This window comes from Miscanthus floridulus, chromosome 10, assembly GCF_019320115.1.
Source record: "Miscanthus floridulus cultivar M001 chromosome 10, ASM1932011v1, whole genome shotgun sequence".
Classification (NCBI taxonomy): domain Eukaryota; kingdom Viridiplantae; phylum Streptophyta; class Magnoliopsida; order Poales; family Poaceae; genus Miscanthus; species Miscanthus floridulus.
In genome coordinates this window covers 82,553,175-82,616,275 of record NC_089589.1, presented here as the reverse complement: position 1 = coordinate 82,616,275, position 63,101 = coordinate 82,553,175, and the positions used below count along the sequence as shown (strand labels likewise).

General features: G+C 46.8%; 2 protein-coding genes across 2 annotated transcripts; one reads left to right on the top strand and one right to left on the bottom strand.

The window, feature by feature from the left end:
- Positions 1-11,339: 11,339 nt before the first annotated feature.
- Positions 11,340-35,395, top strand: LOC136488959 (uncharacterized). The gene is made up of 4 exons (XM_066485725.1): positions 11,340-12,747; positions 25,596-25,600; positions 26,134-26,577; positions 35,282-35,395. Exons 1-4 carry the CDS (start codon positions 11,340-11,342, stop codon positions 35,393-35,395), a joined length of 1,971 nt encoding a protein of 656 aa, XP_066341822.1.
- Positions 35,396-40,322: 4,927 nt separating this feature from the next.
- Positions 40,323-40,736, bottom strand: LOC136488958 (uncharacterized). The gene has a single exon (XM_066485724.1). The coding sequence runs from the start codon at positions 40,734-40,736 to the stop codon at positions 40,323-40,325; it is 414 nt and encodes a 137-aa protein (XP_066341821.1).
- Positions 40,737-63,101: the final 22,365 nt, after the last annotated feature.

Below are 63,101 nucleotides of genomic sequence, written 5' to 3'. Positions count from 1 at the left end.
GTTTTGGAGTCCCTTCGCCTCGCCCCACGCCACCGGTCGCGACAGTCGTGTCACGGCTCTGGAGGCGGTGGCTTCGGCTCTCGTTCTTGGGCGCGACCGGTTTGAGAGGTATGGTGGACGACCTTCGGCTCGAGGTGAAGTGCATCTCCACCAACTGCCCTGGGACTCGGCAATTGCCAGCCTCGTCTTCTCGGGAGCTCGAGTTTCAGTCCTCCCCTTCGTCGGCGTCGGCGTAGCCAGCTGCTGGATCTAACGCCGACGGCCCCACCGGGCACTGCACTGCGTCGAATACACGGGGTATTGGCTCTGGGGTCGTCACGACCTGGAACCATATCTCGGCCAACGGTACGACTTCTGCGCCCCACTTCCCAATTTCATCTAGTGTTTGTGTTTTGGTGGCCGATCGCCCGTCGCCAGTCATCATTCCTCCTCGTCCTCCGATTTGGCCAATTTCATCCAATTTCTACCCGCCATACCCTCCTCCACCAACAGGCCCTCATAATTTTCCCCCTCCGCTCACAGCTTCATCCGCTGTTTCCCCCAATTTTTCCCTCCCAGCATTTTCTATTCCCGCTTCCGCTCCGCCTAATTTCCATCAGCCGTACACTTCTCCATCAATTTACCCTCAATTTTCTCAATCCAACACAAGTCCTCACAATTTATCATCACCTCATTCAGCTTCACACAATTTTCCTCCTCCACCTTGTTGTCACAGATCATCGCCCCTCCTTTCTTTGCTCCACCTGTTTTTTATCCTCCGTACACTCTTCCGCCTAATTTTCTGCCCCACAAACCTCCTGACTACCACCACAACCCCACAACCTTTGGTCGTCTCCCTGTTGCCCTTTCCAAAATTCGATGGTGATAATCCTCGTCTGTGGCGTCGTCGCTGTGAGAAGTACTTCGCCATGTATGTCGAGGAATCCTTGTGGATTAGTGTGTCCGAGCATTATCTGGAGGGTCCTGCTGCTCGTTGGTTTCAGTCCATCGAATCCCAACTTCGCAACTCGTCTTGGTCCGCCTTTTGTCAGCTATTGCACGATCGCTTTGATCGTGACCAACATGAACTCTTGATCCGTCAGCTATTCTCCATCCGACAGCAGACTACTGTCTCTGACTATGTCAAAACACTTCACTGAGTTGGTCGATCAATTGTCTGCATATCCAATTCCACCAACCCAGTGTATTACACTATGCATTTTATTGATGGGCTCTTTCTTGACATTAAAGCTATCGTGTTGGTTCAACATCCCAAAAACCTCGATACTGCTTGTGTTCTGGCATTGCTGCAGGAAGAAGCTGGGGCTTCTGGTACCATCAAGCATGGCCGTGCTGGTGATTAGAATTCTGCTTCCAAGTTCCCGCTTGCCACACAAGACGACCTTGCCAAGCCAGCTATCAAACCAGGGTCTTGCCTCGGCTAATCGTTCTACCACTGCTGATCCCCAAGCTCCAGGCAGTCACGGCTTATCGTCGTGCTCTCGGCCTTTGTTACAAGTGTGGTGCCAAGTGGGAGTAAGGAACACACATGCCCTCCTGAGGTGCTAGTTGGCAGTAGTAGAGCCTTGTGGGATGGGGATTCATTTGATGCTTCTGAAGATTGTCCATCCACACATTGCTGAAGAACTTGTGCCAGAACAATTGTGTTGTGTAGCCATCTCCAAGGGCCGTCGCTATGGGTTCCAGTGCTTCTCGCACTATCAGGTTTCTGGGACAGTGGCTAGCATCCCTGCCTTGATTCTTGTCGATTCAGGTAGTTCAACTTCCTTTGTCAATGAGTCGTTGGCCTCTCAGCTGTCCACAACTCAGCTCATTCAGCAGCCAACAAAGGTGCAAGTTGCTTGGTGGTGGTTTCCTTGAGAGTTCAGGCGTTCTCAGTCAGGTGCCATGGACCATTGATTAGTGCACCTTTTCATCTGATTTCTGGATTCTTCCACTGTCAGCATTTGACGCTATTCTAGGCATGGATTGGTTATCTGCATTCAGTCCCATGCAAGTCCACTGGCTCCAAAAATGGTTGCTCATTCCAATATCATGGCAACTCCATGTTGCTGCAAGGCATCGATGAGGCGCCTCCATCCCCATTACTGTTGCAACTCTACAACCTATCCCCTTCATCCAGTGCGAAGTCTCTTCTCAGCAGTCATTTGCCACCAGAAATCCAAGCCTTGATTGATGCATTCCCTGATTTGTTTACCCCACCAGTGGAGCTGCCACCTTCCAGGGCCTGCAATCATTCTATTCCTCTGCTGCCCGGTGCAAAAGTCCCATATTCCTTCGGCCATACAGTTATCCACCGGGACTGAAGGACAAGATCAAGCGCCAAGTCAATGACATGCTGTCCCAAGGAATTATTTAGCCAAGCACTAGTGCATTTTCTTCACCAGTGCTCCTCGTCAAGAAAAAGATGGTTCCTATCGGTTTATGCGTTGATTTCCGCCATCTCAATGCTCTTACAGCTAAGTCCAAATTCCCTGTTCCAGTCTTTGATGAGCTGATGGATGAGCTCGCCCCAAGCCAGTTGGTTTACTAATTTGGACCTCCGTGCTGGGTTTCATCAAATCATGCTCAAAGCCGGTGAAGAGCACAAGACTGCCTTCCAAACCCATCTGGGTCAGTATGAGTTCAGGGTAATGGCCTTTGGCTTGACTGGTGCTCCAGGTACATTTTAGGGTGCCATGAAATGCCACCCTGGCTCCCGGCTCCGTCGTTTTATGATTGTCTTTTTCAACGATATATTGATTTACAGTTCCACTTTTGAGGAGCATGTGCAACATGTGGCAGCGGTATTCCAGTGGCTTGTAGCTGACCAATGGAAGCTTAAACTCTCCAAGTGTAAGTTTGCTCAACGTTCAGTATCATATTTGGGCCACGTCATTAGCAGTGCTGGTTTGGCAACCAACCCGGCCAAAGTACAGGCGATTCAGGGCTGGCCAACACCAACTACAGTTCGTGCTCTTCGTGGATTCCTCGGTCTTGCCGGGTACTATAGGAAATTGTTCGTCATTCGGTGTCATTGCCAAGCCCCTTAATGACTTGTTGAAGAAAGATACTCTGTTTGTCTAGACTTCTCTGCATGATTCAGCATTCAGTTCACTCAAGGCAGCACTGTCTTCAGCTCCGGTCTTGGCTCTCCCAGATTTCTCCATTCCATTTGAGGTTGAGACTGATGCCTCTAGCTATGGAATTGGTGCTGTCTTGCAAACAACACAGTCACCCTTTAGCCTATATCAGTAAAGCTTTAGGGTCTCGCAATCAGGGTCTCTCCGTCTATGAGAAGGAGTACTTGGCCATTCTTATGGCGGTGGACACTTGGCACCATTATTTGTTGCAATCAGAGTTTGTGATCCACACTGACACAAAAAGTCTTATGCATCTCAATGAGCAGTGGCTCCACACGCCTTGGCCAGCAAAAGGTGTTCACCCGCTTGCTGGGCCTCCGCTATCGCATCGTCTACCGCCACGGTGAAGATAATACCGTCGATGATGCCTTGTCCCACCGGCCTCCTTCTGAACATCTATTGGCAGTGTTGTCTCCTGTACATGACTGGAAATTAGCATTGCAGGACTGGTACCAGCAAGATCTTGAAGCCTCTAGTCTGTTAACTCAACTTTCATTGGACCCTGCAGCTAAGCCTCCATTTAGCTTGCGCCAAGGGCTTATCATGTACAAGGACAGGGTATGGTTGGGTTCTTCCACTGTTCTTTAGTCTCATGTGCTTTTAGCTCTTCATGACAGTGCCGTCGGAGGCCATTCGGGTGCTCCTGCCATACTTTCCAGAATCCTCCAACTCTTCTATTGGCCTGGTATGAGTGCTACCATTCTTAAATACGTGCAGTCTTGCTCTGTTTGTGCTCAGGCAAAACCAGACCGCAGCAGCTATCCCGGTCTCCTACAACCCCTGCCGGTTCCCAAATCTTCTTGGGAAGTAATCTCCATGGATTTCGTCGAAGGGTTGCCTCTCTCGGGCTCTACCAATGTTATCATGGTGGTCGTGGACAAATTCTCTAGGTTTGCACACTTTGTAGCTTTGCGCCATCTGATTTCTGCTGCCTCTGTTGCTCGTGCTTTTCTGGATCAGATTTACAAGATGCATGGTTTGCCGTTGGCTATCATTTCTGACCGGGATCGACTGTTCACTAGCAAGTTCTGGCAGCTGCTTTTCAAATTGGCAGGGACTGACCTCCGCATGAGCTCTGCATACCATCCGCAGATGGACGGGCAGATAGAGCGTGTTAATCAGTGTATGGAGACGTATCTGAGATGCTTCGTTCATGCCTGCCCTCGCCAATGGTCGCAGTGGCTTTCCCTCGCCAAATATTGGTATAATACAGCTCCTCACTCGGCTCTGGGACGCTCACCCTTTGAGGTGCTGTATGGCTGCCCGCCAAGGCATTTGGGGTTGGACCTCTCATCGGCTGCTCCTGTCCCGGATCTCCAGCAGTGGCCTCTCTGATCGGGACTTGATGCAATGCCTTGTCCGCCAACACCTAGAGCATGCTCAACTTCGCATGAAGAAACAAGCAGATAAGCGTTGATCCGAGCGCTCTTTCAATGTGGGTGATTGGGTGTTCTTGAAGCTCCAGCCGTATGTGCAGTCGTCAGTGGCGGCTCGATCGAACAACAAGCTCTCATTCAAGTTCTTTGGGCCCTTTCGAATTCTGAAGCGTGTTGGTGCTGTCGCTTATCTCCTGGACCTTCCAGTAACAGCGACAGTCCACCCCGTCTTTCATGTGTTGTTGCTCAAGAGCTCTCCAGGTTCGTAGACTGTCGGTTCTTCGTTGCCTTCTGATCTTGTGGCCTTTCAGGTTCCTGAACGCTTCTTGCAATGGCGCTGGACACCTGGTGATCACCCTGTTCACCAAGTCCTCGTCAAGTGGTCGCATATGCCGGCTTCGTTGTCCACTTGGGAAGCTGTCGAGGAGCTTCGTTGCCAATTTCTGCGCGCTCTGGCGTGGGGACATGCCGGTTCACAAGAAGGGGGAATGTCAGCCCCGGTTCTGTCTCGGCGTCCTCTGACCACGACGACCCTGCTGGAGGCAGCGTCCGCGGCAATTCCTGTCCTCCACCAAGGCCCAAGAGGCGAGTCCGGCCCAATCCACGGGTGCTCGAGTCCATGTGGCGTCCATAGACGAGTATATGTATGGAGATGGAGAGAGAGAGCGAGATACGAAAGTTGTAGACCCTATTACATTTTTGTTAAACAAGCATTCTTCGTTGCCGTATATTTTTGTTCTTCTTTACCAAGTACTAGCTCTGTAGTTCCTGCTCACAACTCTGTTCTGAAGTTTCAGCTCTGCTATTCACATTCTCAAATTTCCGGGCTCGACCTCGCGCCCGCCAGTGCTGCGCTCGACCTCGTGCCCGCCACCGCCGCCGCGCTCGAAGTCGCGCTCGCCGGTGCCGCGCTCGAGTTCGTGCTCGCCGGTGCCGCTCCCGCCGCTGCAGCGCTCGAGCTCGCGCCTGCCGCCGCCGCGCCCCCGCATCGCTTTTCTTTTCTGGGTTTCGATGGTTTCTGACCGTGACCGAGGTAGGAGGCTCTCGAAGCCTGGTTGGGTAGATGGGTTCCTGCCCAGACCGTATTGCAACTATGATGATGGTTTTTTGCTAGGCTGGCAGCCGGTTTGTTAAACCGTTGTACAGGGTGAGCAGGGGCGGAGCTCAGTGGCGGCGAAACTGGGCTCCTGCCCCTGCTTGCCTACGACAGATTACGAAGGATCAGCTAGCTCCCTAACCTATCAGCAGATGAAGCCTGTCACGCCGGGACCTATTTTGTTATATTGCCTACTCTAGCTAGCTTGTTGTACTCAAATCTCTGGTGCAAAGTCATACTAGTCTGCAACTCTATAAAATACTGGCCGCATAGAGTAGTAAGCTAGCGGATTAGCCCCTCCTTGATATTGGGTCATGCTCCGCCGCTGAGGGTGAGTCCAGTGGATTCATATATGAGTCGATATGTATATTTTTGGCTAAACTCATTTTAAATACACCTTTGGGTCAATTTCAGTCAACTAAAATTTCACCCTCTAGCTATACTGTCACGAGCAGTTGGTGACGCTACATCATCGTTGTAGCTCCATGCTAGTTCCATTGCCAGCATAGAATGTGTAATGGCCTAATATAATCTCAATTGCCCTATCTTTATCTCCACAAATAGAGTATAATTAAATGTTAAGTTCTATTTTTTTCTATGTTATTTTTTTACTAGTAAACATGTCAACGTGTTGCAATGGACAATACATCTTGAAGTCAGACTCTATATCGTGAGTGGACATGCACTATTCTAATTCCTATAAGTAGAGGTTGTGAGTTTGAAGTCACGGACGGTGATTTCTACTCCATCACGTAATATCTACCCTTAATAAAATCGGACATGACTCTTATGTAGTGACTAGTGAGTAAAGGGACAGATAGATCCAGGAGAGAATGAAGGAAGAAAATTTGAAGGAGAGAAATCTTCTTCCTTTAATATTATAATAATATTATGTATAAATTCTAGCTCTTTTAATTGGGTCTCAATAATCGTATCTCCACATTGCTCCTCAATATTATTTTAGGCCATGTTTGTTTCAGCTTACATGAGTCTCGCTTATAAGCTGGGCAAGATTATATAATAAGCTATGCGTTTGGTTGTCCTGATTATTTTGAGTAGAACATTTTGCACTGGGATCCCTGGACTTTTCTCAAATCGCGTAGCACTGTTACTATTATTCATGTGAGTCTATAGCCATGCAACTGGACCCAGATAAAAGTTTCTATTTACGTGTTAGTCCTTCTTCATGATGGACACAGGAGCTCAGAAATCCGTCCGTGCTCCAGGTGAGGAGGAGCTCCGCGCGGCCAGTGGGAGGAGCTCTGCTGGCCGGCGAGAGGAGCTCTAGGTGAAGGTCGGGTGCCTCTGGAGCTTGCAGTGGTGGAGGCCACCGGCAGGAGGCCCGATCTGGCAGGGTCCTACCCGTCGGCAACAGATCTACGTCTGGGGAGGCGGCGGCCAGGCCAGAGAGAGCCAATGCGGGTGGAGGGAGGCGGTGGCGGCGATGGCACTGGGGTGCGGCACCCCGCACAGGAGGGAGAGAAGGGGGCGAGCGCACGGATGAGGTGGGGCCGGGAAAACGCAAGTTTCCAAATCGCGGACTCCCAGTCGCGTTTCGGCCAACACCTGCCGGTGACTCCCAATCGCAAACGCGCGTTTGCGTTGGCCCCGTCGTCGCGACCCATTTGACGGGGGTATCCTGCTTCTCCCGGTCGCAACGCGTGTTTAAGCGGAAACAAACAGGGCCTTACTCTAGGGTGGAGTACTCTTATTCGATATCCCAACTACTAACCCTTAGAGTTAATTTTTTTGCTATGAAAAAGTAGTCTAATTCATTTGTATGAAGGCTATAACCTAACCTGTACCCAGCGACAAACATATTTAATCCCCAAATTGACTTTCATTTTCTCCTCCTCTTCCAATCCTTGTAGGCCTATTGCCGACACACCCTTGCTAGCTCTTTCTCCTTGCTATACTCAGTCTTATCCACGAGAAGCCACACGCACAGCAGAACTCTACTGCTCCTTGCTAACGTAGTAACACGTCTTCCTTCTTTTGGAGAGGATTTGAAGTCTTCATTTTTCAAGTTTAGCGTTGATTTGATTTGGATTTAAAGAGGAACTTGAAGATAGGAAGGTTTGAATTTAATTCGGACTACTCTAGTCAATGCTAGAACACCTATATAGAATAAAAAGCATATCTATATGCTACACTCGGAGTTGAGGTATCTATTTTGGCATCACAGAAGGCGATGCTTGCTTCAGAAACACCATCATCGATGCTTCTACAATCCCCGGTGCTTGGTAAATAAACAATCTTTTTCAATGCCGCACTTGCATGTGCATGTGGAGAAAGAGCATGCATGTGTCAGAGTCCAAGGCTCTTGTTGGCAGATGCGTCATGTTAGGCCTGCTTGATTTGCGATCAAAATTTTCTATTAAAGGTTTGGCAAGTAAAAGTTAGGCTAAAAAATTTATCATAAATTTGACAAGTTAAATATGAGAAATTGATAAGTTTTGGCTAACCAATTAACAACCAAAATTATGACTTGTCTATCTTCGGCTTGGCATACTTTAGAAGCAAACCAATCGGACCCGTTATGACGAGCCCACATTGCTTGGGGCATCGAGGACATTGTGATCTAAAATAGAATTGACGCATCCGTAAAACCTGCTAGTGACAGCTTTTCAAGCATTGCAACACTGTGGTGCTCCAAGCTTTTTCATATTTGGTCCAAATATCAATGGTGTACTAGCAAGCATGTGGATTTTAACTTGCTGGTATGGTTCTAGGCTCGAAACTACTTTTTTTTTTGTGAACGACAATCATATACTCCTATTTCTATCATGTGTACCTGGACAAGTATATTTGTGTTGTCTCATACACAATGCATATAGTGTCAGGTAACTTTGAGCTGACCTATTAAATACTGTACAATAGGTTATCTTTTAAGTTGTTCTGTAGTAACTCACAATTTCTTAACTATAATTATATTCGTGCGATGCCACAGAAACAAAACATAACACCATTATAATTGTGTTGTATATATGCGGTGCTCACATTTTTCTAGATATATTGTAGGATTTAACAATATTGTCCTTCAGTGGTAGGTGATGTGTCTATCGACGATGAGACGTCTGTGGTGACTTCGTCAACATCTTTCGGCTTAGTCTCAGATTTTTGAAGATGCTAATAGAGGTAGGGTATGTGCGTGTGTTCATAGAAATAACTGTATGTATACAATGTGATTCAAAAAACATATCCATCAAGGTTCAAATCTTTGACTTGACATGAGTGTTCATATTTTTTTGGTTTCATTTCTGGATTTAAAAGCATTGCGCTATTCTTTGGTAGGACATTTAATTTTCTTGTCTGTGGGGATATGGCCCCCGGTATCCACAAGACAAGGTGATGAGGACATCAACACCAACGATACATCCACGCCGACACGAGTACCAATTTCTGGTCCTATTACTCGCGCCCGTGCTCGTCACATTAATCATCAAGTAAGTTCACTCTTGAGTTCCTGTCCATCATATTTAGACCATGGAGACGCGTGCACTCTTGTTTTGGTTAGGAACCAGGGAGAGGACCGAAAGGGACAAGGATTCGCGGAGGCTGAATTCGGACTCCAAGACAGCTCCAACTTATGATGGTCACCACGGTCGCATACGGACTCGGATTGGGGCGTTCAAGTACTTCATGGAATCCTTATGAAGTCTATTTTCACATGGATCTGGAATCAAGTCCATATCTATTTTGAGGCGGCCGCAATGACTGAATTACTACTGAGAGCTTGTCTGTCCAAAGGTGCTGCGTCACCTTAGTTTGGTCCAATGGGCCGTGTATCAAGTTGGGTCCATTAGGGACACGTCCTAGGGTTGGAGAACGACCCCAACACCCCCTGGTCGTCCTTCCACCTTCATATACTCTTTAGCCGCCACCAACAATAGTCAGGTTTTGTTTAGATCAAGTTTAGCTCTCGCTACTTGCTTGTAAGCGCGCGTGCTGGATCAGCCGCCCGTCTTCTTGCCTTCGGAACCCCACCTTAATTGAGATTGAGTTTGAAACTTTCATCTACATCTAGTAATTCAGTATTTGCTATACTTGTTCTTGCTAGTTCTTCGATTGCTTGCAGGACGAGTGCCCTAGTGGTCGGGTGACGCACTCCACAAGATCACGACAGCCATTGGAGGTGGTGTATCGGTTGCTAAGGCGCAGCTTGGAAGGCTGTAGTCGGGCCGTGAACGTCGTCTCCACCCATCAATCGAGTTATCCCACACCTCTCATCGAAAGATCGGAAACAAACCCTAGCGGGTTCATATCAGTTGGTAATCAGAGCAAGGTTTATCGGTGAGAGTCTTCCAATCTTTCGTTGTTCTAATTTTTCCTATAGTCCAGAAAAGCCAAAAAATATAGTAGATTAGTTTTACCGCGATCCTATAAACCCTTTGAGCCTTTGCTAGCACTGCTTAGTTAGGGCTTGTTGAGTCGTCGGCTACATCGGTTATGTCGAGTTGCTGGTCTTAGTTTTTGTCCTTTAGAGTTTTGAGTTCTTGTCACGTTCTAGTCATAGCCGTGTGCTAACATATAAACTTTCTGTTGGCTGAATCCGAATACATCCTTGTGTTCAAGACCGAGTAGGAATCTGAGTTGGAGACCGAATCCCACGTGGTGTTGAGTTCGAGTTGGAATCGGTTTGTAGTCTGAATTGACAGCTGACTGCTATTGTGAGTCCGAATCTGAGTACATCTTTGTGCAGCAGTAGTCCTACTTATACTCAAACACTCCACGTCCTGCATATACGTTTTGGCTCAGTTTTTACTCTAGAGAGAGAGAGAGAGTATCTTTTTTTACCGGAATACCCCTGTCCTTCGGAAAAAGTTTGTGTGGTGTGTGACTCCTGTGAAGTCTTTTTGTTTATATAATCAGTTTTGAGGATCCCCAGAAAAAGAAAAAAAAGAAAAAAAAGAAAAAAAACAGGAAAAAGAGAAAAAGGGGGCTGTTCGTTGTGCTTCTCCATTGTTTCCGGTGGTGTGTTGTGACCTCCTTTGTGCCCAGGCTCGCGTCTCTAGCACGGTCTAGGCAAGGACCAACATAGTACCACCGTTGAACGATTATTCAGCTTGCTTTTGTGACTAACGTGGTGCTAGTACTTCCTTGCTTCAGCCCACCTATAGCTCCACACATTTCGACTACAGCTTGACAGGTGTTGTTGTTGCGGCACCGATACACTTCATTCCACGGTTGCAGACTTGTTGGTTGCCATTCCCTCCTGTTGAGCAAGGTAAGAATTGGTAAGAGCTTTTGTAACAGGTGGAGAGTGAGCGCCTTGCAGTAGCTACATCCTAATAGCTGTAGGGCTTTTATTTCTTCACCTGTTTTCTTGTTGCCCTTGTCTTTTAAACCATGTCAGGATCAGAGGATGTTAACAAGAGGCCACAATCTCCTCGCACCAAGGGCATCATTCAACATTTTACAAGGCAAGTGCAACAGCATACAGAAGGACTTGATCAAGATTTACAGGTGACCAATGACAAGATTGGGCAACTGGAGGCCACCCAACTTGCCTCCACCACCAAGCTTACAGGATTGGAGGCATCTGTTGCCCGTATGGACAGAAGCCTTGCTGCTCTTCTGAAGCATTTTGATGACTTCCACACGAAAGACAAAGAGCAGCATAATGAAGACAACAAGGACGAAGAGCGATTCGAAGATAATTATAATGATGATTATACTGCTGATACTGAACATGATGCTCATGACACTCGTGACCGACGTCGCCTACGCCATAATCATAGAGGTATGGGTGGTCACCACCGACGTGAGGTACCCAATAATAATGATGCTTTCAGTAAGATAAAATTTAAGATACCTCCTTTTGATGGTAAATATGATCCTGATGCATACATTACTTGGGAAATTGCTATTGATCAAAAGTTTGCATGTCATGAATTTCCTGAGAATACACGTGTTAGGGCTGCTACTAGTGAGTTTACTGATTTTGCTACTATTTGGTGGATAGAATATGGCAAGAAAAATCCTAATAACATACCACGAACTTGGAATGCTTTGAAACGAATCATGAGGGCTAGATTTGTTCCTTCTTACTATGCACGTGATTTGTTAAATAAATTGCAACAACTGAGACAGGGTGCTAAAAGTGTAGAAGAATATTATCAAGAATTGCAAATGGGTATGTTGCGTTGTAATTTAGATGAGGATGAGGAACCTGCTATGGCAAGATTTTTGGGTGTGTTAAATCGTGAAATTCGGGACATCCTTGATTATAAAGAATACACTAACGTAACCTGTTTATTTCATCTTGCTTGTAAAGCTGAAAGGGAAGTGCAGGGGCGACGTGCCAGTGCCAAGAATAATATTTCTGTAGGGAAAACTAATTCATGGCAGCCCCGCACGACTACTACTCCAACTACATGTGCTCCTATGCCAACATCCAGCGACAAACCTCGTGCTACTTCCGCAAATTCAGTGGCGAAGACGACCCAGAAGCCTACTGCGAGTGCTTCATCCATGGCATCTACAGGTAGAACAAGAGACGTTCAGTGTCACCGGTGCAAGGGATATGGACATGTGATGCGTGACTGTCCAAGCAAGGATGTTATGGTCGTCAAAGATGATGGTGAGTATTCCTCTGCTAGTGATTTTGATGAAGATACACTTGCTTTGCTTGCTGCTGACCATGTAGGAAGTGAGGAACAACCAGAAGAGCAGATTGGAGCAGAGGATGTAGATCATTATGAGAGCCTCATTGTGCAGCGTGTGCTTAGCGCACAAATGGAGAAGGCGGAGCAAAATCAGCGGCATACACTGTTCCAAACAAAGTGTGTCATTAAAGAGCATTCATGCCGTTTGATAATTAATGGAGGTAGCTGCAACAACTTAGCTAGCAGCGATATGGTAGAGAAGCTTGCACTTACAACCAAACCGCACCCACATCCATATCACATTCGATGGCTCAACAATAGTGGTAAGGTTAAGGTAACGAGATTGGTACGAATTCATTTTGCTATTGGATCATATCATGATGTTGTTGAGTGTGATGTTGTGCCTATGGAAGCTTGTCATATTCTGCTAGGTAGACCATGGCAATTTGATACAGATTGTATGCATCATGGTAGATCAAATATGTATTCTCTCATACACCATGATAAGAAAATTGTTTTGCTTCCTATGTCTCCTGAAGCTATTGTGTGTGATGATGTTGCTAAAGCTAAGAAAACTAAATCTGAGATCGATAAAAATGTCAAATCTGTTAGTAGTAACAAAGATGAGATAAGATTGAAAGGACATTGCTTGCTTGCTACTAAATCTGATATTAATGAATTGGTTGCTTCCACTTCTGTTGCTTATGCTTTGGTATGCAAGGGTGCTTTGATTTCAGTTCACGATATGCAGCATTCTTTGCCCTCTGCTGTTGCTAACATTTTGCAGGAGTTTTTGGATGTTTTTCCAAGTGAGATACCAGCGGGGCTGCCACCAATACGAGGGATTGAGCACCAAATTGATCTTATTCCTGGTGCATCTTTGCCAAACCATGCGCCATACAGGACTAATCCGGAAGAAACGAAGGAAATTCAACGACAAGTGCAAGAACTACTCGACAAAGGTTATGTGCGTGAGTCCCTTAGTCCTTGTGCTATTCCTGTCATTTTAGTGCCTAAGAAAGATGGAACATGGTGTATGTGTATTGATTGTAGAGCTATTAATAATATCACCATTCGATATCGACACCCTATTCCACGATTAGATGATATGCTTGATGAACTGAGTGGTGCTAATGTGTTTTCCAAAGTTAATTTGTGAAGTGGGTACCACCAGATTCGTATGAAATTGGGAGATGAATGGAAAACTGCTTTCAAAACTAAATTTGGTTTATATGAGTGGTTAGTCATGCCTTTTGGGTTAACTAATGCACCTAGTACCTTCATGAGGTTAATGAACGAGGTTCTGCGTGCTTTCATTGGAAAATTTGTTGTAGTCTACTTTGATGATATATTGATTTACAGCAAATCTATGGATGAACATCTTGATCACTTACGTGCTGTTTTTAATGCTTTACGAGATGCACGTTTATTTGGTAACCTTGAGAAGTGCACCTTTTGCACCGATCGAATGTCTTTTCTTGGCTATGTTGTGACTCCACAGGGAATTGAGGTTGATCAAGCCAAGGTAGAAGCTATATAGGGATGGCCTGTACCAAAGACTATCACACAAGTGCAGAGTTTCCTAGGACTTGCTGGTTTCTATCGCCGATTTGTGAAGGACTTCAGTACCATTGCTGCACCTTTTGATGAGCTTACAAAGAAGGGAGTGCCTTTTAGTTGGGGCAAAGTACAAGAGAACTCCTTCAATATGCTAAAAGATAAGTTGACACATGCACCTCTCCTCCAACTTCCTGATTTTAATAAGACTTTTGAGCTTGAATGTGATGCTAGCGGGATTGGACTGGGTGGTGTTTTGTTACAAGAACGCAAACCTGTTGCGTATTTTAGTGAAAAATTGAGCGGGCCTGTTCTAAATTATTCTACATATGATAAGGAATTGTATGCTCTTGTTCGCACATTAGAAACATGGCAGCATTACTTGTGGCCCAAAGAGTTTGTTATTCATTCTGATCATGAGTCTTTGAAGCATATTCGTAGTCAAGGGAAATTGAACCGTAGACATGCTAAGTGGGTTGAATTTATTGAATCTTTTCCTTATGTTATTAAGCACAAGAAAGGGAAAGAGAATATTATTGCTGATGCTTTGTCTAGGAGATATACCTTGCTGAATCAACTTGATTACAAAATCTTTGGATTAGAAACAATTAAGGGCCAATATGTTAATGATGCTGATTTTAAAGATGTGTTGCTGCATTGTAAAGATGGGAAAGGTTGGAATAAATTCATCTTTAGTGATGGGTTTGTGTTTAGAGCTAACAAGCTATGCGTTCCAGCTAGCTCCGTTCGTTTGTTGTTGCTGCAGGAAGCGCATGGAGGTGGCTTGATGGGGCATTTTGGAGCTAAGAAAATGGAGGACATACTTGCTGGTCATTTCTTTTGGCCAAAGATGAGAAGAGATGTGGAGAGGTTTGTTGCTCGTTGCACGACATGTCAAAAGGCTAAGTCACGGTTAAATCCACACGGTTTGTATTTGCCTCTACCTGTTCCTAGTGCCCCTTGGGAAGATATTTCTATGTATTTTGTGTTGGGTTTGCCAAGGACTAGGAAGGGACGTGATAGTGTGTTTGTGGTTGTTGATAGATTTTCTAAGATGGCACATTTCATACCCTGTCATAAAACAGATGATGCTACTCATATTGCTGATTTGTTCTTTTAAGAAATTGTTCGTTTGCATGGTGTGCCCAACACAATTGTTTCTGATCATGATGCTAAATTTCTTAGTCATTTTTGGAAGACTTTATGGGGAAAACTAGGGACTAAGCTTTTGTTTTCTACTACATGTCATCCCCAAACCGATGGTCAAACTGAAGTTGTCAATAGAACTTTGTCTACTATGTTAAGGGCTGTTTTAAAGAAGAACATTAAGATGTGGGAAGATTGTTTGCCTCATATTGAATTTGCTTATAATCGTTCGCTGCATTCTACTACAAAGATGTGTCCATTTCAGATTGTCTATGGTTTCTTGCCTCGTGCTCCTATTGATTTGATGCCTTTGCCATCTTCTGAAAAACTAAATTTTGATGCTACTAAGCGTGCTGAATTGATGTTAAAACTGCATAAAACAACTAAAGAAAACATAGAGCGTATGAATGCTAAATATAAGATTGCTGGTGATAAAGGTAGAAAGGAACTAATATTTGAACCTGGAGATTTAGTTTGGTTGCACTTGAGAAAGGATAGGTTTCCTGATTTCAGAAAGTCTAAATTAATGCCTAGGGCTGATGGACCATTTAAAGTGTTAGAGAAAATTAATGATAATGCATATAAACTCGATCTGCCTGTAGAATTTGGGGTTAGTCCCACATTTAACATTGTAGATTTGAAGCCATATTTGGGAGAAGAAGACGAGTTTGAGTCGAGGACGCCTCAAATGCAAGAAGGGGAGGATGATGAGGACATCAACACCAACGATACATCCACGCCGACACGAGTACCAGTTTCTGGTCCTATTACTCGCGCCCGTGCTCGTCACATTAATCATCAAGTAAGTTCACTCTTGAGTTCCTGTCCATCATATTTAGACCATGGAGACGCGTGCACTCTTGTTTTGGTTAGGAACTAGGGAGAGGACCGAAAGGGACAAGGATTCGCGGAGGCTGAATTCGGACTCCAGGACAGCTCCAACTTGTGATGGTCACCACGGTCGCATACGGACTCGGATTGGGACGTTCAAGTACTTCATGGAATCCTTATGAAGTATATTTTCATATGGATCTGGAATAAAGTCCATATCTATTTTGAGGCGTCCGCAATGACTGAATTACTACTGAGAGCTTGTCTGTCCAAAGGTGCTGCGTCACCTTAGTTTGGTCCAATGGGTTGTGTATCAAGTTGGGTCCATTAGGGACGCGTCCTAGAGTTGGAGAACGACCCCAACACCCCCTGGTCGTCCTTCCACCTTCATATACTCCTTAGCCGCCACCAACAATAGTCGGGTTTTGTTTAGATCAAGTTTAGCTCTCGCTACTTGCTTGTAAGCGCGCGTGCTGGATCAGCCGCCCGTCTTGTCTTTGGAACCCCACCTTAATTGAGATTGAGTTTGAAACTTTCATCTACATCTAGTAATTCAGTACTTGCTATACTTGTTCTTGCTAGTTCTTCGATTGCTTGTAGGACGAGTGCCCTAGTGGTCGGGTGACGCACTCCACAAGATCGCGGCAGCCATAAGAGGTGGTGTATCGGTTGCTAAGGCGCAGCTTGGAAGGCTATAGTCAGGCCGTGAACGTCGTCTCCACCCATCAATCGAGTTATCCCACACCTCTCATCAAAAGATCGGAAACAAACCCTAGCGGGTTCATATCACAAGGCATGAGTCGCACCATCAGAGGTGGCCCAGCCCACAAGATCAAGGCGTGCACGGCGCTGCTCGGCGTGCACCGCAAGCTATTGTATAATACCAAATAGGATACTTTCCTTGTAACCCTACCCCTCCAGACTATATAAGGAGAGGCAGGGGTCCCCTAGCGGATAGGCTACATCAAGATACATACATATGCGGACACGCAATATCATACGATAGCTAATGCAAACCAATAGACTATAGGAGTAGGGTATTACATCATACTGACGACCTGAACCTGTCTAACTCGTGTGTCTCTATTGCCTTCTTGTTCTTGATCTCATGCTCCTCTGCCGATCAATCTACCTTCGTGGGATACCCCTCAGAGGACTGCCGATGATATTCTGTCGACAGTTGGCGTGCCAGGTAGGGGTGTGCGTGCTGTTTCTTTGTCGAACAAGATGGCTTTTTCCATAGGCTCTTTGTCCCTCCCGTAGCCCGGCCAGATCTTCACGGTCGGATCGATCTCATGGACCATCAACGCTGACGGAGTCGGAGAGCTCCTCGAGCTACCTCCGTACCTGCAACTGCAGATCCGATCTGGGAACCACTTCCAAGGTCACCTTCATCAACAACTCGCCGCCCGCTTCCTCGCTACCAGAGGAGGCAGATCAACAACGACGATCTGATCATATCCATCGATCGGGTCGGTCTGAAGCTCACCGATTGCCTCTCCATCCCCGAATTGGTTTTGGACACTTTGGTTCAGCGCCGATCACCCTCCGATCCAGATCTATCGGAGACTGCTCGGGAAACTCCAGAGGTTACGGCCCTACCCTTTGGGTTCACCAACGCTGCCACCGCTTACCAACATGCCCAGAGGGGCAGATTTGCCGACCAGGTTAAAGACGTCCATCCTCTCGCCGACCAGATAGCGCCATACGCCACCGACTAGACTTTCTATCTAAAGCTAAGTCACGCTTTAATATTTTTCTAAATATTCTCTAGTCTCCATATATCGCCATAATGTTTCTCCGAGCTGTTTTCTCCATGTTTGCTCTCCAAACGATTTTCTGAACCCCTGAACAGTCATGTTGATGCTCGGACTCCTCTAGAGACGGCCCTGTCTCCGGCTCCTCCCTACACGTGCACGAGCATCCGCCCTCTATGTTATGGGTGGTCGGCAGCGGCTCCTTAGCGACGCTTGTTCCTCCTACACGTGCATGGGCTCCGCGCTCCACGTTATGGTTAACAGGCTAGCTAGGGCTGGAGACTCAGCTACACACTAACTGTTCAGGCGGTTTATATTAAATATATCTTCGCTCCAACAGATCGCCAAGCTACATACACTATCTTTTCTCCGGAGTTCATATATCTTTACATCATGTACTACCCGTTCTATATGTTTGTATTGCAGTATCATCGTCCAGGTGATCGAATCACCTAGTGCTCGGGCTTCCCCACCGTTCAACTGGTCTGACCGCTCGGTTCATGGACTCCATCACCAACCAGTTGATTGGACTATTCACCAGTCGCTTCTACTCAATGCTCACTTCGCCGCTGACCAGTTGACCAGACTGTTCGTCGCTCGTGCTTCATCGCCAGCTACGCTAGGGACTCCCCGGCGCTTGGTTTCTTCGTGCTCGAGGAGTAAGTGGGCACACTTCACCGCACGGACGTCGCCAGCTACGTCGGTGCTCAGACCTCGCTAGCTTCACTGGGAACTCCTCAGTGCTCGGACATCGCCAGCTACACCAGGGACTCCTCGGTGCTCGGTCATCGCCAGCGACGCCGGAGACTCCTCGCTCCTCGGTGCTCGGACATCTCCAGCGATGCTGGGGACTCCTCGCTCCTCGGTGCTTGGACATCACCAGCGATGCCGGAGACTCCCTGCTCCTCAATGCTCGGACATCGCCAGCGACGCCGGGGACTCCTTGCTCCTCAGTGCTCAGACATCACCAGCGACGCCAGGACTCCTCGGTGCTCGGTCATCGCGAGCGACATCGGGGACTCCTTGCTCCTCGGTGCTCGGTCATCGCCTGCGACGCAGGGGACTCCTCGCTCCTCGGTGCTCGGTCATCGCCTACGACGCCGGGGACTCCTCGCTCCTCAGGCTCGGTCATCGCCAGCGACGCCAGGGACTCCTCGCTCCTCGGTGCTTGGTCATCGCCAACAACGCCGGGGACTCCTCGCTCCTCGGTGCTCGGTCATCGCTAGCGACATCGGGGACTCCTCGCTCCTCGGTGCTCGGTGATCGCCAGCGATGCCGGGGACTCCTTGCTCCTTGGTGCTCGGTCATCGCCAGCGACGCCGGGGACTCCTCGCTCCTCGATGCTCGGTCATCGCCAGCGACGCCGAGGACTCCTCGTTCCTCGGTGCTCGGTCATCGCCAGCGACGCCGGGGACTCCTCGCTCCTCGGTGCTCGGTCATCGCCAGCGACGCCGGGGACTCCTCGCTCCTCGGTGCTCGGTCATCGCCAGCGACGTCGGGGACTCTCTGCTCCTCGGTGCTCGGTCATCGCCAGCGACGCCGGGGACTCCTCGCTCCTCGGTGCTCGGTCATCGCCAGTGATGCCAGGGACTCCTCGCTCCTCGGTGCTCGGACATCACCAGCGACGTCGGGGACTCCTCGCTCCTTAGTGCCCGGTCATCGCCAGCGACGCCGGGGACTCCTCACTCCTCGGTGCTCAATCATCGCTAGCTACGTCGGGACTCCTCGGTGCTCGATCATCGCCAGCGACGCCGGGACTCCTCGGTGCTCCCTTGGTGGTCGGATCTTGCTGCGTCTCGTCGGTGTGCTATCAAGCTGCTCCATGCTATTCGGATCAGGATGCTGATCTTGGGCAGCACGTCTGGGGTCTTGATACGCGCATATCAGACGACGTTAGCAAGCTTTCAGACTTCTTTTTCTTTGACCTTGCTACAAGATTCATTCTTCATCTTCCAGCAGGTTCGGGGACTAAGTGGGCACACTTCACCTTGAAGTGAATATGCTTGTTCTCATCTCGAGGCTATGCCCGGGGACTGTGTCGACAGAATATGCTCGGCAGTCCACCGAGGGGTATTCCGCGATGGTAGATTTGTCAGTGAGGATGCGCGTAATCAGGAACTGGATGGTGACACAAGGCGCAGAGACAACGATTTAGACAGGTTCGGGCCGTCTGATCGACGTAATACCCTACGTCCTGTGTCTTTGGTGTATTGTATTGAATACATGATGTCGAGTAGAGGACCCCTGCCTCTTCTTATATACTCTGGAGGGATAGGGTTACAAGTAAAGTATCCTATTTGGTACTATACAATGTCTTGCGGTGCACGCCGAGCAGCGCCGTGCACACCTTGATCTTGTGGGCCGGGCCACCTTCGATGGTGCGGCCCATGTCTTGGGGGCCATATCCCCACAGTTAGTCCCCGAGCCTGATAGTAGGAGATGCAGTCACGTGGTGCTAGGATCATAAAGTAGAAGACCAGCCGAGCAGGCAGCCAGTCTCTGGGCGTAGCCTCGAGATGAGAACAAGCATATTCACCGCAAGGTGAAGTGTGCCCACTTAGTCCCCGAGCCTGCTAGAAGATGAAGAATGAATCTTGTAGCAGGGTCAAAGAAGTCTGAAAGCTTGCCGACGTCGTCTGACATGCGCGTATCAAGACCCCAGACGTGCTGCCCAAGATCAGCACCCTGATCCGAATAGCATGGAGCAGCTTGATAGCACACCGGCGAGACGTAGCAAGATCCGAGCAGCAAGGGAGTCCCCGGCGTCGCTGGTGATGACCGAGCACCGAGGAGCGAGGAGTCCCCGGCGTCGCTGGCGATGACCGAGCATCGAGGAGCGAGGAGTCCCCGACGTCGCGGGCGATGTCCGAGCATCGAGGAGCGAGGAGTCCCCGGCGTCACTGGCGATGACCAAGCACCAAGGAGCGAGGAGTCCCCGGCGTAGGCGGCGAGGTCCGAGCACCGAGGAGTCCCCGGCGTAGGCGGCAACTGACCGATCACCGAGGAGCGAGGAGTCCTCGGCGTCGCTGGCGATGACCGAGCACCGAGGAGCGAGGAGTCCCCGGCGTCGTAGGCGATGACCGAGCGAGGAGTCCCCGGCGTCGCTGGCGATGTCCGAGCACCGAGGAGCGAGGAGTCCTCGGCGTAGGCGGCGAGGTCCGAGCACCGAGGAGTCCCCGGCGTAGGCGACGATGACCTTGCACCGAGGAGCGAGGAGTCCCCGGCGTCGGCGGCGATGACCGAGCACCGAGGAGCGAGGAGTCCCCTGCGTCGGCGACGATGACCGAGCACCGAGGAGTCCCCGGTGAAGCTGGCGATGTCTGAGCACCGAGGAGTGAGGAGTCCCCGGCGTAAGCGGCGATGTCCGAGCACCGAGGAGTCCCTGGCGTAGGCGGCAATGTCCGAGCACTGAGTCCTCGGCGTAGGCGGCGAGGTCCGAGCACCGACGTAGCTGACGACGTCCGTGCGATGAAGTGTGCCCACTTAGTCCTCGAGCACGAAGAATCCGAGGGCCGAGGAGTAACCGACGTACCTGGCGATGAAGCACGAGCGGCAAACAGTCCGATCAACTGGTCGGCGACAGAGTCTATGAACCAAGCGGTCCGACCAGTTGATCGGTGGAGAAGTCCGAGCACCAGGTGGACGACGATCCTGCAATATAAACATGTAGAACGGGTAGTACATGATGTAAGCGTATGCAGTTCGACAATCAGTTGGTGTGAAAATATATTTTAATATAAACCGCCCCAACAGTTTGTGTGTAGCTGAGTCTCCAGCCCTAGCTAGCCCGTAGTCCATAACGTCGAGCGCGGAGCCCGTGCACGTGTAGGAGGAACAGACGTCACCAAGGAGCCGCTGCCGACCACCCATAACGCAGAGCGCGGAGCCCGTAGCACGTGTAGGGTGGAGCCGGAGACAGGGCCGTCTCTAGAGGCGTCCGAGCATCAACAGGACTGTTCGGTGGTTCGGGAAATCGTTTGGAGAGCAAATATGGATAAAACAGTTCAGAGAAACATTATGGCAATATACGGAGATTGGAGAATATTTAGTAAAATATTAAAGCGTGACTTAGCTTAATTAATGGGTGAGTCGGATGTTGCTGACGAAGTAAACCAGTCAGCCGCCGAGCACTTGGAACTCGTTCTTGACCGGTTCGTCGAGTCCGAGCAATCGAAAGTTGTAGTCGAGCAGTGGATATAGTATCCGAGTGGACAGATGTACTATGCTACAGAGCACGCTTGCATGCTAGCCCTACTGAGCTTGCATGTTGCTGCACGTGCGTCACCGTCTCGTAACCACAAGACTTCTTGATTACTGCGACCTTGATTTGAGAATTGATTCGTGTTGGAGACGGAGAGGACGGGGTTATAGATCGACTTGTGATTAGATCGGATCTGAACAAAGCTGAGATGAAATTGCATCTGGAGTGGACGGAGAAGACACGCGGCGTTCTTGATGCTGAACTTGCTACGGAGTGCAGAATCACGCAGCGAAACGCAGAAGTATCACGACGAGTTACGTAGCGACGTCAAGCCACCACGAATAGCCTCAAGACGACGACTCCATCGTAGGTGAGCGACGCCGCCACCAGAAGCCAAATTGCCACGGATGGCGTTGATCTTGAGATCCCATCTGATTCGCTATGGATTAGCACGCACAGGCTCTTACCTGGCGCGTCAACTGTCGACAGAATATGCTCGGCAGTCCACCGAGGGGTATCCCGCGATGGTAGATTTGTCGGTGGGGATGCGCGTAATCAGGAACCGGATGATGACACAAGGCGCAGAGACAATGATTTAGACAGGTTCGGGCCGTCTGATCGACGTAATACCCTACGTCCTGTGTCTTTGGTGTATTGTATTGAATACATGATGTCGAGTAGAGGACCCCTGCCTCTCCATATATACTTTGGAGGGACAGGGTTACAAGTAAAGTATCCTATTTGGTACTATACAATGTCTTGCGGTGCACGCCGAGCAGCGCCGTGCACGCCTTGATCTTGTGGGCCGGGCCACCTCCGATGGTGCGGCCCACGTCTTGAGGGCCATACCCCCACAGACTGGCTGCCTACTCGGCTAGTCTTCTACTTTCTGACCCTGGCACCACGTGACTACGTCACCTACTATCAGGCTTGGGGACTAGCTGTGGGGGTATGGTCCCCGGTATTCACAAAACAAGACATGGGCTGCACCATCAGAGGTGGCCCAACCCACAAGATCAAGGCGTGCACAGCGTTGTTCGGCGTGCACCGCAAGCTATTGTATAATACCAAATATGATACTTTTCTTGTAACTCTGCCCCTCCAGACAATATAAGAAGAGGCAGGGGTCCCTAGCGGACAGGCTACATCAAGATACATACATATGCGGACACGCAATATCATACGATAGCTAATACAAATCAACAAACCACAGGAGTAGGGTATTACGTCTTACTGACGGCCTGAACTTATCTAACTCGTGTGTCTCTGTTGCCTTATTGTTCTTGATCTCACGCTCCTCTGCCGATCAATCTACCTTCGTGGGATACCCCTCGGAGGACTGCCGACGATATTCTGTCGACACTGTCATTATTGAGGTGTCTACAGTGACTTTATCAACCTCGAGGTCTGTCTGGTCCATTTTTCAAAGGTGTTCATAAAAGTAAAGGGAAAAAGGAATTTTGGCCGACCCCAGACCTGCGCATAGGAATTTTGAGCCTCCTTGAACTATAAAGGGAAAAAGGAAGAATATTATGCGTATGATGCCGTCCTCTAAATTAATAAGTATACACAGGAGTACTCTACTCCTATATAAAATCGTAACGCAAGAAATTTGGAAAACCAGCGTGCAAACGGTTCAAAGTCTGTGCAGGTCCCATCAACAAAATTGGGCGTGCATGGACGAGAAGATCGGGTCCCCTTTCACCATCCAGATTAGGTGACAGCCTGACAGGGTAGCCCACTAGTCGCGCGGTGGTAGGTGAAGCCAGATCCGCGCGGTACTCCATACCTCCATTCCCGTGGGGCCCAGCCCAGAGCACACTGGCTGACCACACCAACGGAAGTCGGAAAGCCGTCCACCTACCATGACGGGGACACAACGTGCATACATCTGCTCCACGTGACAAGACCACGGACCACCGCGCCCGTCGCCGTCGGCATCGACCGGCCGGCCGTGGCTGCTCGCTCCACCAACCGCCAACGCCAGCCCCCGCGAAGGCGAGTCACCCACTCGAGTGGTTTAGCCGCTGCTAGATAATGGAAGCCGGCCGGCAGGCCTGGGAGTGGGAGAAGCTGCATCGGGAGTCGGAGTGAGCGGTGGCGGTTGGCCGTTGCCTTCCCGACGAGACACGCTTTCGGCTAGGGATGAAAACGGTCAGGAATGATCGGAAAAATATCTTAAAAATTTTCGCTCCTGTATTTTTTGGCCGGGAATGGGAACGGGAAAACGAATCCGGTATTACGGGATATCGGGAACGAAATATTTCGAATGGGAACGTGTCGATTACGATCGGGAAGCAGTAACACAAGACGAGAACATCGATATATGTAACCACTTGAAACAGTGAGCTCGATGCAACAATAGCAACCATGTATAATCCATATGCAAACAATAGCAAACAGTGCGCGTCTCCGTGGCATAGAAATAAAAATTTGCACGGATGATAGATGATCATTGCAAATTCGGCAATTAGCAATTAAAAAAAAATTAGAAATCGTATCATATAATTTATACTTACTTTGCGGCTGCTTGCACCTTGCACAGTTGCGCTTGCGCCTGCAGATTTGCTTGCTCACAGAGTCGCAGCGAATCAGTGGTCGCTCGGACTCGGCTGCTTGGTGCTCGCTATTGGCGGCCGCCGGCCGGACGCGGGCACGAAGGCGCAACACAGACTGCAGCTCTGCCTCTGATGTCCGCCTGTCCGCAGTCCGCTCCGCTTCTGAATGACTGAATCGCTGATCGGGATCGCTCGCGGGGAACTGGAAGCGACGCCGACACGAGTAGCGAGGCGTGAGGTGTCGCCGCCGATGTTAATTTCCTCGCTGCGACTCCTGCGAGTCGTCTGCGACCTTAAAAACGGGAATTTCCCGCGGGAGTTTTCCTGACCAAATACGGGATCCGCTAATTCGGTCGGAAAATCACTCTAACCGATTTCGATCCTGGATTCGCCGAATTTCTTCCCGAATCCGTTTTTTCCCGAGAAAATGATATCCGGTCGAGAATTCTGGTGTTCGGTGTCGGTCGGTACTGAAATTTCTCGTTCCCGCTTTCATCCCTACTTTCGACTTTCCGCGCGTTGTCTCACGGACGGGCGGTGGAGACAGCAATGATCAGCCTGTTCGCTTGGTCGTAAACGATCGTAAATTTCCAGCCAGAAACAGTATTTTTCTCTCACACCAAACCAGCCAGCAGTAAATAATCCACGATCCAATACGGTCTCCCGAACAGGCTGGATGATCGTGTTCACTGTCGAGCAATTATGAGTTGCCAAGGTAGTGGAGTGCGTGTTGGAGCAACACCTGCTCTTTGGTACTCCTATGGCGGGCCCACCAGTATTCAATAATATTCAGTTGAATACCTAATTTTTTTTGACAAAAAAATTCATATATACAGTGTATATGCATGCATTTATATTGAAAAAGGTAAAAATACACGTAAACTGAACAACCGTACAACAATTCAGCCTAAAATAGCATGCTCCTTCTCTTTTTTTCTCCCCATCCGAAGGCCCAATGAGGCCTAGTGGCCCAAATTCTCTACCGTACTCCCATGATCCCATCGACTCATCCTGCACGGGCACTCCCGCAGCCATGGACTCACAGTCACAGTCCTCACGCCGCTCATGGATGCGGAGTCTCCAGTCGCTGTGAATTTATGTAATCATGCTCAATTGTAAGTGTTATATATTTGCTATATATTGTATAATAAGAACTATATGGTCAAAAAAATATAACACCCCTTCATAGTTTCGTACTCCCCTTTATCATATTTTGAATACCCACGGGGAAAAAATCCTAGGCTCGCCACTGTTGTGGACCAGAAAGCTTCCGCACAAAAAAAATGTGGTCCGGTTCCAACACGTCTATCATGACCCTGTCATTATATTGTGCACCTTGGCAGTTCAGGTAGAGGCCAGACCGCCAGAGGCAGTCGGCCGGCTAGGGAGAAGGCAACAATTTTGCCGAACTCTTGAACCAGGTTTTGAACACTCTGGCCAAGGTTTTATTGGCAAAGATGAAAGGCGCTCGACAAAATGCTCCGTCCCATTAGGACATTAAAAAACGTGGTGTTCTCAAAGGTGGGCTAAGACTGTCTCCAACACGAAGAGGCAAACCTAAAATACTTACTTTTGCCTATCCAAAACATCCTCCAACAGGTGACCCAAACACGTTACCCATTTTGCCTACGAGCCCAAACGAAACACAAAAAAACATCGCATCTCTCCTCGCTATGTAAATCTCCAATGTGGCCTGCCCGCGCACGCCTCCGCGTCGGAGGAAGCCCAGGCGCCGACGCCCTCCTCCTCCTCCCTCTCCCCTCCGAGGCCTGACCCCGCGACTCATCCGCGCACGCCTCCGCGTCGGAGGAAGCCCAGGCGCCGGCGCCCTCCTCCTCCCTCTCCCCTCTCAGGTCTGACCCCGCGACTCACCCATGCCAGGGCGCGCGCGCGTGCGCGGCATGGCCGCCGCCGCCGCCCGCGTCGAGCGCCGTCGGCGCCACTCCGTCGCCGGGCCTGGCTGATGCCGCCGCGGCCACCGTGCGCCCGGGCTCGGCCGGATCTGAGGCCCCACGACTCCCAGCCCCTTCCTGCCCACCCGGCGCTGAGGAGGCTCCGCGGGCTCCACCTTCGCCGCCGTCGAAGCCGGGGGCTACCGTCGCAGCCGCGCCCTCTGGATCCGAAGTTGGGGCGCGGAGGGATGAGGACCGGGGGCCGCCGGCGTGGTTCGCCGCCCTGGTCGCCGTCGGCCTCTACATCGTCGTGCGGTTGAACGTCGAGGCCACGGCGGGCGAGGTAGGTAGCTCGGCGGCGTCCTCGGCCGTGCCGTCGTCCTCCGCCTCGGGATGGGCCTTCCCGTCGCTGTTGGAGAGGGCTGTTTTACAGGTGCGTGACCTTTTCCTGTGCATGACCCAAAACCAGGAATGGGTGTCGTGTTTAGGTCTCCCTCGTTGGAGACAGTCTAAGGATTTTAGAATTGGGTAGCTTGGAAAGTAATAAAAAAAAGAAAACAGAAGGAACCATTTCACTATTTAATAATTGATATTATATGTACACATGGTATAGATATTATATTTAATATTTGATACTCAATATTATATTTAAATGTGTCCTTGTGGCGTTGCAAGGGAAATAAAATTCCTCATACCCAAAGATTAACGTACTCGGTCAACTTGATATGCTAGCTATACAATATGATATTGTGATCCTGTAAATTAGAACAATCTTGATCACATCATATCTCAACCTAGAATAATGGTGAGTATTAGCTGGTCGAGAGGATCTCACCTCTGAATTTAGTAATTTACATGGAGATGCCTATTTGAGTTTCCAAGGAGAAACAATGGGGAGAAAACACTTCTAGGCTTATATTTAAATGTGCCCGTGCGACGGGAAATAAAATTCCTCATACATGGTCGACTTGATATGCTAGCTATCTTGATATATAGGATACGATATGATATTGTTATCCTGTAAATTAGAACAATGTTGATCACATCATATCTGAACCGCCTAGAATAATTGTGAGTATTAGCTGGTTGAGAAGATCTTGTCTCTGAATTTAGTAATTTACATGCAGGTGCCTATTTGAGTCTCCAAGGAGAAACAACGGGGAGGAAACACTTCTAGGCTTATATTTAAATAAATGTGCCCGTGCGGTGTTACAAGGGAAATAAAATCCCTCATACCCAAAGATAAACATTTTCGGTCAACTTGATATGCTAGCTATCTGGATATATAGGATACAATATATCCTGTAAATTAGAACAATGTTGATCACATCATATCTCAAACGCCTAGAATAATGGTGAGTATTAGCTGGTTGAGAGGATCTCGCTTCTGAACCAGCTAAACAACATTTGGGGACCGGGATGACACAACTGAACAAGTTTGAGGACCTAAACGAGTGATTTGCAAGTTTAGGGATCTAGATAATACAGTCGAACAAGTTTGATGACCTAAACGAGTGATTTGAGAGTTTAGGAACCGAGATGACATAGATGAAAAAGTTTGAGGATCTAAACGGTCGATTTGCGAGTTAGGGACCGGGATGACACAGCCGAACAAGTTTGAGGACCGGTAGTGGACTTTACTCTTTAGTAATTTACATGCAGATGCCTATTTGAGTTTCCAAGGAGAAAAAATGGGGAGGAAACACTTCTAGGCTTCTAGCTCGTTTCCTATAGCACGTGGCGAACTGAACTGGCATTTAGTCACACACACTTTCTTTTCTATGCATGTCTTGATGAGGACATAACACCTTCGGATACAGATCATTTCTACATTTGCATAATGATAAAACTAAGAATTGGTTGCTACATAATATTGTTATTTCAAATGTGCTTAGCAACAACAGTGATGATGATAGAGAGTGGATATGCCATGAACAAGACCATTCTCAAGGTGCAAGTCTATTAAAGTTGAACTTTCAGTTCGTCAGCGGCCCGATAGTACTTTATTGGGAAGGCCATAACTCCTTCATCCGAAGTGAGTTTGAGGTCCATTAGCACTTGATGGAAAACTTATTTGATAAGCTTTCAAATAGATCTAATTTCACCTCAAGATCACGTCTGCAAGGCCTCCAAACCATCATGACAAGTTATCGCTATTTATGCCGAGAGATGTGTCGTCATAATGGGCCTACCCTTGGAACCCTGGCCCAAGTTGGAGCACGCCTCAAGGAGATGGGGAACACACCAAGGAAGCCCTTGGACGCCCTCCTCCTTGGTCACTGAAAGCCCTAGTTTAGTTTTGGATAATTGATGAGACCTGGAACTAACCTTTGATCTAAGTGTGTGAATTAGATAAGGTGGTCCCATGCCAAGTGGTAGAGCTAGATGATGATCATGGTAGATGGTGATGACCAAAAGATGATCAAGTGCTCAACTTGGAAAAGAAGAAAGAGAAAAACAAAACCCTATGGAGATCAAGGCAAAGGTATTTCTTAGGGTTTTGATTTTGGTGATCAAGACATCATAGAGAGTGTCATCACGTTTAGGATCGATAGCCATAGTATAAAGAGGGAAAATCTTTGGCTAAGCTGTTATCGAGTGCCACTAGGTGACATTATTCTTGCATATGCATTTACAAACCTAGTGTGCTAACTTTGATCTTTGTAAAATGCTTTGAAAAATGCTAACACACTTGCACACAAGTTCAACACTTTATGGTTAGCAACTTGGAAGTAAGGGCGAAGTGGTTGTGGACTTAAAAATCAAAAGGAGAAGAAAGTCCATGACCGGACGCTGCAGTCGGGGTGGACCTGTGCGTCCGGTCATTTATAGCGGCTGGCGAGCTGACTAGCCAAGAAGGTGCAGAAGCGATCGGACGCCGGGATCGGACGTTGGCCCAGCGTCCGGTCAGTGGTTCCAGAGAAGGAGCATGGCGGCTTCACGACTGGACCCTAAATAGTGTTTGGAACCAGACGTGCAGGGCCAGCATTAGGTCATTGATGATGTACGCTAGCATATGCTTCGCGAGTGAGCGCAGAAAAGAACGGACGCACCGACGCGTTCGGTCAAACTGACCAACGCGTCCGGTCAGTGCGTAGAGCCCCCTCACTTGACCCTAACGACTCTATTCGTTTGAGGTGCTCTATAAATAGTGTTTGGCTGGCTTGGGGCTCACTCTCTTGGCACTTTGACATACTTGATATCCTTGTTAGCCTAGGCAAACACCTTCCACTCATCTCCATCATTGATTCTTCATCATAGTGAGATTGGGAGTGATTCCAAGTGCATTTGCTTGAGTGATGGCATCTAGTGGCACTTGGGGATTGTTGTGGTTGCAGATTTCTTGTTTCTCTTGGTGGTTGCCGTCACCTAGATGACTTGGAGCAACGAAGGAGCTTTGGCACGTGTTGGTGATTGTTCGTGGCTAGCTCCGGTGATTGTGAGGGGTCTTGCACATTCCCCGGCGAAGAGCCGCAAGGTAGCTCTAGTAAATTGCTTGTGTTGTTGAGTTACCTCACTTGTGGGTAGGTGCTTGTGGTGTCCAATTATTGGATGAGGTTTGTTGGTATTTCTTAGCATCACTCTTTACTAAGTTGGCATCCCTAGCAATGAAGCAAGAAATACGTTGTTGGTAATTATTGAGAACACTTGAAATTTATATATACTAAGTAATCCACAAGCGCACAGATAATATACCATTATAGCATTTCAACCGGAAGTATACCAGGTATCGTTATTTATATTTTATCCATAGGGAGGAGCAATGGGGTGGCAAGAGATATTGACAAATTTGCATACTTATGACAATATCATTAACTCTCATGCTATAGCACGGGTAAGTCAAATGATAAATAAATGATAAGTGTAAGGCATTGATAGTAATCCAGAGATAGGAATAGATACTCATAAATGTAGTATGGCTAGGCAGGAGATTAGTTAAGAGCAAAACATCCCTAAGTCATTCCTTATTTACTAAGTCTTTTGTACACCCAAGTATATACACTTTCATCTATAGCATAATTAACTCTGTATCTATGCATAAGGAATATTACTAAGGAAGATCAAGAACAGAGCTTATCTCCCTTCACAACTGGGTTCTACTTGTTCTACAAATGGGGAGTGAACTACAAAGGACTCAACGCTAGTGTCACATTTGCGATCTACCACATGACCCAGAGTGTAGAGTGCTTCCATAGGTAAACAATATTTAAGGACCACGCTTACATAATGTCGACCACTTAACTCACTCGAGTACTGAGCTAAGCGCTTTGCGAACATATGCATAAATTCATCATCAATCATAACTATATCAAGCATACAACTAGAGCAAACTAGGAACCTAATAAATAACAATATAATATTGAAGTAGCACAAAGTCATAAATAAAAAGGGATACAATGGATATACCAGCCTTGAGACAGCGAATCCAGAATCCTGAGTGATAGCTCAAACTCTACTTGAACCTTGCTAGCTAGCCTATACTAGAACTTGAAGAATTCGAGCTCTATTCTCTTCTCTCTGGAAACCCTAATTTCTGATCTGATCTTGACTACCTTGGTGCAGGTATGTCTAGGTGTGTGTTAGGAATAACTCCCCAGCTGGTTGGAATCGATTCGAATCGCCGTCTCTCCCGGATAGTGAGAAACTCTGACTCACACCAACATCGTAGTAATTGAATTATGGAATATGATGGTTATGATGAACATGGAATTATTACACCGACTATGGTTACTATTGTTATGCTACTAAATGATATACCACATGTTTGGCATAGGTTAGTTGCTAATCTAGAGATGAATAGCTATAATTAACTTGATCACCGGATTATAAAATATATAGCTGAATTAGTGGCTTTTTATGCAAAATATTGTCAAGCTAGCTCCATTTATAAAGCCTTGCATGATCCTTGGAGTCACTTTATTTTGGGTTTATGACGGGTAAGTCTAGCTGAGTACATTCGAGTACTCAGGGTTTATCCCACCATGTTGCAGGTGAAATTTTCGACCTGAGGAAGATGGTGGCTAACCACCGGTGGGCTCGGTGACTCTATATTTATTTCTCATCTCTATGCTTTTGTCAGAGGATATCACTTATGCTACAATGTATTTGGAACTTATATTAATGCAATCATTTGAAAGATATGTTGTTTCCCTTAATCGATTTTAAAACCCAAACTTGTACTATTATTTGTGAACCCATTTGTAATATTATTTCTGCTGCAACTCTGTGCATGCGTCGACAGAATATCATCGACAGTCCTCCGAGGGGTATCTCACGAAGATAGATTGATCGGTAGAGAGACGTGTAATCAAGAACAAGAAGGCAACAGAGACACACGAGTTAGATAGGTTCAGGCCGTCAGTATGATGTAATACCCTACTCCCGTGGTCTGTTGGATTGTATTAGCTATCATATGATATTGCGTGTGTTTGGAGGGGCTCCCTGCCCGCCTTATATAGTCCGGGGGGCAGGGTTACAAGTTGGTTAGATCTGAGAGATAACCGAAAACTAATAACAGATTACAGGAATCATGGGATCATACGTATCCTAACAGATCTCGTAGTATCTTCAGGATATCTTTCTGGTGTCTTGTGGGAGGCGCCGAGCAGTGTCGTGCCCCGCAATGCTTTGTCTTGTGGGCTAGGCCGCCCCTAGGGGCACAACCCATGTGGTCTGCCATGGGTATCTAGGGTTATACCCCCCATAGCTAGTCCCCGAGCGCCTTATACCCGTTGTGCAACATCGTCTTGAGCTTGTCCAAATAGGTGCGAACAAAGCCGAGCAGTCAAACTCATGGTCCGACTACCAGGATGAGTTGCCGAGCAGTTGTGAGCAGTTGCTGAGCAGCGTGAACTATCGCCGAGCAGCGCGAACCGTTGCCGAGTAGCGTGAACTATCGCCGAGCAGTGTGAACCATCGCCGAGCAGTGTGAACCATCGCCGAGCAGTGTAACCCAAGTATGGCTTGCTATAAGGGTCTAAGGAGCTCAAGTTCAGAATCGAAAATTTCTTTGCAGTGGACTAAGTGTGCCCACTTAGAGTCCGACCACGAGAAAGGGAAATAGTCTTCTTTAGCTTCAAGAGGCGCGGAGTCTTCTAGATTAAAGCAAACACACTCACTGCAAGGTGAAGTGTGCCCACTTAGTCTTCGAGCCTGACAGTAGATGACATAGTCATGTGGTGCCAGGGTCCAAAGTAGAAGAATAGTAAAAGACCAGCTGAGTAGGTAGCCAGTCCTCGGGCATAGCCCTGAGGTGAGAAAAAGCACATTCATCGCAAGGTGAAGTGTGCCCACTTAGTCCCCGAGCCTGATAGTAGGTGACATGGTCACATGGTGCTAGGGTCAGAAACAGCGGTCAACTGAAGAAAAATCCCTAATGCGGTGAGGAACCGAGACATAATGCTGATGCAGTCCCTGAGCCACAAGAGGAAATCTTAGAGAAAACAAATCATGGAGAAAATACCAGAGTAATGGTTGTACAGTAGTAATTACTGAGCCGTAACAGTTGGTGGAGAAGTCAGCGAATATTCAGCGAGCCGTAACAAATTATGGAGATAAATCAGTGATACGGGCCATGGTTGCGCGAAAGCCAAGGTAACGGCCTACCTTGCTGTTGTGGTGAATTCAGAGAGGTGTAAATCATTGGAACGGTTTCCCAAAAACCCTCGAATGCGAAAGGGAGGGGGGAGTGCTTTATAACTGCGTCGTCACACCCCGCGCTCCCACCTTTGCCATTTCACCTTCCTCCTTAGCCCTCGCATTTCCAGATTCACATCCATGTGCTCTTCTGCTGCCAGTCTCCGTCCGGATCTGAGGGATGGCGCCTAAGAGGGGAGCTACGAACCCAAAGAAGGCGAGCCCAAAGAAGGCGAGCGTCAGAGCCAGCCGTGATGAAGAGTGGGTGCCATCGCGCATGGGGGAGGTGGGGCTTAATAGATTGGTGGAGGCGAGCGTTTTTCCTTACCACATCACCGCCGGATGGCGGCTAGCCAGCGATGAGCCCTTCCCAATGCCTCACACTGATGAAGTAGTGGTGTTTGAGGATTATTTCTAGCGAGGGTTGGGATTTCCTGTTCATCCATTTTTGAGGGATCTATTGGAGTTCTGGGCACTTAGTCTATGCAATCTCCACCCAAACACCATCTTGCACATCTCGATCTTTATCCACTTCTGCAAAGCATATCTGGGGATTCTTCCGCACTTCAACCTCTTCAGACACCTATTTTGGTTGAAGAAAAAAGGCGGCGGCGGTTCCAAGGTGGTCGGTGGCGTATATCTACAACTCTAGGATGGGATGGCGAGCGAGTACATCACTATACTACTAAATACTTCACTGAAGGGGTGGAATGCCAGGTGGTTCTACATGAAGTAGAGCCACATTGCAATCCGCTACGACATCAACCACATCCTAGAGAACCAAAAGAGCTGGTCGGAGAAACCAAACAATGATGACATGGAGCAAGTGAAGGAGCTCCTTGGCTTAATAAAGGGCGTGAAGACCAATGGAGGACTAGTGGCAAGGAGCTTCATAGTGCACCATGTCTAGCCCTATAAGGAGAGGGCCCACGCAGCCTTTGATTTCAATGGGGAGACCGGCGGTACCTGGGACAGGATGAAGATGCTGTCGAGAGACGTTGTGTAGGAGCAGGCCACAGAGCTATTCGCTCCACTTGCCTTGTTCAACTTGCCAGGGCAGACAAGACCCTTTCACTGCTAGAATCTGCCTCCTCAGGTAAATATCTCAATTATGTGTTCTCGATGCTTTTTATCTTTTGTCGTTGCCGAGTAGTGGAATAATTCACTTATGTGAAGATCCATTCTAGGAAAGAGCGGTGTACTTCTCGAGCATGCCGAGGGGCGATTGGCCATAGGCAGTAGATGCTCGGCCACCGACACAGCCTGAGGACGGAGCCGTCAGCATCTCGTTGAAGAGTCCATCCCCAGTGTCGGAGAAAATCTGGGGAAGAGGGCATCGACAGACAAGCTGGCCCAGAAGAAGAGAAAGATGGCGGGGTGCTGCTCCCCTCAAGCCTGGCGGTATCTCACTTGGCGGTGACCAGACCACTCGAATGCGGAGTACCATGATGTTCTAGTGGCTCCTCCACCAAGCACGAAGGGGCCTCCACACAGCACACGCGTGGAGGAACAATCAAAGGGAAAGGAGGGAGTCCCCCAATAGCAGGCGGCAGGAATCCCCGAGCAGCAAGCAAAAGGAGTCCCCGAGCAGTAGGCAAGGGGCATTCTAGAGCGGCAGGCGGAGGGAGTCCCCGAGCAGTAGGCGAGGGGAGTCCTGGAGCGGCGGGCAGAGGAGAGGCCGATGGCAGAGACCGTGAGACCTCCACCCTAAGACACAGGAATCGACCCCAAGGCCGCGGCTGGGGGCTCGGGTAGGCAACATCGGTTCAGAAAAATCTACCAAAAAGCCGCTACGTAAGTACCCTTGTCTTGGAGTTATTTGGTTGTCATATCCTTATCCTTTTTTAGCGATTGATGAGCTAATCTGATGTAGAGCGAGGCGTATAGAGGATCTGGCCCCACCCGTCTAGACTGACGAGCAACCGAAGGCTAGCCCCGGGACGGAGGAGATGCTAGTGGATCCCATCCTGGAGTCCCCGGGTGCTCGGCGTCCTACGGAGGAGTCAACCACCACTGTTAGCAGACTTGGCGGTGGCGAACAGTTGGCGCCGACAGCGGACGGTTCGGCGATGATGCCCCGGGGCAATGGCAGAAAATGTCGAGTCTTCAGAGGCGAATGCAAGAGATGCCGGTGCCACGCCTGAGTCTGGGGCGGTGAAGCCGTTAGGGCTCGAGGAGCAACCAGCACCCCTTGAGGCATCGTAGGGCATGGTCGAACCTACTGTCCAGCCACAGAGCCCCCCGGTTGTGCCTCCAGCCACAGCAGAGTACGAGGTGGAAGAGATCAAACGTGAGGAATCTCGACCCTAAGCTATCCGAATCCTCCACAAACGCAATGACGAGGTGGTGGTTGTTGAGGAGGAGGACACCACCAGGGAGCTGAAGAGACTAGAGTCCACCCTTGCCGGAGTGATGAAACAAATCAAGGTCAGTACTGCATCTGTAATGTTCATCTTTGATGTTGGAAATTGTTCTTCTTCATAATCTTGGCATTTGTGCAGGGGATAACTTGGACTACCGAGCAGCGGCACCAACTGATAAAGAGGATGGAGCCCCTCACCAAGGAGAATGAAAAACTCAAGGAGGCGATGAACCTTATGGAGAGAAACATTTAGAGGGCCCAGCACGAGCGAGACCTTGCTGAGTCCAACGCACGGGACCTAGAATACTAGAAGGGCATCTTATCCGAGCAGCTGGTGGCCGCGTCCGAGCAGCTACATGGCAAGTCTGAGCAGCTGGAGCAGAAGTCTGAGCAGCTCAAGAACGTATCCGAGTAGAAAGCAGGTATGGCGTATCGGCGAATGTGCTTTGTATTGTTGAACAACCATATTTTTGGTGATGACTGTTGTGCTTGTAGAGTAAGATGCGGAGCTCGGCCAGCTACGCTAAGCCATCGAGCAACTCTGAGAGGAGAAGGTGAAGGAGTCAGGGTGAGCGGACAAACTAGTCGAGGAGCTGAAAGGTGAGTACTTCCTGGTCGAAGTTACTATTGAAGTAGTTTCCTTGCTTGATGGAACCTTGTAATGCTTGTAGACTACCGTCAGAGGGTCAAGGCATAGTTTGATGTGCTAGTGCAGGAGGCCAGGACCCAAAGGGACAAGTTCGACGCTGTAGTCGTCGGAGTCAAATCGGTGCTCGACTGCGTCAACCTAGAGGCGGCTCCTCGGCCCGACGGCAGGCCACCACGTTCGGACACCATCATTGAGAGGTGCAAGGTGGCGTGGGAGAACTTCAAGAGCTTCAATCGCGATGCCATTGTTACCACCATTACTCACGCCCTTGCGGTGGTTTGGTCCCACTATCCAGCCATTGACCTTCAGACGATAGGGGCTAGATTCGCCAAAGGGATGGGCGAGGTAGAGCACCAGCAGCTAGAGGATGAGGTGGAAGACGCGGCGAAGAAGCTGGCCTGTGACATCGACCTATTCAGCGAGATGGACGGCGATGGCGAAGCTCGGTGATCTGTTTGGAGAGTATGCTGTAATAACTGAATAGAGTAGTTAAAAATGCGCAAGGGCACAGATAGACATTTATGTGTATGTATAAATGTTGACATGTGCATGTTTATGCAGTTTGTAGTGTTGCGGTGAATAAATTGTTGTAGTATTAACCCTAATGCAATTATACACAGTATAAGTAGCATCCGAGCAGTTAGTTCATTACTGAAATCTTTGGCCTTAGCTAGCCCATAGTCCATAACGTCGAGCGCGGAGCCCGTGCACGTGTAGGAGGAACAGGCGTGACAAAGGAACCATAGTCGACCACTCATAACGTAGAGTGTGGAGCCCGTAGCACGTGTAGGGAGAGATCGGAGACATGGTCTTCTCCATAGAGAACAGAGCGGAACATGTGCTGCTCAGCGGTTGGCAAAATAACTTGGAGATAAACGTAGTATAAGTGGCGTCCAAGCAGTTAGTTCTTCACTAAACTCTCGGCCTTGGCTAGCCCATAGTCCATAACATCGAGCGCGGAGCCCGTGCACGTGTAGGAGGAACAAGCATGACCAAAGAACCATAGCCGACCACCCATAACACAGAGCATGGAGCCCATAGCACATGTATGGAGAGATCGGAGACTGGGTCTTCTCCATAGAGAACATAACAAAATGTATGTTGCTCGGTGGTCGGCGAAACATTTCAGAGATATGGAGAAACATGATAGAGTGTTTACGACGATCACATGTTGGAGATATGAAGAATTGTGGCGGAGCAGTTATGGCGATCTTGTATTGGAGTTCATTAAGGAGTAGCTTAGAGCTCGGCGACTGTAAGTGTAGATTAAATCATAATAGAGAAATAATGGAGACAAATTATGGTGACCAAAATTTTATTCATCATGGAGTGGAGAATACATATCTGGAGCATTTCAAGGATAGAAACATATAAGGTGCTCGATGTGCCATGAATTGGGGATATCGATTCCGTCCAAGTCACATAGGTGATAAGACCCTAGTCGGGTAACCTCTTTGATGACGTAAGGCCCTTCCCAGGGTGAGGAGAGCTTGTGCATCCCTTCGGTTTTTTGTTTTCTACGGAGAACGAGGTCGCCACAACAAATGAACGACCTTTGATATTGCGGTTGTAGTATCTTCGCAAGCCTTCTAGATATTTGGCTGTGCGAATGGAGGTGATCAGGCATTCCTCCTCAGCCCTATTGACGTCCTCTGTCCGAACAGCTACGGCTTGCTCTTCATCATAATTTTCCACCCTAGGTGCTCGGAAGGCAACGTCCGCTGGTAGTATGGCTTCTGAGCCGTAGACCAAGAAATATGGAGACACACCGGTGCTACGACTAGATTGAGTACGCAGTCCCCAGACCACAGCTGGTAGCTCTTTGAGCCATCTGCCCGGATGCTTTTCTTCTTTCTGATATAACCTCTTTTTGAGGGCATCAAGGATCATGTCATTCGCCCGTTCGACCTGACCGTTGGCTCTAGGATGGGCGATGGAGACGTATTTGATGGAGATGCATCAGTCTTCATAGAAGTCCCAAAAATGATGGCTAATAAACATAGTTCCAAGGTCGGTGATAATACTATTTGGCAGACCAAATCTGTGGATGATATCTTTGAAGAGCTCGACTGCTTTCTTTGTAGTAGCCAAGACGAGCGGTTTATACTTGATCTTTTTTAGAACTTGTCGATGGCGACATATATGTACTGGAAACCACTTGGCACTGGCTTGAAAGGCCCAATCATATCCAGTCCCCAGCATGCGAAGGGCTAGGAAGCTGGGATGGTCTGCAGTTCTTGTGCCGGCACGTGTATTTGCTTGGCGAAAAATTGGCATCCTTCACAACATCGGACGAGGTCTTCTGCATCAGAGATGGCCGTGGGCCAGTAAAAACTAGCTCAGAAAGCTTTGCCGACTAGGTTTCTCAAGGCCACGTGGTTGCCGCAGGAACCAGAGTGAATTTCGAGAAGTAGTTTCACTTCCTCTTCTTGGGTGATGCATTTCTGCAGTATCCCTTCCTTGGCACTTTTCCTCATCAAGTTGCCATCCACCAGCACGTAATGCTTGCTTCAATGGATTAGGCATTCGGTTTTTGTCTTGTCGGAGGGTACTTCGGTGCTGGTGAGGTACTTGATGAACTGTTCCCTCCAATCGATGGCCGACAAAGGTACCTTAAGCACCAACTGCTCGGCGGGGGGAATTTCTTGAACTTCCTTTTCTTCCTTAATGGATGGCGCCAAAAGATCTTGAACGAAGACCCTCGCCGAAATCATGGCGTGAGAGGAGCCTAACTTGGATAGGTGGTCGGTGAGCTGATTTTGATCTCGTACCACATGGTGGTACTCGATACCGTAGAATTTCCCTTCAAGATTCCTGATTTCAGTGCAATATGCATCCATCTTGTCATTGGAGCAGGACCAGTCTTTGTTGAGCTAGTTGATGATCAATGCAGCGTCCTCGTATACCATGAGGCGTTTGACACCGAGCTCAACGGCTATACGGAGTCCGTGGAGACATGCTTCGTATTCGGCAGCGTTGTTGGAGGCCGGAAAATGTATTTGGAGAACATATCAGAGCTTATCCTTGGTCGACGTAATGAACATAATGCCCGCACCAGCACCGTTGATGTTGAGAGCGCCATCGAAGTACATCACCTACTGCTCGGGGCAAGTAGCGGCGATGGGCTCTTGGATCTCGGTCCACTCAGCGACGAAATCAACGAGCGCCTGAGGCTTGATGGTAGGCCTACTTCTGAATTCGATGGAGTAAGTGCCGAGCTCGACAGCCCACTTGATGATGTGGCCGTTGGCCTCTTTGTTGCAGAGAATGTCCCCTAGAGGGAACTCGGTGACCATGGCGATCTTGTAATACTTGAAGTAGTGGCGAAGCTTGCGTGACGTAATTAGAATGGCGTATAGCAGCTTTTGGACCTAAGGATAATGAGTTTTGGGCTCATTAAGGACCTCGCTGATGAAGTAGACCAGATGTTGCACCTTATAGACATGCCCGACCTCCTCGCATTCGACGATAATGGCTGTGCTGACGACATGAGAAGTAGCGGCGATGTAGATCAGTAGAGTTTCATCTGGTCAAGGCACCAACATGATTGGAGGCTTTGTCAGAAACAACTTGAGCTACTCAAAAGCGGTATCTGCCTCCTCTGACCTAGAAAAATGCTCAGAGGCCTTGAGGAGTTTGAAGAAAGGTAGTCCCTTTTCACCAAGGCGCGATATAAAGCGGCTGAGAGCAACCATGTAGCCTATAAGCTTATGTATATCCTTGATGCATGTTGGTCGTTTCATGTTGGTGATGGCGGAGACCTTCTCAGGGTTGGGCTCGATGCCACGGGCGCTGACGATGTAGCCCAACAATATACCGAATGGAACTCCAAAGATGCACTTTGAAGGGTTCAGCTTCCATCGATACCTTTTTAGGTTGGCGAACGTTTCTTCGAGGTTGGTGATAAGATCATCGATGGTCTTGGACTTGATGACCACATCGTCGATGTAAGCTTCGACGTTGTGGGCGATCTGTTGATCGAGGCACATCTAGATGGCCCTTTGGTATGTTGCCTCGACGTTCTTGAGTCCGAAGGACATGGTGGTGTAGCAGTATGCACCGAAAGGCGTGATGAACGACGTCTTGATCTGGTCTTCTTCCTTGAGGGAGATCTGGTGATAGCCGGAGTAACAGTCGAGAAGGAGAGCAGTTCACAGCCGACGGTGGAGTCTATATCCTCATCTATCCAAGGCAGACCGAAGGGGTCCTTAGGGCAGTGTTTGTTAAGATCAGTGTAATCAACACACATTCTCCATTCTTTATTCTTTTTTTGAACGAGAACAGAGTTTGCTAACCACTTAGGATAATACACTTCTTTTATGAATCCAGCAACTAGGAGCCATTTTATTTCTACCCTAATAGCCTCCTTCTTGTCTAGCATGAATCATTGGAGTTTCTGCTTGATCGGTTTAGCGGTCGACGAGACATTCAAGGAGTGCTCGATCTTCTCCCATGGTACCCCCAGCATGTCTGCAGGTTTCCAAGCAAACACATCGGCGTTAGCACATAGGAAGGAGACGAGCACGCTTTCCTATTTGGGGTCGAGGTGAGCCCCAATCTTCACTATCATGGAGGGGTCGTCGAGGTCGAGGCTGACTTCCTTTGTTTCCTTGGTCTTGGCGGAGGTGCATGGAGGCTCCAGTGATGGGATCTCTAGGTCGTCGACGTGCATTGTCTTGGCGTTGGTGACCACACTAGCCATCTGGATGGAGAGGTCGGTGGCTTCGGCGAGGGCGAGACTCTCTGTCTCATAGGCGTAGGTGATGGACAGGTTGGCCCAGAGGGCCAGGACTCCTGTAGGTGAAGGCATCATCAGCACCAGATAAGCGTAGTGTGGTACAACCATGAACTTGGCCAGAGCTGGCCGACCAAGTATGGTGTGGTAGGCGGTGTTGAAGTCGGCGACATAGAAGTTAATGTGCTCGACACGGTAGTTGCTTGCCATGCCGGACTGTAATGGTAGGGTGATCTCTACAAGCGGTTTGGATGTCCTACCAGGTACCACACCCTAGAAGGAGGAGTCTGAGGGTGTGAGATCTGTTATCCCAAGGCCCAACTCTTTTAGGGCTTCAGCGAAGAGGAGGTTCAGAGCACTCCCACCGTCGATGAGCACTTTTCTAAAAAGCACTTTCTGGACGGTTGCATCAAGGATGAGGGGGAAACTCCCTGTGTAAGGGATATCTGCCCACTGGTCGGCCCTGCTGAAGGTGATGGGGACCTTGGACCAAGGGCAATAGCTAGGGTTGGCGGCAACATCTTTTGTAGTGACGGCGAGCACCTGCCTAGCGGCGAGCTTTCATTCTCTTTAGCTCTCGGTGGAGGTGAGGCCCCCAAAGATGGTGGCAACCACCTTGTCCTGATCCTAGAAGGCATTGTTATTGCCCCTAGGTGGTCGGCGACCTCTGGCTCCATCGTTGGTGTCGTCGTCTGGCTTTTTGTCCTAGAACTCCTTAGCCAAGCCAAGGCAGTCCGTCATCTTATGCTTGGCATTCTTGTGGAGAGGGAACGGGCCATCGAGGATCTTCTTGTACTGCTTGTCATAGTTGCGCTTGGCTCAAGGCTCGTTAACAGCAATGATGATATGGTCTGGTCGGCGGCGGTGATTTTGACCAGACTTGGATCCTTCTGGCCGATCACGGTCGCTGTCCTGATGGTAACTGCAGTCGTCATAATGGAAGTCGTTGTGGCATCGGTCGTTGGGGCAGTCATCACTGTAGTGAGTTGGGCGATGAGTGCCCGCATCCTCATTGAAGCGCACCTCGGCTTCCTCGACGTCGGCGTACTGGTTGGCAGTCATGATCATCTCGCCAATCCCTATGGGTGGCTTATGGTAGAACTTCAAGCGAAGCTCATGGTGATGGAGTCCTCGAATGAAGGCGGTGATGACCTCAGCTTTCGTGATGTTGGGAATAGAATTCCTCATCTCGGAAAAGCGTCTAATGTAGCACAGAGGAGCTTGGATGGCTTTTGGTAGATGCAGTTCAGATCATGCTTGGTGCCCGGCCGAGTGCACGTAGCCATGTAGTTGTTGGTGAAGACCTTCTTTAGCTCTTCCTAGGATTCGATGGAATCTGGGGCGAGGCTTGTGAACCAGTTCATGGCGGTTGACGTGAGCATGATGGAAAGATAGTTCGCCATGACACTGGTGTCTTCTCCAGCGGCGCAGACAGTAGTGGTGTAAGCCTATAGCCATTGTGTTGGGTTCATCCTTCCCTCGTAGGGCTCGACCTTGGTGATTTTGAAACCATAGGGACACTGAAGTGTTTGGAGCGCCCTCATGAACATTGGGGGCCCTTCGGGGTTGTTGGCATCGTGATCTGCAGCATTAGCATTGTTGAGCGGCTCGAGAGCTGAGTCTGGGTTACCGTACTCTTGCTCATACTCCTGGCGGCGGCGTATTTCTTCTTCATGGCGACCGAAGCGGTGTTCGTCGATACGTCATTGTGCATCTTAGAGATTGTTGAGGTGCACTCGAACATCCTGGTCGACCTCCTAGTGGTGTTGGCGGTGATGTTCAATGTGGTTGTCCCTAGCTCCACCCTGGAGGGGTTGCCTGTCGTCGTGGTGCTGGTCGGTGAAGCGACTTGGGCGGCGATCAGATCTCGGCGTGGCTGATCGGCGAATCAAGGTTGTGGAGTATGAAGGTCTCTGATCCTGGTGGATCTCATTGACCTGACAGTGCGCTGCTTTAAGCATGGCAGCGACCTTAGCGGCCTCTGGTGTTTGCAGGAGCCAGGCGAGCTCGTTGGCGACCACTGCCAGATTGGTGCTTGGAGTCTTGTAGAGGTCGTGGTCGTTAACACGAACAAACTCATCGTCGAGGTTGTGTTGGAGTGGCCTTCCTTGCGAGTCAAGCTGAGCCTCGGCCATTGCAAGGGCAACCTCATTTGGTCGGTGCTGCGCATGGTTGACATTCCTATTGACATAAGCAGCACGATCCTCCTCGGTTTCCCCTTCCTGTGGGGGGCTGTTGACGCTGACGTTGAAGATTGCACCACCACGGAAAGGAGGGAGAGGAAGTAGTTCGGTGGTAGTTTCGGCGATGGTTTCTGTAGAGCCTTGGGGCTCGAAGTCTGGATTCTCCTCCAGAATGGTTTTGGAGGGATGCTGTGGGGCGTCGGACGACGTGCAACATGTTGACGGCTGGCGGAGGCTGGTCTGCAATCTGGTCAGCGAGAGGATGGACATCTCCAACCTGGTCAGCGAATTTTCCCCTTAGGGCATCTTGGTAGGTGGCGGTGATGTTGGTGAACCAGAAGGGTAGGGTCATAACCCCTAGAGTTTCCCGAGTAGCCTCCAATAGACCTGGATCAAAGGGTGATCGGCGTTGAACCAGTGTGTCCAGAGCTGATTCGGTGATGGTGAGGCAATCGGCGAGCTTTAGACCAACCTGATCAACGGATGTGATCAGATCGTCATTGTTGATCCGCCTCCTCTGGTAGCGAGGAAATGGGTGGTGAGTTGTCGATGAGGGCGACCAAGGAGGTGGTTTTAAGATCGGATATGCAGTCATAGGTGCTGGGGTGTTTGGCGCAGAATCAATCTGCACCGGCTCAAGGTGCTCTCTGACTCCATCAGCGTTGATGATCCACGAGATCAATCCGACTATGAAGATTTGGCTGAGCTATGGGAGGGACGAGGAGCCTACAGAATGTACCATCTTGTTCGATATAGAAATAGCACACACACCCCTACCTAGCGTGCCAACTGTCGATAGAATATCATCGACAGTCCTCTAAGGGGTATCCCACGAAGGTAGATTGATCGGTAGAGAGGCATGTAATCAAGAACAAGAAGGCAATAGAGACACATGAGTTAGACAGGTTTAGGCCGTCAGTATGACATAATACCCTACTCCTGTAGTCTGTTGGATTGTATTGGCTGTCGTATGATATTGCTTGTGTTTGGAGGGGGTCCCTGCCCGCCTTATATAGTCTGGGGGTAGGGTTACAAGTTGGTTAGATCTGAGAGATAACCAGAAACTAATAACAGATTACAGGAATCATGGGATCATACGTATCCTAATAGATCTCGTAGTATCTTCAGGATATCTTCTCGATGTCTTGTGGGAGGCACCGAGCAGTGTCATGCCCCGCAATGCTTTGTCTTATGGGCTAGGCCGCCCCTAGGGGCACAGCCCATGTGGTCTGTTGTGGGTATCCGAGGTCGTACCCCCCATAGCTAGTCCCCGAGCGCCTTGTACCCGTTGTGCAACACCGTCTTGAGCTTGTCCGAACAGGTGCGAACAAAGCCGAGCAGTCAAACTCATGGTCCGACCACCATGATGAGTTGTCGAACAGTTGTGAGCAGTTGTCGAGCAGCATGAACCGTCGCCAAGCAGCGTGAACCTTCGCCGAGCAGTGCGAACCTTCTATCACAAAGGCTTTATATGGATTGAAGCAAGCACCTAGAGCATGGTATGAGAGATTGAGGGATTTCCTACTCTCTAAGGGATTCATTATGAGCAAGGTTGACACCACTCTCTTCACCAAGAAAATTGGTAAGGACTTGTTTGTGTTGCAAATCTATATTGATGATATCATATTTGGATCAACCAATCAAGATTTTTGTGAGAAGTTTGGAAAGATGATGGCAAGTGAGTTTGAGATGTCCATGATTGAAGAGCTTAGTTACTTCCTTGGTCTTCAAATCAAGCAAATGAAGAATGGCACATTTGTGAGTCAAGGCAAGTACATCAAAGACATGCTCAAGAAGTTTCGAATGGATGATGCTAAAGCTATTAGTACACCAATGGGGACAAATGAAAACTTGGATAGTGATGCTAATGACAACGTGGTGGATCAAAAGATGTATTGGTTTATGATTGGAAGCCTACTCTATGTGACCGCATCAAGGCCAGATGTGATGTTTAGTGTATGCATGTGTGCTAGATTTCAAGCCTCACCAAGAGAGAGTCAGTTGAAGGCAACCAAAAGAATATTGAGGTACTTGAAGCATACACAAAATGTTGGATTATGATATCCCAAAGGAGCAAGATTTGAGTTGATTGGATATTCGGACTCCGATTATGCGGGATGCAAAGTTGAGAGAAAGAGCACATTGGGCACATGTCGATTATTAGGAAGATCACTTATGTCTTGGTCATCAAAGAAGCAAAATAGTGTAGCACTTTCAACCACCGAAGCGGAGTACATTTTGGCTAATAGTTGTTGTACTCAATTACTTTGGATGAACGCTACTTTGAATGATTTTGGAATCAAGTTCAAACAAGTGTCATTGCTTTGTGACAATGAGAGTGCCGTGAAGCTCACCAATGACCCGGTTAAACATTCAAGAACAAAGCACATAGATGTCCGCCATCACTTCATAAGAGATCACCAACAAAAAGGGAACATTTGCATTGAGAGTGTGGGCACCGATGATCAACTTGCCGATATCTTCACCAAACCACTTGATGAGAAGAGGTTTTGCAAGCTAAGGAATGAATTAAACATACTTAACTTCTCAAATATGTGTTGATGCACCCCCATTATATGACATGCCTCTCCTTCGAGCAAAGTAAGGTAAAATTGATTGACATGTCATTCATCCATTGCTAAGGACTTGTTTAGTGCATCTAGTCATTCCTCACATGTCTTAGGCTTATTCATGAAAATCAAATGAATTTGATGCTTGTATGGTGCCACTATTGCTTGTATGCTTGATATGATCTAGTGGTAGCATATAACATGTTTGTGGGCTTATAAACCTAGTGTTTGATCTAGAAAATGAGCTATAAGTGTTTAACTCAACATGGTACAAGATAACTCTTATTTGGAGGTGTGAAGAAGCTTGTCCTTGGATCAAACAAAGTTAAATATCTTTTGCAAGTAATCTAGATTGATCCAATTTGAGAAAATGATCCTCACTTAGCACGGTTTCACCTCAACCTATCTAAAATTTGAGCTCACCTTTTGTGCTAATTGTTGACAAAGGGGGAGAGAAATTCACAAATATAGTAAGATAGGGGAGCAAACAAATGATATTGTAAGGGGATCAATTAAAATTTAAAGCACACAAGTAGGGGGAGCAAGCTGATGAACTTGTATGTTGCATTTTTATGTGTATTACATATGTTTGCTTGCATGGCACAAGTTTTTAAATTCCATATTCATGCTTATGTGGTGTATGCTAGATTGTAGAAAATGATTTATGAAATAAAAACTAGCATGCATAGGATAGCTAGATATTCCTTGATCTTTTATAAGTGGTACTAGAACCTTGCTTCTAATGTTGATCTCATGAGGTATCTAGTTTGTATTTGCTTCTCAAGTGGTATCTAGCAAACCATGGTGCTAAGGATGGTGTTCAAATGGCAACTTCGATTGGTATCACGCTTCAAAGGTCCATTCTTTACACCTTAGCATCATTTAGTAGCAATTACTCTCCCAAACTTCCAATCCATGCATATGTGCAAGCTTCAAATCTATACTCTTAGCACATATGTAGGGGGAGCTAATACTACCAATTTGGGTTGATGAAACTTGTCCAAAACCTTTACACATGGTAATATGCTTGGGAAAGCAATATGAATCTAAAAAGATTTCATTGAATATCTTTGTAAATAGGTTGTCATCAATTACCAAAAAGGGGGAGATTGAAAGCCCTAGTTTGGTTTTAGATAATTGATGAAACCTAGGACTAACCTTTGATCTAAGTGTGTGAATTCGATAAGGTGGTCCCAAGCCAAGTGGTAGAGCTAGATGATGATCATGGTAGATGGTGATGACCAAAAGATGATCAAGTGCTAAACTTGGAAAAGAAGAAAGAGAAAAACAAAACCCTATGGAGATCTAGGCAAAGGTATTGCTTAGGGTTTTGATTTTGGTGATCAAGACACTGTAGAGAGTGTGATCACATTTATGATCGATAGCCGTACTATAAAGAGGGGAAATCTTTGGCTAAGCGGTTATCGAGTGCCACTAGGTGATATTATTTTTGCATATGCATTTAGGAACCTAGTGTGCTAACTTTGACCCTTGTAAAATGCGTTGAAAAATGCTAACACATGTGCACACAAGTTCTACACTTTGTGGTTAGCAACTTGGAAGTAAGGGCAAAGTGGTTGTGGACTTAGAAAAAGAAAAGGAGAAGAAAGTCCAGAACCGGACGATGCAGTCGGGTGGACTTGTGCGTTCGGTCATTTATAGCGGCTGGCGAGGTGGTTGGCCGAGAAGGTGCAGAAGCGATCGGACACCAGGATTGGATGCTGGACCAGCGTTCGGTCAGTGGTTCCAGAGAAGGAGCAGGGCGACTTCACGACCGGACCCTAAACAGTGTTTGGAACCAGACGCATAGGGCCTGCATAAGGCATTGAGAACGTACACTGACGTATGCTTCGCGAGTGAGCATAGAGAAGAACTGACGCACCGATGTGTCCGGTCACACTTGACCTGACGTGTCCGGTCAGTAAAATCCGGCTCTGGATCGTCTCTAGAAATGATCGGACTCGGCCCGGGCGTGCGTCAGGTGGCGCAAGCAGCGCGTCCGGTCATGACTTAAGTGATCGCGTGCTCGGTACTTGACCGTTGGGATCTAACGATGCACGTTCAAAGCGAGGACACATGGTGGCGATCTAGCGACCAGACACTAGAGAGGTTGTGTCCGGTCAAACCGACCAGCACGTCCGGTCAGTGCGTAGAGCCCCCTCACTTGACCCTAACAGCTCTATTCGTTTGAGGGGCTCTATAAATAGTGTTTGGCTGGCTTAGGGCTCACTCTCTTGGCACTTTGACATACTTGACATCCTTGTGAGCCTAGGCAAACACCTCCCACTCATCTCCATCATTGATTCTTCATCATAGTGAGATTAGGAGTGATACCAAGTATATTTGCTTGAGTGATTGCATCTAGTGGCACTTAGGGATCATTGTGGCTGCGGATTTCTTGTATCTCTTGGTGGTTGCCGCCATCTAGACGTCTTGGAGCAGCAGAGGAGCTTTGGCCTGTGTTGGTGATTGTTCATGGCCGGCTTCGATGATTGTGTGTGGTCTTGCACCTTCCCCGGCGAAGAGCCGTAAGGTAGCTCTAGTAAATTGCTCGTGTCATTGAGTTACCTCACTTATGGGTAGGTTCTTGCGGTATCCAATTGTTGGACGAGGTTCGTACAACACCTCTTAGCCGCCGAACCACCAAGTGTTGGTCGACACAATGGGGACTAGCGTGCCGGCAAGCACATGAACCTCGGGAGAAAAATCTTGTGTCTCTTGTGTGATTGGATTTCTCCCAATGATTGATTGTCATTATATTGTGATTGGTTCATTCCTCGACGTGGCGGTATAATCACCCTACTCACTCCATTACTTTCTTGCAAACTAGTTGCAACAAGCTCTTTAGTGTAGCTAGTTTTGAGAGCTTGTTTTGTAGCTTAGTTTCATCTAGTGGAGCTCTTTAGTGTAGCCTTGTTGAGAGCTCTTAGTGAGTGGTGACTTAGCTCTTGTGCGTGCCTAGTGATTATAGCAACTAGAATTGTTGGGATAGGTGGTTTACAACCCTTGTAGAGCTAAAGCAAAATTGCATTACGTCATTTGTCATACTAATCAATTGCTCTAGTGATCTTGTAGATTTTTTAAATAGGCTATTCACCCTCCCTCTAGCCATATTAGGACCTTTCAGTCACCTCCTTAGCCTGCCAGCAAGGGCGTCCAAGCCAAGCCGGAGGCCTAGTGCAACTTGAGTTCAAGTCTGCCTCGGCCTCCAGGACTAGTCTGCAGTAAAATGGACGCTCAAAAAGCATCCGGACTCTATTTTTGATGATACACATATAGTTGGAAAGCTAATTTCATAATCTAGCCAATGGATTTGGTTTGAGGTCCAAATTCTATCAGAGTCAACGGAAATTGTCGAAAGAAGTCGGCATTCAAAATCTGTTAGGGTGCTGCGTCACCGTCTTTTGGTCTGTTGAGCCATGTATCGTCTTAGAGCCCGTTGCGGAGCGTGTCCAGGGGGTGACGACCCTTAGACCTTATAATCAGTAGCCGCCATCCACATTATGGTTTGGATTTTGCTTTAGATCAATATGTCTTCGACCAGTCGCCGTTATCTACTTGTGAAACGTCACGTTGAGATCTTAATCATACATCAGCAAAATGTCACTTTACTTGAGTTGCATTTTATCTTGTTTTTGCTTGTGTTCTTCGATTTGCAGCAGGGATTAGCCTTCTTAGCGAGGCCAATTGGATTGTGACACGGTTGATAACTAGAGGAGACGTGGTACTAAGGTTGCAGGGTTCGGGGCTTTGTGATTTGAAGCCGGATCGGTGTGTCGCTCTCCACCAAATCGATAGTTATCTTGAACCTGATGTAAGATCGGGAACCCCACCCTATCAAGTGGTAATCAGAGCTTAGGTACACCATTAGGTTCGTATTTACCCTAGATTAGTTGTGTTCTCCTTCATCCCATAAATCCAGAAAATTACCCCACAAAAATATTTGTGTTTGTCATTGATTTTCCCTCGTCCCATCACCCATTGTGCCACTGCATTTTTTTATTTTAGTTTGCTTTCTTGAACCGTCGTCCCTTGCTGTGTTATCGTATTTGTTGGTTTGATCGAGTCCTGATCTAATCTCTTTATGGAGTTTTGGTTAGTGCAACTGTATCGTTTTGTTCTATTACTTGTGCCACCCTTACTCGTATTAAAAAAAGTAATCAATAAAAAACTTGTGAAGAAAGCAAGTTAATCGGCACATCAGATTAATTTGGCATCTTAGATTTCCTAGACGCTGGTTTTCCATGTGGATAGGATAGCGTTCTGGTACTTAAGATTTTTGTAGTCCAACTCTCGTGTGCGTTCTCTCTAGTAGATAAAAAAAGAAAAGAAAGGTTGGTTTTCTTTCTGAAAACGTGTCAGACTACAAGGTAAACACACGTTATTGCGGCACTCTTCTGTGATTGAGAAAAAAAAAGTAAGACACGCAAAAAAAAAGAGAAAAAAAGCCGCACAAGCAAAAAAAAAAGAGAGAGGCAAAGTTGCAAAAAAAAAAAAAGAGCCACACCAAAGAAAAAATAAAAATAATCAGAAGTGCTTGCATCCTTTTATGTCCATGTGCTAAGTTATATTGTTGCTTGCTTGAATTAGGTCTAAGACGAGTTTAGGCCAAAGACAGAGACTAACTTAGGACTACTTTTTAATTTTGTAATTTCTGAATTAAATTATTCATATTCCTTGTTACATATTTTAAGCCTCCCAAGCTCCACATAAATACTTCAAATCACTACAGAAAAAGATCCTTGTAATGTCGGTGTCATGCCCTCATAGATATTACGAACCAGCCGTCGGTTGTACCGCCCACTGCTTTGCTTTGGCAAGAACACTAGTAAGAGCTTGGTAATACATGTGAGAGTGTGTTTCCACCGACACATAGAGATTTCTTTTGATTTCTAACAATATCGAACAACGAGTTTCTGTTTAAGAGTGAATTGTAGGAAATTATGAACCAGAAGTTTGCAAGGATGGACCGAATGAAGAACAATCAGCCATCACATATAGACTATAATCATCAAGGTATGAGAGGTAAATTTAACATACCATCCTTTGTTGGATCTTATGATGGAGAAGAATATTTTGATTGGAAGATGGCTATAGAACAAAAATTTAATTCCCACCTAGTTCCTAACATACATAGAGTGAAACACGCTACCAGTGAATTCAAGGTTTTTGCTAAAATCTGAGAATTAGCTAATTTGCACCTACAGCCTAGATCATGGGATAGACTAAAAGAAGCAATGCATGATCGTTTTATTCCTCCTTACAAACGTGATTTGTGTAAAAAAATTGTAGCGCTTAGAGAAGGATATGTCCGAAAATCATCGGGTCTGAACGATTAGACCCGATGCTTCCGCCGAACGACGCGCAGAACATCGCGTGGGAGCGGGATAGCAGCGCGCCAGCGCGGGAGCGGAGGGATAGCAGGTATGTTAGTTTTTTTTCCTTTTTCTTATTCGTCTCATTTCTTTATTTTCTTTTCTTTTTTTCTTTTTCTTTCTATTTTTTCTTTTCATGCTTAGGAACAACGGTGATGATGATAGAGAATGGATATGTCATGAATAAGACCAATCTCAAAGTGCAAGTCCATCCAAGTAGAACTTTCAGTTCGTTGATGGCCTGACAATACTCTATTAGAAGGCCATAACTCCATCCGGAGTGAGTTTGAGGTCCTTGAGCACTTGATAGAGAGCTTATTTGATAAGCTTTAAAATGGATCTGGTTCACCTCAAGATCATGTTTGCAAGGCCTCCAAACCATCATGACAAGTTATCGCTATTTCAGCCAAGAGATTTGTCGTCATCATGGCCTAATATTCACCCTTGGGACCCTGACACATGTTGAAGCATGTCCCAAGGAGATGGAGAACACACCAAAGAAGCCCTTGGATGTCCTCCTCATTGGGCACCTCCTTAGGATGCCAGCAAGGGCGTCCAAGCCAAGCTGCAGCCCTTGTCCAACTTGAGTTCAAGTCAGTCTCGGCCTTCAGGACCAGCCTGCAGTAAAATGGACGTCCAGGAAGCATTTGAACTATGTTTTCGACGATCCATAGATGGATGGAAAGATAATTTCATAAGCTAACCAATGGCTTTGGTTTGAGGTCCAAATTCTATTGGAGGCAACAGAAATCATCGAAACAAGTCAACATTAAGAATCTATTAGGCTATTGCGTTACCGTCTTTTGTTCCGTTGGACCGTGTATTGTCTTGGAGCCCGTTAGGGGGTGCATCCAGGAGGGTGACGACCCTTAGATCTTATAATCAATAGCCGCTACTCACATTAGGGTTTCAGTTTTGCTTTAGATCAATATGTCTTCGAACAATCACCGTTATCGGTTTGTGAAATAACCCCACGTTGAGATCTTAATCATACATTCGCAAATTATCACTTTGTTAGAGTTGTGTTTTATCTTGTTCTTATTTGTGTTCTTTGATTCACAGCAGGGATTAGCCTTCTTGGCAAGGTCAACCGAATTGTGACACAGTTGATAACCAGAGGAGACATGGTACTAAGGTTGCAGAGTTCGGGTCTTTGTGATCTAAAGCGATGATCGATGTGTCGCTCTCCACCAAATCGATAGTTATCTTGAGTGTGATGGAAGATAGAGAACCTCGTCCCCATGATATCTCAACCGCACGTTCAATCTATACAAGAAAAAAATCAAGAGTCAGCTTCATTCACATCCTGTCTGCTTCTGTCCTTCCGACAGCCTACAACAACATCATCGCCGCCTTCATACAACATAGTGCAGTAGCCAGCAGCCCACAGCCAGAGCCTCGACTCCTCGAGGAAGTCGGTAGCACGGGGCGAGGCACCATGTGAGGCAGTGAGGGTGCAGGAGCCCATAGCGGAGTCGGAGACCCATCGAGGAAGCTTACTACCGAACCCACCGTGTGAGCATGAGAAGCTGAGATGGCACATATGATGGCATGGAGAAGAGCGGCGCATATCTTGTATTTTTTGCCGTGTCGTCATATCGTGCAGCTTGGCAGTTCGGGCAGAGGCCAGAACGCCAGACGCAGCCAGCTGGCTAGGGATAGGCAACAATTTTGCCAAACTCTTGAACTAAGTTATGAACACTCCAACCTAGGTTTTATTGTCAAAGATGAAAGGCACTTGACAGAATGCTCCATCCCATACCAGGACATTAAAAAAACATGGTGTTCTCAAAGGTGGGCTAAGGATTTTAGAATTGGGTATTCAAAATATACGGAGGTACTACAAAAATTTTGCCACTAGAAGGTTAATATTTGACATATATAATGTCACAGAAGCTCAGGCTAGTTTTTTTCACGACCAAAAGGCTAACATATGTAGTATCACACTATTTTTCTCTTCATACTTAGGATGGATCTGAAATTAAATCAGGAGACTAGACTATGTAACTTGAGGACAAACTCAGGCTAAGCGATTCACAAATTGCTATCCCTAACAATGAATAGGAAATTCGGAAGCCAAGCCAAGAGACATTAGAGGAACACTAAATTTGAAATTCGATCGCTTGGTCAATCGCTCGGGCGTCGAGTCAGAGTCTCAGACATGCGCCTCACTAGTCGCTGCTGCATGTTGCCGGTTACCGTCCTCCACCGTCGGCCGTCCACCCGACGCCCAACCCTAACCGTCCCTGTCGCTATCTGTAGCACCCCAAGCGCCCGGCAACAAAACCCATCATCAAAGAAAACACACAGAAGCAACAATAAAAACAAAACTATGATTAAGGTAAGATTTGATCACAATGATTTTATTGAACCACAAAGTGTTTTTGTAATTGACAAACTAAGTTTATTACAGCAAGCCAAAAAACATCGTTATTATCTCTAAATGTGGGTGAAACAGTGAAGATGTGCCGCTAGTTCTCTCCCTTCAAGCAAAGCATCCAAATCAATTACCTGGGAAAATAACGAGGGTGAGAATAAATCTCAGCAAGTAAACTGCCTGAACATGTCATTCAAACTATAATTTAATTAGACATCATTTAATCATAGAAGAATCCATGTCACAATAATAAATAAAAGGTCCATGATAAGATTATTAATTTAACAAAATTTTCCATAAAGAAGTTAAGGACATGATAAAATAAATAAACCACCTCCACATATGAATAAAACAATACTCCACATATCCACTTTATACCAACATTAATGCTTAATATATAAGAATAAACCTCAAATAGTGCAAATGCAATGCATATGCATGTCCATACCCAACAAGGTATGAAGCTACATCATACCCCTCCTCAGGCAACGTACGATCGATGCTGTACCGGTACGGTTGCGGCCAGCAAGTGGCAACATAATCCACAAGAGCACTCCGGAATAGTCATATAACTTTCTCACCGATCTATCTCAAGAGCACTCTAGAATAGTTATATGATTGTCTCACTGACATGGCTCGATGCACATGCTCATAACAAGAATGCACATGATGCAACTGCAAGTATACTTCGCTCATCTGCCATATTCATCCACACTAATAAACATACACCACTTACCTCATGATGATAGACATAGGACAAAAGATTCAGCGATAGAAATCAAATAAAATTACTTTAGAAGTTAAGTGAACTCATAATTAGGTATATCATATTGGTTCAATTAATGTTATGATAAAGTGTAGGTAGAATAAACAACAAGTCAAGCTGTAGCAACCACTGCTACGTTTACTTGCCTTCACTGAAGATCAAACACGTGAGCCAAGAATGATCCAAAGGCACACCACCTGTTCAAGCACCATCACCTCAGCAAATATACTCATAAAAGCATAGACAAATAACACAAAGATCACTTCTATGTCCTATGCCATCATTTTCCTCAAAATAACAACCACACAAACAATCAACACCAGCATCTCTGCTTCACATTTTTACTACAGACAAATCACTCAACCAAAAAATGTGAAACTTTCTCAAAATAGAAAACAGCATGATCTACAACTTTCATGTTATAACTTTTGGAGTTCGAAGAGCCTAAGATACATAAAACAAGGCTGCAAACTAACTGAAGTTTTCTGATGACAGAACAACAATAGGCAACTAAAACATACATAATTGGAGATACACTGTTTCAACATATATGATCTTTAACAATTAAAGATTAGGAAATTACATATAAGTTTCATAAAGACACACTATTTTTATTATGAACTTAAGCATGCATAACCTTTGGTTGAACTCAGTCATTGAAATCTACCGTGAATTGTAATAGACATTGGTAGAATATTGATATCTACTAAAAAACTTACCCAAAAATTATTAAACTTTAACAAATCATGGATAATTGTTTATACATAACTTTTCTTCTGTACACACTTCCAGTTAAAATCATCAAGATATCCTAATCAAGGTAGTAATATCAAACACAGAATCTGCCAGCAGAAACTAACAACTCACTTCAAATGCATACATCTAAAGTTATATTTCAGATATAGCAGTGTATTATACACAGTTGGAAAGATACCGAAAACCTCTACAACTTGGGTATTCATTTCAGAAACTAGTTTGACCTTTAACATCATCAAAAACTGAATCAAACTACTACTGTTCAGAACATCCTTGAAACAGCAACATTCACACAAAAAAACATAACTCCTAAACTATAGATCCAAAATCTTGAAATTTTACGAGCTAAAGGATAAAGGAAATTCTATAACTTTTGTGTTATAACTTTTAGATTTTAAGGACTGTAAGATAGCCATAACAAGCTAAAAATTTAACTAAACTTTTCTGACAACAGAAAATCAACAGCTGAATCAAACATGCATAACAGATGATGTATTGATCTAACATTTATGCTCCTTACCAATATTGAGAGATGAAGAAATTTGCTACAATTTTTATGTAGATCACTTCACGAGATTAAGGACTTAAGGTATCGTAAAACCGAATGGATCTATTATTGTCCTGAATTCTCACAACACAAATGCATCAACAAACAACGATCATATCTCTTAAACCATAAGGGCTACAAAGGTGATCTTTATGCCAAAAGAAAGATACTAAAGTCTAATACTTAAAAATAATTTGTATATGATGTTTAGATACAAAAAAACAGCCATAAACAGCACCAAGCCCACGACTACACAATCAGAAAAAACCGCAGGGCTCAATTTCGAGATTATAACCCTAACACGTCAACTAATCGATGAAATTCAGTAAAACATAGCATGAATTCCAATGAAAAACAGTGGAGAAAAGCAAAATCTTACCCCCACAACAAAGAAAGATGAAGAAGCACAAAGATTGCTCTTCTATGTCCCTTCTCTCTCATAGCGATTCTCGCCGCTACACATTTCGTCGATTCGATCTACTCCACAAGCGTCATCGCTATCACGAACAACAGGGGAAAGTATGGAATTGAGGACAAAGCGCAAAGAGAAGAAGATGCCTTACCATCAAGAAGGATGAACGGATTCGGCGGCGGTCAAATCCTAATTCTCCACCCTCTACTCTCTTCTCCATCTTCTGTTTCTCCCGTGCATACGAGCGGCGGCGGCTAAAGGTATGAAGGAACTAGTTTTTGTGGGGAATGGATGGGAAAAGACATAGGGAAAAGCACGGCCCTGGCTACATTTTTTCCTCCTTACATCCTTGTGAAATCTATATCTTCATGATCCGAACTCCAAACGACGCATAGAAGTAGTCAAGCAGAAATCATTCGACGAGCTCTATGCATCTATGATATTTGATCATCCATCCTAGCTATGTATAAAAAAATATTGTGAACTGTTTGCCACTTTACGCTTCCCGACACATAGAACGTATTTTGGGGTGTTACACTATCGGTGTCGGCCAAGTCCCTCCCGCCGGCACCGACGCGCTCCCTGGTAGCGCCTCGCGACTGCCTTGCCCCTGAGTCCGTCGTGCACAGTGTGTCGATGATGGTGCGCCTGTGCCGCCGCCACCGCCCACCACTCGAAGCTAGGGTTGGGGAAAAGAAAACACAAAGTCAAGAACGACGGCGAGTACGATGTCCGTGACCGTGGATGCGCATGGGGGATGGAAGCTAGGAGCAGGCATCACAGTGTCCTGACTCCTGCAAGCTGTGGCCTGTGCATATGAGCCGCTGGGCCTCATTGGGCCTTAGGGTGGGGGACCAAAACGAGTAGAAACATGTTATTTTGGGATGATTTGCAGTATAGGTATTCAGGTCGCTGTATTTTTTTTAATATACAGACTTGTATGTATATAGTATATATATATGAAATTTTTGTTATAAAATTTAGGTATCCAACTCAATACCCTTGAATACCAGTAGGCCCTCCCCTGGGTGTTCTTTTTTCCAAACAGGGTGACACCGGCGTGCCCTTCCCCTTCCTCCTCTCATCTTTTACTTGACGAATCCTATACCATGTTAGTATCTTGTATCATATTAGGTCACGTGTCAAGCAGCACAATTAGCACCACAAAATGGGCCAGAGGATCGGCCCACGTCGCCCGTTCACCCGCTCACCGTTGGATCGAGCCAATTCGAGATATCAGCCGTTCGATGCGGGATCGGTTCGGGTCTCTGCGTGTTCCATCCAAACCCGAAATCTCTCGAACTCTCTCCGTCTCTCAGCTCAGTGTCCAGTCCTGCGCAGGTGCGGCGCACCGGCAAGGCTACGCGAGCACAGACAACCAAGGCGATGCGGCGAGGGCGCGAGGCTGTGCCCCACCTAGCATGGGAGCCCTCCGCTTCCCTGCTCCCACTCGCACCGTCGCACGGTGAGGAGATGCTCGAGCTCGGCCCACCTCCTCTCCTCGTCCTCAACGCAGGGAGGCAAGTCGCCATTGTGGGGAAGAAGGCGAGCGTCGCTGCCGCGAGAAAGAAGGCAACCAGTGATGGCGCTGGCACAGCTCCCCAACGCCCCTGTGCTCCCTCCCCAACAGGCGATATGCAGCGCACCAGCAGCTGCTAGCAACCTTGAGCACAACATGCTCGATGAAATGCCTACAAAATTTGGCTCTCTCCAGCAGACACTTGTTAATTTGCATGTGTAGGCTTTCTTTTTCTGATGCAAAATTTTGTCCTTTGATTCATTACCACACAATAATTTTTCAGTCCATTTGCCATGATGAAAGGCCATCCACAGAGTCACGGTCACACTGAATTTTGGCCTGTCGGCCATGTCTTTTCGGGTGGTGCCATATCCTTGCAGCACACAAACGTTTGAACAGATGCTAGGAAGTGGCAACGGTACATTCTCTCGCTCTTCTTTTCGTGGATTTCGACCTCAATAAGACACATGTTTTGAGATTAGGATTCTTTAAATTGCAAGGGAGCTTGCTGAATTTGTGCAAAATGGGTTGCAAATAGACAAATCCCATTGTTTCAAAGTTCAATCCATTAGCTTTTGAAGCCAATTTTTATTGGCAAATATGGGATTCCTTATTGTTGTTCATGTACAGAGGTGTTTTGGTTCAATGATATGGACTAAATGCACATATATTTAACTCCTAACTATCAAAATCCCAATATGGGATACACAATGCTTATTATTGTTGTTCATGTACAAATGCGTTTTCGTTCAATGATTTGGACTAGATGCACGTATGTACAGAGGCGTCTTCACTTACAAATGCATTGAGAGACAATTGGTTGAAATGACTACTATAGTTACTGTCCCCCGCCCTATTGAAATATCTTCAGAAAGTCATTTGAAGCCTGCTTTAGCTGGATGGAGGTCTTACAAGTGCACTCTACCTCTCTATGGCATCCTATTAATTCAATGAAGGTATGGTGTGATGTTTCATTACATTGTTTTTGTTAAAACAAGTGATCCAATAAAGCACGTGATATTCAATTAAGAGCTTTCCTATATGTATAGTATCCCATTTTGAGACCTCCGTTTATAAAATATATAATTTCCCTTCATGAATCAATATCAGTAACTTTCTTAGGTTGCCCTAACTTTTACAAGAACAGATAGGTCAGTTTATGTTGGACATTGGTCAAGTAGCCATATAAGCATGTTACAGATTTTTAGTTGAGGCCTTGCATAAGATCAAATTTGTGACCATTGTTTCAGGCAGCAGGCAAACAAAAAAAATCCTGTTACCAATAGGAAGTTTTGAAAAAAATTATGTCTTGGGATATATAGGTGGGCCCTGGCTTGCACAACATAAATTCCTTTATTGTAGAGAAGGCAGATATTGCACGAGGAATACTGCCGTAGTATATGAAATTTGCACCCTCCAAGATGTTGCATATTAAAAGTTTAAAACTTTAAAATAGCACAGACCTTCACAACTGGCCTAGGATTGCTAGGATAGAACCTTGAAGCTAATTTGTGGGAGCTTTGAATGAGCTCTGGAAAGAGTGTAGATGCTTGGATGGGTGTATGAAATGATTAAGCAAATGAATTTTGAGCATTTTGGTCAACAAGCTGAACTTTTGTTATCCTATAGTAATAAAGAAAATCACATTACTTCATAAATAAAAAATGGAATGTCTATTGTTTACACCAAAATTTGGGAACAAAAACGCGGGAACTCAAAGCTTCCAAGATTGTGTCAATCAAGGAATCGATTGCATGAGGATCGATGTCAGCTGATTCAGATGCGACACCGGAATCGGCTCTCTTCGAATGACGTCGGCAGATAACGATAATGAGCTACGGTTGGCGTCGGGGGAAACATGCCGGACTCTACAAAAAGAAAAATATTAGGGTCCAAGTTATCTTAATTAGGAATGTTTTATTCTATACCAAAGATTGTAATGAGTCGTACTTAAGTAGGATTCATGCTTGGGCTCCGCGTATAAATATTGGACCCCGGCTATTGTAAAGAGGACATTCAATCAATCAAATACAATTTACCTTTTTTTGGCTCCGGCCAACCCTTAGTAGTAAGAGTAGAGTAGGTCTCGGCGAGTTCTTCAGCGAGCAGGGCTGCATCGGTCCTGCCGACCTCCAGCTTGTCTATAAGTACTGTCATGGCTTATACTTTGTTTGTACGGCTACATTGATCCGGTCGACCTCCACTGTGAACTCTATTATAAGCTAGTTATCGAGTCTTTCTAGTTCAAGTACGGCTGCATCGATCCGGTCGATCTCCACTGCTCGAATTAGATTAAGGTAAGTTATTGGCTCTACCTGGGGGTGGCGTCCTTCGGGTAGATTCATTAAGTTACCGATCTTGCTGATGTTCTTATTGTCATTATTTTGCAGCAACATCATTCTACCCGGTCGAGATCGATTTAGATCGGCCTCATATACTTTTAGTCCGTCGTTTGCTTTTGAAAAGATCAAGATGCCCAAGAGGGGGGGGTGAATTAGGCTAATTCTAAATTTCTTTGCAATAATTAAGTCCTACTGTTAGCCCAATTAACCCCTTGTGCCTAGAAAATATTTCTATTGATCTATCGCATAAAAGTTTAGCAACCTATGTTCCAATTCTACTCTAGCATGGCAATCCTATGAATGTAAATGACAAGAATTGAATTGCTCAAAGTAAAGAGAGAAGGAGGAACGCGGTGATGTTTTGCCGAGGTATCGGAGAGAAGTCACTCCCCACTAGTCCTCGTTGGAGCACCCGCGCAAGGGTGTAGCTCCTCCTTGATCCGCGCAAGGATCAAGTGCTCTCTACGGGTTGATTCTTTGACACTCCGTCGCGGCGAATCACCCACAACCGCTCACAACTTGGGTTGGGTCATCCACAAGCTCCATCGAATGATCACCAAACTCCCAATCACCACCAAGTCGTCTAGGTGATGGCGATCACCAAGAGTAACAAGCACAAACTCTCACTTGACCACGACAAGCCTAATGAGAAGGGTAGATGCACACTTTGCTACTCTTGCTTTCACTAATGAGGGCTCTCTTTGGGATTCTCAAATCTCAATCACCTCACTAGGACCTTGCTCTTCTTGGCACTCTCAAAGGTGTTTCTCAGCTGTTGGAATGAGCAAAAGTACCCCCACACACGAATGGAGGAAGTATTTATAACCATGGCTGAAAAATGAACCGTTATATGCCTCTACGGGGTGACCGGACACTCCTGTCATGTTGACCGGACGCTCTGGTCAATTCTCCCCGAACTCCAGTGTTTAAGTTGTGACCGGACACGTCGTGTCGTGATTTTCCCTCTCTGGAACCTTACTAGAGTCGACCGGACGCTGGGACTCAGCGTCCGATCACTTCACCTTTCAGCGTCCGGTCGCACCAGACGATTTCACCTTGATCAAATGAACTGACCGAACTCTGTGCCAGCGTCCGGTCACTCCGGAGCCAGCGTCCGATCAGTATTTGACCCTCCATTCACTTTCAACTCTCGATCATACGTGAATGAAGTTTGCTCCAATGGATCTAAGGGTTTTTTAGGAGCTACCTAGTGCTAGATTTAGCAAGTGTGTACCACACCTAACAGCACACTACCCATGAGCGTTACAGTCCGTAACAGCCGATTTCTGTGCGTTCAGTTATTTAGTCATTTTTCCCGTCTCAGGAGGAATATGCAGGATCGGTTATCCTTGCGTTGAAGACAAGCGGATCTCCAGCTCCATCAAGCAGATCCTTCTGGCTTGCTGTGTGCCGACACATTTTCGTGCCGACACACGTTTTGGCACGCTCAGTGGGACACCACAATCGTCATGGCGGCTTACAATAACAATGAATCCTTATGGTGTCTTATGAAGACCTACCTAATGGAGATAAAGATGTCATCAGCAAAGCTATAAAAGAATTTTAGAACAAGTGTTTGTTGTCCTACACTAAGAAACATGACAATACAATTGTTAAGAAATATCCACTACCAAGAGTTCTATTGCATGGACAGACCGATGTAGATGAAGCTAAAGATAGGCATTTCTTCGCAGAGGCTGTAAACAAGTCTATTCATGATACCATGTCAAATAATAATGAAGTTTTCTTGAACACATTCTACAACACCATGAAAGAGGTGTTTCATGGGTTTCTAGTTGATTAGGTTGGGTCGGCTTATTACAACATTCTACATCCGTCGACTCAGGGGACTAATCAAGCCGGTACTAGCCATCAAGAAATAGCACCAGCTAGTAATGATGATGTCCAGGTAGTTCAGAGCTCATCTAAGCAAGTTCAAGGTGCTACTACTAATCAGATACAGTATAATTCTAGATCGTTAGAACAACATGTGCAACAGCTAACGGGCAAGTTTGGAATCAAATGGTCAATTTTGGTACATCAGGCCAGATACCATCGTCAGCTCAAAGAATAGCGCCATCAGTTCAAAAGATTTGTAGAGATATAGATCCTAACATCTACAACCAGAGACTTCAAGCAGCAAACCACCAAAGGACCCAACAGATAGAGATTCTACAAGGGTATCATTATGGTATAGATTACAACACCCTTCACATGATTTCAAATCCGAGGTATCAAGGTACTTGAAATTTTAATCCACAGATGGGTTAGCAATTGCAGAGAGATTCAAATTCAAATGCTGATGAGTTGTTGCTTAGAGTGACCAAGATGATGAAGAATTAGTTCGGTTTGAAGCCAAAAGGGCAGATCTTCTCGTACAAACATCTATATCCAGAATGGTATGACTTGGTCTTTCTTCCGGTGAATTACAGGCTCCCGGAGTTTGCTAAGTTCACTGGCCAAGATAGTACAAGCACAATAGAACATGTCAATCAGTATCTTACATAGTTGGGTGAAGCATCCATTGAAGAGGCTCATCGAGTTTGTTTCTTCTCCTTGTCTCTGTCAGGACTAGCCTTCACTTAGTTTTCATCGCTGCCAGTTAACTTCATTGCCAATTGGGCCGACCTAGAGAAGAAATTCTATACATATTTCTACACTAGGACAGAAGAAAAGAAGACTACCGATTTGACAACTATAAGGCAGAGAACAAATGAATTGGGCACCGAGTTTCTTCAGAGGTTCCGAGAAACCAAAAATTTGTGCTTCTCACTAAGCTTAACTGATGATCAGCTGGTTGTTTTGGCTGTTCAAGGAATGTTGCCAACATGGAGAGAGAAGCTGTTGGGACAAGAATTTGACAACTTGGGTCAGTTGGCTCAACGAGTGGCAACGCTCAATAGCCAATTCCAGAGTATACGTAGAGATACCCGATTCCAGAAAAGTACCACAATAGCCAAAGCCTATAATCCATATTCAGTCGATGACGACTATGAGGACGATGAAGAAGAAGAGGTTGCTGTGGCCAAATGGAACTAGGGTAAGAAGACAGTAATGGTGTCAAATCCTTAGGGAAGAGGAGTCGAAGAGAGCTACGATTTCGACATTATAAAATCAGACAAGCTCTTCAATTTCTTCCTCGAGAAGGGACAAATCAAGTTGCCCGATAATCATGTTATGTTGCCCCCTGATCATTTGAAGAACAAGAAGTTTTGCAAATTTCACAACGCCACTTCTCGTTCCACTAATGAGTGCAGAGTTTTCTAGCAACATATACAGAGGGATATTCAGCAAGGAAGGCTCAAATTTGATACGCCTCAAAAGATGAAAGTTGATGATAATCCTTTCCCCAGAGATCAGAACATGGTTGATGCTAGGTTGCTCAAAGGGAAGAATAAAGTCCTAACATCAGTTAGATCAAAAGAAACTAGAACAGTCGATCCTGAGATGCAAATATCGGTTGATGAATATAGAGAGGTTAGAAGGCGTCGTGACCAACAAAAGAGCCGATATGAGCAAGGAGAAACATCAAGGGATGGGACAACAAGGTTATGTTTTACGTCTCAAATTTTGTTGAATAAATGGCAGCGACAGAAGGAAAAAGGATTATCAGCGTTGGTTAGAAGAACAAGAGTACCAGCATCAGCAGGAAAAAAAGAGGTATAAAAGAAAACAAGTTGAATCACATTGGAATTGTCCTTTCTTCAGACATTGCTAGAACGAAGGTT

Coding starts and splice junctions, on each gene's coding strand:
- LOC136488958 (XM_066485724.1), bottom strand. CDS start 40,736: ATGGCAAGCAACTACCGTGTCGAGCACATTAACTTCTATGTCGCCGAC.
- LOC136488959 (XM_066485725.1), top strand. CDS start 11,340: ATGGGTGGTCACCACCGACGTGAGGTACCCAATAATAATGATGCTTTC. Junction 26,578..35,281: donor TGGAGAGGGCTGTTTTACAG/GTGCGTGACCTT, acceptor GCATTTGTGCAG/GGGATAACTTGGACTACCGA.